Source organism: Artemia sp. Qi Xiang Cuo, chromosome 12, assembly GCF_049724085.1.
Source record: "Artemia sp. Qi Xiang Cuo chromosome 12, ASM4972408v1, whole genome shotgun sequence".
NCBI lineage: Eukaryota > Metazoa > Arthropoda > Branchiopoda > Anostraca > Artemiidae > Artemia > Artemia sp. Qi Xiang Cuo.
In genome coordinates this window covers 8,630,356-8,694,437 of record NC_142805.1, presented here as the reverse complement: position 1 = coordinate 8,694,437, position 64,082 = coordinate 8,630,356, and the positions used below count along the sequence as shown (strand labels likewise).

At 35.1% G+C, this 64,082-nt stretch overlaps 1 protein-coding gene across 1 annotated transcript; it reads left to right on the top strand.

Annotated features, from left to right (window-relative positions):
* Window positions 1-5,147: 5,147 nt before the first annotated feature.
* LOC148945738 (LIM/homeobox protein Lhx1-like) lies at window positions 5,148-49,188 on the top strand. The gene is made up of 5 exons (XM_089097503.1): window positions 5,148-5,409; window positions 10,368-10,597; window positions 27,535-27,829; window positions 42,838-42,996; window positions 47,240-49,188. The coding sequence occupies exons 1-5, from the start codon at window positions 5,148-5,150 to the stop codon at window positions 47,287-47,289; spliced, it is 996 nt and encodes a 331-aa protein (XP_088953629.1). The 3' UTR covers window positions 47,290-49,188.
* Window positions 49,189-64,082: the final 14,894 nt, after the last annotated feature.

Genomic DNA, 64,082 nt, shown 5'->3' with positions numbered 1-64,082 from the left:
TATATATATATATATATATATATATATATATATATATATATATATATATATATATATATATATATATATATATTATGTTTGTTTGTGTCAATTCTTTTTCTTAAACTTTATAACCAAATAAAAAAAGATGACAATTTCTCCACAACTAAACAGTAGCCTAAGAACAGTGTAAACTAAAAATAGTTAACAAAACACAGAATTTTGAAGTTTTCCTTGCGATACTTTAGATTTGCAAATTACTACTTAATATTTAAGCTTTAAATATTAATTTGAAGATTACCAAGCTACTCGACCATAATTGAGGGCTTACAAACTGTAGTGAAAAGATAACCTAAAAAAGTATTTTCATCGAAGAAATGACTTAATCATATATACCTTAATATAATCAAACCCTTCAAAAAAAAAAAAAAAAAAAAAAAAAATACAGTCCTCGTTTGGGCCAATTCCTCTGCATCGTTTTTAAAAGCCAAACAAAAATGAAAAGATTATAATTTCTTCATAGCTAACGTGCAATACATGATTGGCAAAATCTTGGTTTTATTGTCAAAGGAGTAATTTTTCAAGTGTGCAACTATGTGGCTCATTTTAATATTTTATTTTACTACCTTTACACAAGTTTATGCGTTCGTAAAGTGTTTAAACCATGGTTGTAAGGTTGGCCGAATGTAAATACTTGGCTACCGGTATTTCTTGGTCGGATTTATTACTGGTCGTAAAAACGAACGTAAAGATTTGTATCGATGCGGATTTTATGCTATAAAGTTGTTGAACCAGGTGTTTTGCAGATAGTTATACAAGAACCAGGAAATAATACCTCTAGTAACTTCCTATGATGATTTTGGGTTATGTTTAATTGCTTAAATATTCTCATAAGAGAATTATTTAGCATGAAAGCACATTTTTAATGTCTCTATTTGCGAGAGTTTAAGAGTAGAAAGAGATAAGCCCTGTCAGTGATATTCTATTCATGAAGCTTCTGATAAGATATTCCATGTTGGTACCACTATACCCCTGGCGGTTCTGATAATTTATCAAAATAATTATTAAGCTTGTTCCTGGAAAAATGTAAATTTGATTTAAATTTTCTTTAAACTAGGAGAATTGTCAGCAGGGCCGTATCCAGGATTATTTCGGGGGGGGGGGGTTACAATATAATTTTTTTCCTGGGCGGTGCCTTACAAAGAACTGTAAAAAAAACACATCAAAAATTTGTTTATATTCATTTTTGTTACGTTTTTTTTAGTCGGACGAACATTTGGGGGGGGGGGTCAAACCTCCTAACACCCCTGGATACTGTCTTTAGGCCTATTGTACATATTGCAATAGTCAATTTAAAGATCCAAAATTTCCCAAATATCAAAAAATTATGCTCTATGAAAATTATGGAAGCTAAGTGTATTCATAGTAATCACAAGCCTTTGAGTGCGTGCATACGCTTTATATTTCTATGACTTAATAACTTTAAATTGGTTGCGTCCTTTGAAATGAACCGTACAAATAAAATTTATATAATACTATATAATTGTACGTATGATTTTATCTTCTATGACGCAAAAATTATGAAGTTTAAAATCAACGGGATGGACACTATCAAATGACTCCTCAAATAATTATATGATTTCATCTTCTTCCCAAGAATTTTGTTCACCTCGTAAAAACAAAGCAAATTAAAACAGTTTGATTCTTCTTTTAAAGTTTATTTTGTCCCCCCCCCCCCCGCAAAACAAATCCTGGATATGTCCTTGGACTTCAGTGTACTTGAATTCCTATCTACGGAGCTATTTATGTTGCTTCCTCGTCCCTCACCCTCCTCTCTGGCTCTAGCTCAGCTTTTACTTGCATCTATAGTCTATGCTGAATTATGTTGAAATGGGGTTTTTGGAGACCCTTCATTCTGAAAACCCTATGGTTGTTCCTAGAATTTTTTCTATGCAAAAACAACTTATGCGTGTTCATTTTTGTAAAATTGGAGCCTTCTCCCCTTTCATTCGAGAGCGGAAGAATAAATCTTTCAGGAGATATTTGACCGAATCTAATCTGAAAATTTTTTGAAGTTTTAACGTCATGCTCAATTGGGTCTTAGCTTTACACATTTACAAAGATATTCTGAAAAAAAGCAATTTTTCCCAAAAAGGATCTGTGCTTTTTTTTTTTTACCGCCAGACACTAGGCATTTTCAAGTGTGTTCACAAATTCTGTTTAAATATCTTCTGTTCTCAAACGAGTAAATAAACGCCTACGAATTTTGGAAAGCTTAAACAATTTGAGTGTCAAAATAAAATGTAGTACCGATTGTCCTTCTTGGAATTTTCTCCGCGCTTTTTTTGTGAAGTTCGTTGGATTGACCTCTGAGTGATCCAAAATATCCTATTTTTAGTTTAAGGGTATATTTGGATTTTTTTTAGATTTGTAGTCTGTAGTCAGTACTAAGAGGACCCGAAACGCGCCCATGACGTGATCCTTCGGAAGGGGAATTTCGAAATAACAAAATCGGTAAACTACAATGTAAATACAAAATTATATGGACAATTATTAAGGAAAACTTCTTCTAGTTGGGGCATGGGCCCAATGGCCTTCTCCAAACGTTTCAAAGCTATATGTTCTAAGTGATGACAAACATCGTTCCGTTTAAGCATCTTGCCCTTTTTACATGAACAATTATTGTTTGTCTAAAAGGGTTGTGGTAAGGGCATAAATTAAATAAACTAATTCAATGGTAATTAAAAGAATTCCTTGGGTTGCATTAAATCTTACCTCACAGAACGAAATACGTTCCGCAGAATATACTTCAGCTTCGGTTGTCAGAAAGATATTCGTCAAGTGTCATACCCTGGTGAGATGATTCTTTAGGGACCTTTCGGCCTGACGTCTGTAATAATTATGCCTTAGGTCTGGTTTGTACCGGTACTTAAATTCCACTTTTTTGGGTTTCGTTTCAAACAAATTATACCCTTATTAAAGATATCGTGTTATTAGTGTGATTTTGACCACTCCACGTTATCATTAAAAATTCGACAGGATCTATCCGCATTTGGGAACAGAGTATTTCGCTATAGAAATTCGAAAGGCGGTATGTTACACATTATACATTTCACAAGAGAAAGTAAGAAATGCTTTGGGTTTTTTGATAAGCCATTGTTTGTACAAAGAAGGTGTTAATCTAGCCTTCAAAATAGACCAAGCAATTTTTTGTGTTAAAAGCTCAAAATTCTGTATTTAGAAAAGGAATATTTATGATTTTTAGGAAAATAGAACCTTATTATCACGAGGCACAAACTCGAAATAAAAACATGTATCAAATTAATAAACCATTGGTATTTCCTTTATTTGGCTTGGTTACAAATACCCTTTGACAAAAAGTGCCATATAACGCGTTTCGAATTAACGCAATCATATTGTTGCATATTTTTCATTGTTTCTTTGATAGAACAAAAGCTGAGACTTGGGAAATAAATTGTCTAGAGAGGATGCAATGGGTGAAAAATCTGAAAAGTTTTTGTTAAAAACAGGATATATCCAGGATTTTTATCAGAGGAAGGGAGATGGGTCACCAAAACTTTTTTTTTCGGGGGAAGGTCTACAAAAGCAGTTTTTCTTTGGAGGCTCCACCGGCATTTGTAAGCAACAATTCAAAAGTTTGGGAAATTTTTTGGGGAAGGGGGAGTCAAACCTGGTAAGCTTCCCTTCTGTATTTGCCCTTGGTTTAAATCATAGTAAGTTTTCAAATACAAAAGATTCATGCTTTCAATTTCTAGTGTAGGTACATTTTTTTGAAGGGGGGGGGGAAGATATTAAAATATTAATTGTTAATCCTATCACAATCCATTTTGAGAATATTTTTACGTTTGTATTAGCTGATTTGTGACAGTGTGTTTTCAGTTATTTTGTAGGCTTACTTTTTGGTATGTTTCAATTATTAACAGATTTGTTTCAGTTAGTTTGGTATGCTACTGCATGTTTCAATTATTATGTTTTCAATTTTTTCAGTTACTGTATGTTTTTTTTATGTCATTGACACTGTTATAAGATAAGATAAGTGTGACTTTTGTCAAACAAAATAGACTTTTTTATAATTGTTCAGTGCGACAAGCTTGATAAAGCTTACCGTATTTTGGTATCAATAAATAAATAAATAAATAGAGGAGAAATTCAACTAAATCTATTTTAAAGGCCTAAATAATGCATTTCAAAATGTTTCTCCTGCTTTTATCATATTGCATAAAGTACCTAGGATTTCAAGTAAGGACTCCCCCCCCCCCGATCCAATGTTAGGTGTATTCTTTCCAGAAAACTATGATATTCTAAGATTTTTTTTTCTTTTGGTTATTCCGAAATTTTAGGGCAGTGCCTAAATTTTTTTTTTTATTAAAATTAAAATTAAATTAAAAAATTTAATTTTATCAATCTGTGTCTTCTCAACGATTACTACCTCTTCAAAGAAAAGCAACAGCCCCTTAAGTGGCTTGGTGTCATATGTTTTATTTATAATTAAGCACAACATTTTTTAGTTAAATTTAAGCACAACATTTTTGTATGCACAGAAATACAAGTTAACCTTATGGTTAACAAAAAGGTTAGATTATTTTAGTTTCTCTCTTGAGAAGGGATTATAGTGAAAAATGGTTCTTGAGGAACAAGACACCGGACATCATTTTTGAGAGAAGCCCTCCCAGAAAAACGACATTTTAGACAGCTTTTTTCTATTTGATGAAAATTTAGTATAATATTTTTAGCCTGAGGGGTTAGCCCCATGATCACTATCCAAAATTCTTTATTCTCAGGCATTTTGACCTTCTTTAAATACGTAAATTCCAAAAAATGCAGTTTTTGTGAAAAATTGCGCCTGACTTTAATCCGAAGACTTATGATTCAGAACTTTCAATCTCCCATCGAATGAACCTTCTCTTAAGTTTTTTCCAGAATTTAGTATAATATCATTCGGTTGAAATTTGAAATTTCGGTTGAAATTTCAATCATTCGATTGAAAATTGAGAGTTCTAGTGCTCTTTTTAATAGTCGAAAGTTATTGGAGGGCACTTCACTCCTTCTATACGAAATATCCGAAAAAAAAGAAAAAAATCACATACAGGCCATATCGGTCTTCACTAATTTCTCTCTACCGGGGGGCACTTGATTGTATCCCTGATATGAGTTTAAACACACTTTTTATTACAGATCTCCTATTACCATCAGCTTCTGATGATGAAGATGAGGATTCGATGCCTATGTCAATGGATAAGCCACCTGCAGAGGCAGCTAGCAATATTCGATCGATTTCACCTGGTCTTTCTGGTCCAATTATGAGGGGAGTGTCCCCCGGTGCTACACAGAGTATAATGCTAGGAGATTTAAAAAATTCTGTCGTTTCCATTGAATCAGGTTTAGACAAAGATGGAAACGAATCCGATGGTGAGTTTTATTCGAATACATTAATTGTTATTTCAATCATTTTGCTTAAATTATACGCTAGTAGGTGTAAATATTGAAATTTTGGAGGTTATACGCTGGGCCAAAACGTTGGAATATGTTGAATTAAACTATATATGGTTCATTTGCGTGGCTTTGATCTGTGTGAAGCAGAACTCGGAGAAAATATGGATGGCTGTTACGCCGTTTGGAGTTAAACTGTGCCTGGGAGTTATGTAGGATAGGCTCAGTTTTTTTTGGAGGGCATGCAAAGATAACGGGCTTTTACCACCTAGAACAAATAAATTAGAGAATTATATGAAATTCAAGAGATTGGAAAAATCTTCAAAATGAACCCATAGCATGGTTTTTATTTGAATATATAGCCTACATCAATTAATTGAATATATTTGAAAGTTTTTGAATAGGTTATATTTACTGTAACAACTCGAATTGTTTTACATACAAAATAAAATATCGTTATAAAACAGTTGTGACCATGCTTCCACATAAACATCGGTTTTCACTTATTCTCTTCGGTTTTAATTTTGCTTTTCTTAGCTTTCTCTATCTTAGCTTTCTATATTCTCTATCTTAGCTTTTTTCTCTTTTTTTGTCCAGTCCCAATTTTAGAGTGGATTTAAAAACACTCGGTAGTTAAAAAAGTGATTTTTGTTTTCATTAGAAAAATTGGTACTAATGCATTATACGGACACTTTTTTATAGTGTATGTAGAATGTCAAACGGGAGATACTACAGATACCGGGACAGATACCCGGTACTAAAACAGTTGTTAGAGTGGAATTAAGTGAAACGGGTAATCTAATATGAATATTAAAATTGTGAAAGACATTACAGCGTTCTGGGCGCATAATCGTAACATGTAATTCTTATAATTTTGTTCATAAACCATTATAACCGGGTATCTGTCTCTGGTTAGGTTAGGTTACGTATTTAATATATGGTATGCTTTACCCCCCCCCCTTCTAGTGTGCAGATATATAGCCCAAATTTGTTTATAAACTATTATATATTCATCCTATTTGATTTTATTTCATTCGCATTAACCAAACTTGACTTCTTTAGCAGTATATAGAAGCGTCCGTATAATGCACCAGTACAGGACAATTAATGCTAAAATATTAATATTATATACGTAGCTCTGTTCACGGGGGGGGGTAGCTTTACAAGAGGAGATTATCCTCTCTGAAAACCTAAAAACGGTGACCTAAAATACACTTCTTCATGAATATCTTCAGCTTCTACAACAATTAAAAAATTGTTATGTTCGCGGTTTTCTACTGAATAACCGCAGTTTCTAGCATCTCTTTTTCAATGTTTTTTTCTGTCACAGGTTCAGCAAGGTCTAAACAGCAGTGAAGATTGCGAAGTAATTAACATTATGCACGTAATCACATAGGCTACAGCAGAAGGGGAGAGGGCTATAAGATGGAGCCATCTTAGCATTTCCATAATACAGGTAGCCACAAACGGGATGGGGGCGTTGTAGGGACTGCCAACTCATAATTGTCATTCTGAATTGCAACCTGATAAAAAGAAAAGAGACATGCGTCACTTAGAGATTTAAGTATCTTTTTGTCTGCGTAACAGTTCAAGATACGACAATTCTGAGTGCACGATTTGATTCCTCGTGGTTAGTTTACCCATGACACATATATAACTCATTTCAGACCAAAATGGCACATGTCACACTTTTAATTATCACAGCCAAAAAAGCTCCCGACTATAGTTGGTTTAATTCACGTAACTATATCTTCTCCTAGTCCTAAGATAACTACGAAGTTCTATTTTTATCAAAATTCATAAAATAAAACCCAGATGCAGCAGATGGACAGAGCTTAATCTCAACTATTGGGTGATACAGCTACACACGCCCCTCCTGTATCCCAATCTATTCAGTGCCTCCTTCTTTAGACCCTACTAACAAGTTCCGATTTTCCACAATCTCCTCCCACCCCTTCAGGGCAATCTGCTTTTCATTCGGCCCTAGATGGTTGGAGGAAAAAAATTCTCTTTGACAATCTGTCATCCCTCATCTGCATAACATGTCATAACCATCTCAACCTTTCTCTCATTATAACCGTAGAAAGCAGGAGAGACACACATTTTTCATATAGGCTGGGGCTTAAGAACGAGAAGGCGTCATAACATCCAACCTTCAGAACATCCAATGTCTCAACATCCACAAAATCCGTCATAACATCGACAAAAAAAATCCGTCAGAAGGCACCTAGGTTAGACTTAGGTTACGTATTTAATATATGCTATGCTTTACCCCCACACCCCTGATGTGCAAATATATAGCCGAAATTTGTTTCTATACTATTATATACTTATTACTATTGTATAAACTTATAATTTTTTTCGGATGTTGCGACGGTTGGTTGTTCTGACGTTTGGATGTTATGACGTTTGTTGCTTGTGACGGTTGTTCGAAATGGTAGCACTCCCTTAAGAACTACTAGAGCCACCTTAAATTCAACGTCTGGTGACTTTATTAGAAAAGAAGATCATTTTGTTTATACAAGTTATCGTAGCCAAGAATAAATTCGGACTAAATGGTATTCTTCGTACTTGCTATGTAAAACTGATAATAAGGAATATAGACACATGAATCTAAAAATTAAAATATAGAATAAAATCCAGTAGCTTAAAAAGTGGTTTTGAGCAACCCATATATAAGTATTTAATTTTCAACATGATTAACAGTAGCAATAGTTTAAGATTCTAACCATTTCTTAGCAACAGTTAAGGCTATCATCTTCAGCTTACCAGTTGGCATTAGCCAGATGCTTTTCCAAACCACCAAGTAACTGATACCGTGCGGAAAGACGTTACCAACCTGAAAAATTTCTTTCATGACCAGTTCCACCACGGTTGAGCAGGCTGGGTGTAACCGCAATTGTTTAAGATTAGACAGAAGACAAAACACGGGGAAAGTGACATTGTGACTAAAAGTCTTTTGAAAAGGCTTCTTGCAGTGACAACTCTTTTTTCTCTCCGCCGTTTTGCCTTAACGCACCTGTTCAGCTACGGTTCTGTTCCATTCGACTTTACTTTTGTTAATAATCATCGTCCATGTCCTTGCCGCCCACTTTGGTGTTTATGTGGGGCCTAAGTTAAGCAATTTGATAAGTTAAATCATCAAAATCTGATTGAAATTTCTTTCAAGCTGAAATGAATGGTACAAAAAAACTAAAGAACTAAGATTTCATTAAGATGACGGTTAAATAAGGAAGGAAAAGAATTACGTTGCCTAAGTAGCTCAGTGCGATGAGTCCGATGATGCCCCCTTCAGCTTAACATAAAGGAATTTATTTTGGAGTAAGGTCCAAAACTTGATAGTTGGGAGGGAGGGTTATAAAGAAGAATTTTTCCGTGGGGGAATTTTCATGGGGGAAAGGAATTTTTCAAGGAGGGGGAGCCGGATTTCATAGCATTATTTAAAGAACTATCAGAATTTAAATTAAAAAAGTTTTTTCAACTGAAAGTAAGAAGCAAAATTAAAGCTTAAAGCGAACAGAAATTATTACGTGTATGATGGGGTCACCCCCTCGTCAATACCTCGCTCTTTACGCTAAAATGAATTTAGTAGTTTAAAGTTTTTACATTCAAAACGAAAAAGAGAAATAATATAGAAAATACTAGATCTGATAGGGAAAACGTTAAAATCTTTAGATCTTGGAGCGGTCAAGCTTGAAGTCCCCTTCTATTTAAGTTACTGATCCCTAATTCATCAGTACTACAGTTGATTCCAGCTGAGTTTCACGAAGTGTAGCAATACCACCACGGATTTGTTCATAACAGGAATGAACGCCGGAGGGGGAACTCACCCCTCCCTCAAAATACTAAATATTCTTGAATTTCCGAGAACTCCTTATTCAAATTGTGAAATAAATTTGTCTTATTTATAATTGCCCCCCTCTCAGAAAATTTCATCATTTTTCCAGAAAAAAACTTATGTACGCGCACACTCCAAAAGAAAAGATAAAAAACTTCACTTCATTTGGTCTACTATCATCGTCTAATTTTATAACTTAATTAAAAATTGATTGAAATCAACTAAAATAATTAAAATTAATTTAAAAATCAATTAAAATAATTCATCAAAATCTGTCATTTCAGAAATCCGCTCGTATAAAATGACTGAAAACCAACTATTGGCTACTAAATAAAAAATACTTTTTTATAGGTTACTAACCAAAAAGAGTTGAACTTGTGGCTACAAAGTCTGTCAATAGATTTCAAGGGCGTAGTAGGCTGAAAAATAAGTCTCCAACAGTCGTCGCAGAGCTGTGAAGTATTTTTGTTTTTTAATAGACTAAATCGCTTCCTTAAGAAATGCCTGGTCGACATTTATGGCAACATCTACTCGACATAGAAAGCACGAAAGAATGACATGCATTTTGAATGCTTTTAGTAACTCGATATCGTGTTTTTGACGTTATCGGAAAACGTCAGGTTTTTAACGTTATCGGAAAACGTCAGGTTTTTGACGTTATCGGAAAACGTCAGGTTTTTGAAGTTATCGGAAAACGTCAGGTCTTTGACGGTACGGAAAACGTCAGGTTTTTGACGTTATCGGATAACGTCATTGTTAATTTCCACGTAATACCTTAAATAAGGTTTTTTATTTCCAGGATCATACTGCCTTTCTATGACAAAGAAATAAATCTTCAAACGGGGATAAGTCCATTTACAAATAAACGTTCAAACGGGGATAAGTGCATTATATCTTCTGGTGACGACCGCTGTAGGCTATATATGGTCGAAATATCCAGACTTTTGTATATGTTTTCACTGTCTAATAAATGGACTTATCCCAGTTTGAACGTTTATTTGTTCGCTATTGTTTAAGAATGAAAACTTTATTTATATAAAGCTATGCACAATTATTTCTTGTCGGTGATATTCACTTTCTTATGTTGATTAAATTCCAGCATCCCTCGATGGTGATGTAGATGGTGAGTCAAGAGGCACCGTTGGTGAAGCAAAGTCCCCCTCGGGTGATGATAGTGGTGGTGGATCGAAGCGAAGGGGACCAAGGACAACAATAAAAGCCAAACAATTAGAAGTATTAAAAACCGCTTTTTCTCAAACTCCTAAACCTACTAGACATATTCGTGAACAATTAGCCAAAGAAACCGGTTTACCAATGCGAGTGATACAGGTAAATTCAAAATTTTAAAAGTTATTATTCTGTTATTAAATTGTCCTGTTTTAAGTTTTATTATGCTGTCCTTTAATAGAAAATTCTCAGTTTTAGGTTCTGTTATTCTAGAACAATGGTAAGATTATTAAAACTCGTGGGATTTCTCTTTAAATTTCCTTAATGTAAACATTTACACAAACTGCTGAAAAGTGGAGAATTTGCTGACACCCAGGTTAGTAAAGAGGGAGGAAGGGTGCTTGTAGGTCTTACCTAAAAAAAAGCTGTTACGTAAACATAATAAAATCACCAAATTTAATAACAAAATTACCAAAATTAAGGTAAAATCACCAAAAAATCAAACAAACAAAAAATCACCAAATTTGGTGATAATCACCAACGGTGGCAACCCTGGGTCCTACCCATCTCCGAAATATTGAGATTTTTATCCAGGGATTCCTTATAGTTTTCTTATAATTCACGTTTTTACTTTTAACCCATCCCCACCGCCAACATATAGTGCCCCACTGAAGCAATTTCCAGCGTTCGTGCTTTTTAGCGTTGGTTACGAAAAATAATAAACATTCAATAATATTATAAGAACATAAGTGAAATGAATTAAAGCAAAAAAGGCTTTATTAGTGGTATTTACATATTTAAAAAGCTGCTGCAAAATTATTATTTACTTTATAATAAAAAGTACAGCTATATTCTAATTCCTACGGGCGAGAATGCTGAATAAAAATGCTACGAATTGCTAAGGTGAAAGCCTTTGTTCTTTAAAAAGGTCAGCGAATCTATGTGAATTTCGTCGGGACCTTAAAACCCTTTGTCTCCATAGGTATGAATTTGTATGAATTTGTTTAAAGGGTAGTATAGTTGAGTCACTCTCAGGTTTGCCCGGAACCCATTTTTCCTATATATATATATATATATATATATATATTTTTTTTTTTTTTTTTTTGTTTATTTATTATTTATGGGATGGTGGCGGGAAGTTTTGGAGTATGTGAAGTATTGGTTTTTGGTTATTGCGACCAGGAGCCGAGTGAGTGTAAGATTTTCATTTTTTCTTCTTTTTTTTCTTTTTCTTTCTTTCTTCTTTTTCTTTTTTTTCTCTTCTTTCTCTTTAGTATGTTATTATAAGTGTTAATTTTAAGAGGGTAAATACTTCCGAACAAGCGTTAGCTTATGGAAGGTCATTTATTTTTTTTGTGTTGTGTTGTTTTTGGAATAAACCCTTATCTTATCTTAAACCTTTGCCACCTCATTTTTTGGATTGTTTTCTCCCCCCTTGAAAGAACGCTGCAAACGCTAACATTAATATGAATAATGTATCTTCGCTTCCCCATTTCAGTTTCTGTAGGTAATTCTCAAACGGAAATCTAAGGGATAATAAGTCCCTATTTTACTGCCCCTGTCCACACTGACGAGTAAATATCTATTATATCATGCTAATTTTCCCATCTCCGGTTTGACATGTATAACTACATAGTAGGGCCATTGCATGCAATATTCAAACGTACCTTATAATTATTTTGAACGCATTGTAATAATGGTGAAATAGTGACTAATTGTAAAATGCTAGACTAGGGGTTAGTGTGGGACAGTAATTACTTAACTGATAATAGATTTTAACTAGCTTCGATTTGAAAGCCTAGAATTTCCGAGAGTAGGCCTCCGTTTCTGACAAAGAAAACATCAATAATTGTTCTAACTTAATAAATAGTGTTTCGTGAGGTTTAACCCTCGGTTGGTTTAGCCTCGGTTGGTTCGGCTCGTGAGGTTTAGCCCTACGAAATCGGTTGACCTGGTGACTAAAGTTGATGAAATGCAAGGGGGTAACAGTTGCCCCTTGTTTTAAAGATCATACCATTTACGCATAAAAATACCATTTGGTTTGGCATATAGAAAGACGTGAGATAGTAACTTCCTTTTTTTTTAATTATCTTAAATAGGCCAGATTTTTGAAAGCCTATGATTGCCTGGAGCAAGTGTACACTTTAGAAAAGGAAATATCGATAATTGGTTTTAACACAATAAAAGGTATTCAATAGCAGGGCCCTATCCAGGGGGGATTATAGGGTTTACCCCCCCCTCCAAAAAAAAAATGTTTGTCTGACTCGTAAAAACATAACAAAAATGGACATAAAAAAATTTTGCATGCGTTTTTTGAGGTTTTTTTGTGTAAAAACCCCCCAAAACAGTTTTTTTGAGTAAAACCCCTCCGAAAGAAAATTCTGAGTATGGCCTTGTTCAATAGGTCTAATCTGACCCAACAAAAAACGTTAAGGCGTTGGCTTTAAAGTTATTCCGAAGAACTGCAACGGGGGTGGAAAATGTCTCTCGCTGCTAAGTAATAGGCCTACGATTTAAATAACTGTTTTTTAATAATAGACATTTATTTCTATTAGTATGTTTAATGACCATACGATATGCATTCTTTTGTTGCTTTCCCTCCAAGTTTCAAACAAAACGATAATCTAGGAAATTGTTGAAAATAAGAGTCTAAAACATAATCTTGGTGTTATTTGCTCCTTCCTTGAAAAGATTTTTCTGTAACCCCTCCCCAAATCTTTGGATTGTATAATTTATTCTATTATATCTTTTTTTTTCTAATATCACTATTACTTTTCGGTGTTTTAAATATGTGTCACCTAAAATCCAAATAAATTCATTTTGTACGTGCCTGTTTTAAAGGGGTCGATGTGTGTGCAGTGGTGTATAAAAGATGCATTTTTATCCCAACTTAACTTAAAGAAAATATATTTATTTGCCCTCCTTTTTTTTAAGTCCATTGGACCTTAATACCTACCCAAATTGGTTTATATACAGATATTGATCAACCATTTAAAATCCATACCCCCTCTCTAAACATAATGAAGATTTGGGCTACGCTCTTGTAACCATTCTGTAAAAAATTTGGGTTTGAGGTTACTTTAAGAGTATTTGGTACTGTTCTTAAGTATTCAGGGGTTTCTCACTTTGGGAACTATATTTAAACTTTAGTTTTTTTGGGTTTAGGGGGAAAAAAGGTACCTAGGTTACGCTAGGTTACGTATTTAATATGTGCTATGCTTTACCCCCAACCGCCTAATGTGCAAATATATAGCCGAAATTTGTTTCTAAAAATATTATATTTTTATCCTATTTCGTTTTATTTCATTAGCATCAACCAAACTTCACTTCTCGCGTGTTTTACAGATAATAGAACAGTACCGAGTATTTATTTGTCGGCAAGCCTTATTTATTTTTCTTAATTTTTTATTTTAAATTGCCTAATCTTGTGTTGATAGTGTTGTATTATCAGCCATTCTTGAGGCCACCTTCCCTTATTTAGATGATTCTTGTGAAAATTCTGCAATTTTTTCAGGAATATCATTTTATTTGCAGGCAAATTTACAAAATATAGAAGCCAGAGAACATTTTGGTTCGTAAGGCCAACCTAAAACATCTATATTTATTTAAATAAACAAACAAAACAATAACCGCAATAAACAAACACTAAATGAACAATAAAACAATAAACAAACTAAACAAATACTGACAGACTATCAACATATCTGAAATATTAATCCACTTATAGCAGGCACGTACGCAGGATTTGGTTTCGGGGGGGGGCCAAATCCTTCAAACCCATTATTCTGTGAGAAAAATCAGAAAAATATGGGAAAATTAAAAAAATCGTGAGATTTCAGGGGGGCCGGGCCCAGAGGCCCCCCCTGTGTACGTCCCTGACTTATAGCACTACTAAAACAAATCAAACAAAACGATAATTAAATTTACAAAAATTCCGGGAAGTTTACTTTCCTCAGACTTTTTATGAATAATCCTTCAAAATATGACCAGTTCCCTTTTTTTTATTTTGCTTTGCTTCCTCAATTCTGTAATTCCCAGGACCTGCCCTTAAAGTTCATTAAGTTACAACATTTTGATTCCGTTGAATTCAATGCTGCCAATACTCGCGGATCCAACTCTCTGTACTTTTTGTGTGTGTATCAATTTGTAATTGTCCTCATAAAGCACCTCTGCATCTTTAAACATTGCCATAAAAGTGAGAATTATTGTGTTCAAGTACCCCAATTGCATCAAATCTACCCCTAACCGCGGCATTGTATCAATCCTCTTTGCATGACCGGCAAACGAAGAAAGTCTAGCCACACTATCTGCCCCCTATTGGTTCATTGACTTTACTGTTTAGGGGGAATATTACAGTCCAAAACTATAATACATCAGGTACAAACGTAATACAAAGTGGTTCTGGTCTTAGAAAAAGGGTATCGATAAGTCTTGCAAAAATAAAAATAAAATTTGAGGGTTATGCTGGTTTATATTTTCTTCTTTTTTTGGGGGGGGGGGCCGTTATCTTATTTGGATATCTTTTCCCCTTTTGGGCTTACCCTCATCTATCTACCTCCTTGTTCTTCCTTGGTGTCGGGTTTTAGCACACAAATGTTCTTAACAGTTGAAGTTCTTTGCTGCTTGGTTAGATGCATAGATTTATTACCTGAATCGATATTAAATAATACAGAAAAAAGACTGTAACATCCATACATGCAAAAAGGCCCAAAACAGCCACCAGGGATCTTTCAAGAAGGAGGGCAATGATGATAATGCAGAAACAGTTTTTAGAAGTAGATTTCAAAAAATATTGTTGCTTGGAAAGAAACCTTCGTTGTTGGCGCGGATTAAAGAGAGCAAGGATTTAGTTTGTAGGGCTCAGAATTCTGAACAATACCAAAGGCAAAGAAATTAAAGAAAAAATACAAGGACAATTTGTCAGTAGGTTGCATCTTGTGTTACAAAGGGACTAGACCTGCAGTAGGCTCCTGTGTCTGCACACCTAATAGCTTAAAATTGGACAAATATCTATCTAAAGTTCTATGATCCCCGTAGCGGTGCGGGAATATGTAATTCCAGTAAGCACTTTCAAAAAGGTAAACAGTCTGCAGAGGAGAGGGAGGGGGGATGAAAACTATGTTATGTGTGAGAACAGTGTCGTCAGGAAATATTCTTTAAGCCAAGAAAAGTGTAATATATCATTTAAGCAAAATAGTTGGTAATCGAGTTGGCACGTACGCAAGGAGGGGTCTTCTGGGCCCGCCCCCCCCCCCCCAAATCTCACGATTTTTTTATCTTCGCATAATTTTCTGATATGTCTCACAGAATAAGGGGTTTGAAGGATCCCCCCGAAACAAATTCTTGCGTACATGCCTGTAATGGAGACATGTGTGATTGCAAATGTTTTTGTGGGGTGGCAAGCCGGCGAAAATTTACGTAAGGAAGGGAATGGAAACTTTAAAAAAAAAATCCTAAAAAGTGTCCTTTTTAATTAAATTAATTAATTAATTTAATTAACGAATTGAAATTTTTACTCATTTTGGTTTTCTTTTTGGAGATTCTTAGTCTGACCGATGCAAAGTTTTTAATAAAAACTTAGGGACTGATGATTTTTTGCGTGTTTTTTTTGGGGGGGGGGTGTATCTCTGAAAATAGCGTTGAGGTATGTTTGCTTTTATTTCCTTCTACTTAGCCTCGTCGTCAGTTCATACGGAACTTCGTCTGTTAGTCTTACTTAGTATTGTTTGTCTTTTTAATTTTGTAGACAAGTCTTCACGAAAAGTTAATTCATTAGGAACAAAATCTTTTAATTAACTTCCTCTAAAATACTTTGGTGGAAGATAAATACAATATCAAATTTCCGTTACTTTTATTTATTGCCATTAAATAAAAAGAGGACAGCTTCATTCACGTTTAGACAAGAGAACAAAATGCTACATCCTTTGATACCGGCTCTTAGAAACGATAAAAGCTGAATATCCTAACAAAAGAGGAAAAAAATAAAGCAACAACAAAACAACTAACAAAATAAAGGGAAGAACTATGAAGCAACATCTTAACTGAAGAAAAAAAATGGCATGCCTGAACTTTTACAATCTGGAAAGTCTCGACTCTACTGAAATTTTGATTTCAGAATTTTTTTTACCCCCTTCATAAAATACAACACAAGGAGCAAATTCATCGCTTTGAGAAAAATTAGTTTAGATAGAATAGAAAATTAAGATAACTACAAACTGAAGTTACTCTTAAAAAGCGAAACTAAGCGTAAATAGGCCTAGAAAAAAGGTAAAGTAACATAAACAGAGGGGATCTTTTCTAGGGTTGAACGGGTTCTGATTTTTTTTTAGTGTCCCGTTATCTATCTTTGGGGGATTTTCTCCTTGTTCTTCCTTGATTGTGGGTGCTTATTTAAATCTCATGCGCATGTCCGACTCCCGTTAATAGTAATTTTGCAATTCGATAATTAATGAGAGAGAAAAAAATTTGCTAACGAGACGTAAATAATTAAAATTTATGCTCTAAGATATAATAATTATAATTTGAAAAGATAATAAACATTTTCATAATTAAAAAGTTTAATAATAAAAAAAGATAATAAAAAAAAACTTTTCTTGTTTTTACTTCAAGTACGTTTTTACATACAAGTTTTATTATTATTTTTAGGCCTCTTTTTTTTTATTAGTTATTATAGTTTTTGCTTTTTTGAATTGTTTCGGTTTAAATCCTCTTATTTTTTTCAATGCTGAGGATGCCTTATTTTGATACAGAGGAAATATTTCGTTTTTTTCATTCTTTTTTTCATACTGGCCGTGGACCAAATCTCTCTTTGAGAACGGCTTAACGAAAGATTTTGGCGATTATTTCAGAAGTATGAAAATGTCAGATACGCGATACAGGCCTAAAAGTAATAGCTTGTGTTTGGAAAAGATTCAAATCCTTGTACCTATTCCCTATAAGACATGCCAGGGTTTCAGAATTGGACTTTGTGTAATTATAAGGCTTGCTCTGTCAAGGAACTTAGAAATTACTAGGGCAGATATTTCAGTAAAAACAATTTTTCTGTTGCTTCTGTTTATTTAATTTTTTTCATGGATAGTCTGACCTTAGGCATACTTGTTCACTTTCCCGTCTTCTGTGTATGAGGTATAACGTGGGGGAGATCGATGTGGTCTGACAATAAACCTTGTTGTCTATGTACCTTTCTTAGCGCCACCCTTGTGTGATTTTTCGCTAATGATTTGTTTCTAACAAACCAAATTTAAAAAACAATAAACAAAGGCCAATAAGAAGCCAAACCTAAAATGTTTATTTCAAATTCAAGAAAAGAAATATACACCATATTTCACCGAATAGTTTAACGCTAAAATTATGCAAACAACCAAAATTACGAGAAGAAATGTAGAATTTTGGCCAAGAAACCTCTTTTACTTATAACGGACCAAAAAAGTTAAATTACCATATCGTACTTGTGTTTTGAAAAGATTGGCATCCTTATGACGAATCACCGTTAAACATGCCAGCATTTTCGAGTCGGATTTTCTGTAATTGTAAGGGTTGTTCTGTCTCGGAATTTGGAAATGCTACCAGTTTGCATGCTTAGCTACCGGTGTTACTCATAAAAAACTCCTCATTAGATAGTCAGTTGCACGCAAAACACTATTTTACGTTTTTCAAATGTCACTATAAAAGACTTGTGTTTTGGTTTAAACTATATCCAGTTCAGCCCTTTTGTGGTTCTTTTTTTCCTTCAGTGTCTAATGCAATTTTTTTAGAGAGTTTGACTCCGCCTTTTCTTACTTGATATCGTATTTCTGTTACTTGTTCTTTGGTTTCTTATGATACTACTAATTAAAGGGTTTTACGAATCGCGGAGGATTTAAATTGCAGATTGCGTGTCCAAGGAATTGTTGTGGCATCATTCTTTGTTTCTGATTTTCTTCATCTTTTATACGGTGATGTCAAAAATTCTCAGCTTGTTACGTTTCCCCAAAGAGAAAATATATATTTAGGGAGAATGAAAGGGTAACGCATGGTGTAGGGTCAGAGCTATTTTCGGTGGTGCAAAGTCAAGTGCGCCAGCAAGCAATAGTAGTCAGGTCTTTTGCGAGCGCGGCTCGGGTAATAAAAGGACGGTGCTGCACTTTCTAGATTTATTGGAGGGTGAAGAACTTTGATTTCACCCTTGAAGATATGGCAAACATAATAATCTCAGAAATATAATCGTTTCTGTATTTAGAAACGTTGATACAGTTTATTTTGGAGACGAAAGAACCTCTTAGTTATCTTGATACTACTACTACTAGTAGCTCCTTGTAAAACCAAGCCATTAAAAACCAGCACGGCGGTGTATGCGCCTCCTCTACCCCAATCTACTCAGAGCTTCACCCTTTGCCCTCTCTCATGAAGTTCCAATTTTCTTTAAATCCTCTCTTATGATTTCTTCCGTTTCCAAATAAGATATGAATAGCTTCGTATCTTGTTTAATATAATATATTATTATATTATATAATAACATAATAAGGTTTATTCGTGTGTGATTAAGCCTACTTCATTTAATAGGCTTACAAATACCGGTTTAAGAAAAATTGTCACATACTATCTTTAGAATTACCATAGCCGAGTGGGCTTAGACAATACAGACGGCAAAAGACGAACCTGGGACAACATGTTTTTGGGATCAAGCGGTGCGTAATGTAGGCCTATCATTATATCTGTGCTTACCCGCTTAAAGATTAGGCCTATACCTGGCATCATATGTGCAAAAAAACTAAAAAATAATCTTTTTGCTAAGCCACTCTTATGCAAGAATCACCAGGACAACGTATATCAAAAGGATCAAAATACAATTGAATAAAATTTGCCCTGATGGCCCTCTCTTTGAGAACAACTTAGAATTTTTGTTTTACCTCTTTAATGCCCAGGTGCGAGCATAGATAAAATTCTAACAACTCTAAAAATTTAAATTAATTATTTCTAAAAATTGAGATAATTAAAGTAATTATTAAATTCAAAATACTAAATTAAATAATTTTAGTTTAATTTAAAAAAGTAATTTGAATTTAAAACATAAGAAATTAAAAAATGATAAAAATCAAAGTAATAATTCTAATAGTTTTAATTCTAATAGTAAGCAGGATTCTGAGTTTATATCTCACAGTTCTGAGTTTTTATCTCAAAAGAGAGAAAATGTCAGAAATCGTCTTTAAGTATATCAGTGACGATTTAGCCTATACATTAAGCCCCGAGTACTATTTAAGGCCAGAGGATAAAATAAAGGATACCTGCTAAATGACTTTAAAATGATAATAACAGAAAAGCAAAAGATTTTTTTACGAAAAATGACACAACGGGTCCACAGCCGGTTGGAAGAAAAAGAAGAAAAGCAACCAAATAAATTATTTCCTCTGTATTAAAGAGAGCATCCTCATTGCTGAGAAAAATGTTTAACTAAAACAATTCAAAAACTATAACAACTAAAATCAAAGAGGGAAAAAATATCATTATAAACTAGAACTACGTCAAGTAAAACAAAGGAACGTTTCTTCAACCCATTTTCATAAGCAAATATTTTACGTTTGCATCTATAATGGACTTTTTTTTATTGCCCTTTAAATTTAGATTTGTTAACAATGTAATATTAATATTTATTTCGTTATTACAATTTTAACTGATTTAGAACTCACTTCCGCGGTTTGTACTTACTGAGTATACAGTACTTACTTATCTCATTCCTTAAGGCACATTGCTTCACTCCCCTCACCCTAATGATAAATACATAGTTCATTGTGTATATTGTCATTATATTTTACAATAACAAACGACTAACACTAACATTTTATTAAATAAAAGAAACAAGTTTTTAAAACTGAAAGTAAGGAGCGACATTAAAACTTAAAACGAACACAAATTATTCTGTATATGAAAGAGACTGTCCCCTCCTCAACGCCTCGCTCTTTATGCTAAAGTTTTTTATTGTTTTAAAAAATAAAGTTGTGAGACAGAGTCAAACTTTAGCGTAAAGAACGAGGCGTTGAGGAGGGGACAGTCTCTTTCATATACAGAATAATTTCTGTTCGTTTTAAGTTTTAATGTCGCCCCTTACTTTCAGTTTCTACGGGGTGAACCCAATTATATATGTAATATTTTCTGTTCGTTTAAAGTTTCGATGTTGCTGCTGTTGCAGTTGAAATACTTGTTTTTTTATATTAAATTTATGATGTTTTTTTAAATAATGCTGGGAAATCCGGCGCCCCCTTCATGGAAATGTCCCTTCCTCCATGAAAACTTCCTTCTTGGAAAAATCCTCCCAGATAACCCCTGACCCCCCCCCCCCCCACTACCAGGAAAAATCTCCCCTGAAAACGTCTGTATACTTCCAAATAACCAATACTATATGTTAACATTGGATGAAGTTCGTAAATTTTAGCCCTCCCCCCGGGAACTTCGGGGGATTAAGTCACCCTAAAAGACACACTTATAATATTTTCGAACATGCTGAACAAAATGGTTATATCAAAATTTTGATAGGGTGACTTTGGGAAAAAATGAGCGTGGGAGGGGGCCTAGTTGCCCTCCATTTTGTTTGGTCACTTAAAAATGGCACTAGAACTTTCAATTTCCTTTCCAATGAGCCCTTCCACGATATCCTAGGACAATTGGTTCGATACGATCACCCCTGGGGGAAAAAAAAATAAAAAAAAAATACACCCGCACCCGTAATCTTTCTTCTGGCAAAAAATGCAAAATTCCCAATTTCTGTAGATGGAAGCTTGAAACCTCTACAGTAGGGTTTGCTGATACGCAAAATATGATGGTGGGATTTTCATTAAGGTTCTATGACTTTTAGGGGGTCTTTCCCCCTTTTTTCGGAAATCAGCCAAATTTTCTCAGGCGCCTAACTTTTGATGGGTAGGATTAAACTTGATGAAACTTTTATATTTGAAATCAGCATTAAAATGTGATTCTTTTAATGTATCTATTTGTATCAAAATACCGTTTTTTAGAGTTTCGGTTACCATTGAGCCGGGTCGCTCCTTACTTACAGTTCGTTACCACGAACTGTTTGATAACTTGGAACACTGCTTAAAGAGTTAAGAAAGAAGCGGCGCTATTGTACAATGTAATGGCAAGATATAAAACGGAATGTATATTTACATTCAGAGGGGGGGGGATAAAGTGGAGTAGTATTCCTTTTGGAGTGAAATAAGTAAGTATTTATGATAGTTTTGCTTCAGAGGAACACTTAGAGAAGAATGATACCTTTTTGTATCATAAAAATCCGATTATTTGATGCATCTATTGGTATCAAAATTCCGTTTTTTAGAGTTTCGGTTACTATTGAGCCGGGTCGCTCCTTACTTACAGTTCGTTACGACAAAATGTTTGATATAATGGCAAGATATAAAACGAAATGTATATTTACCTTCAGGGGGGAGGGTAAAGTGGAGTAATGTTCCTTTTGAACTGAGATAAGCAAGTATTTATGATAGCTCTAAAATTGTTTTCAGAATGTTTTGTTTTAGGGTTTCCATAAAACCCAACCTTTTGTATTCCCTCTTTCTGAATTGTATCATCATCAGCAAATCAGTAAGCGCGGGTACGATGAAAAAACCATATTCTTATGGCATCAATATGAATCCAGTAGGCTACATATAGTAGGCCTACTCCCGAGGATTTCGCTTCATGATTTAAAGCATTTAAATTTCAAACCTGAGACTAAGTGATGCAAATAGCCTTGATAATCCCCTTTTGAATAGAAAGTTTCGTCACAATATTTTGCTAACAATAAATTAGGTACCTTTCAGTGGAAATGTTTCATCCCTTTCTATTCTCATCGCTTCAATAAAGATACGCTTGATTATACAGACAAAAACTTTAACGCCAATTAATCATTTAATTTTTAGCTATGCTTTGTTTCCCCAGCGTTCCAACTTCACCCCCACCTGGCAACTTTTGTAACTTTCTGACTCTAAACGAAACAATAAAACAGCGACATAACGACGCCGTGTTGCGGTATGCAACAAAAGTCCCCGAGGGGCTAAACATAAAAAGGGTCTATCAGGGAACAATTGCACTCGGCTTGAAACTGCAGTTCATGGTTTGGACCCCTGGGTAGGCATTGTCCCCGGCTGAAAAGAGGTTTGACAGAGTCTTTTTGTGTGAGTTGTATTTTTGCCACCCATTTGTTAAGACAGACGGTCATGGCTATTCATCGAATTTGGGTTTGTAGTTTTTTGTACCAACGATCTTTCATTGATGAATGGTGTTGCTTCACGCATTTTCTCTGATGACTGTTTCTTAGCGAGAAGAGGAAAAACAAAGAGGAAATTATCCTCTTCTTCTGAGAAGAGGAAAAACAAAGAGGACATCCTACTTATCAGGCAAACTATAGAAAGGGAATATCGGCATATGTGTCAGTCCTGTTACCTGATTTTATTTTGAAAAATAAAAGTATCTACTAAGAGACTATTTTCCTGAAGCTTTCTGGTAATTAATTTTAAAAACTTTTTCCACAACAAAAGTTTTTCAAGCAAAATTCTTCCAAGCGTAAAACTACCACAACTCACCATCAATAAATAAATGAAACCCAAAACTAGCAGAAATTACAAAAAATAACCGAGTCAAACTCATAACGAGCAGAAATGAACATGAATACGGCTGACAGCCCCCATGCCTTCTCAGGACTGTAAAAAGGTATCATTCATTTAAGTGTTCTTCTGAAAGAAACACTGTAATAACACAAAAGGCTGAAACACAAAAACACTGAAACGCAAAAGAGAAGTACAATTTGAGTCCTCAATCAGCACTCTTTCAAAATATAGTGGTCCCTTCCCTAATAATTGCGCACCGCTCCCCCTAATGGTGGCAGATACAGTTCAAAGTAATCTATACATCTATTGTTTTTCATGGCTTACTTTCAAAATATAGTGGTCGCTACCGTAATAATTGCGCCCAACTCCCCCTAATGGTGGCAGATACAGTTCAAAGTAATCTATACAGCTATTGTTTTTCATGGCTTACTTTCAAAATATAGTGGTCGCTACCGTAATAATTGCGCCCAACTCCCCCTAATGGTGGCAGATACAGTTCAAAGTAATCTATATATCTATTGTTTTTCATGGCTTACTTTCAAAATATAGTGGTCACTACCGTAATAATTGCGCCACACTCCCCCTAATGTTGACAGATACAGTTCAAAGTAATCTATACATCTATTGTTTTTCATGGCTTACTTTCAAAATATAGTGGTCTCTACCGTAATAATTGCGCCCAACTCCCCCTAATGGTGGCAGATACAGTTCAAAGTAATCTATACAGCTATTGTTTTTCATGGCTTACTTTCAAAATATAGTGGTCGCTACCGTAATAATTGCGCCACACTCCCCCTAATGTTGACAGATACAGTTCAAAGTAATCTATATATCTATTGTTTTTCATGGCTTACTTTCAAAATATAGTGGTCACTACCGTAATAATTGCACCACACTCCCCCTAATGGTGGCAGACACAGTTCAAAGTAATCCATATATCCATTGTTTTTCATAGCTTAATCGCCGAGTCTTTTCTTTCACAGGCATATTATTCTTAACCGGGCCAATTGCAAAAGAATGAGAAGAGGTGTATAAACATATTTTTAAAATACAATTTCAAAAGGTGGATAAAATGGAACATGGAAAGGTGGATAAACATGGAAATCAGATTGATGGAAATTTCTTAAACACTCTAACATCAACAAATTACTATCATAGTGATTGACTGTATTTGGAAGGAGTGTTTGATTGTGGATTCAATTGGTACTACTCGTGTGTCATAAATTTACGCCACTGGGCGATTGCAAGTATTTTAGACTAAGTATTACCTTTCAAAATATTTAAACTAAAAATTTTACTGTTTAAATCAAATGTAAAAAAAAAAAATCATTTTCAAAGCAATGTGGAAAACAAAATAACTTTTAATCGTAACGTTACTTTCACATAAACATCTGTTCTTGAAGCATTTTAGGAATGCACATCAGCGAGGGGGGGGGGTCGAAATCCTATTTTTTCCAGATTCAAGAGCCCTTCCTATTCAAGTTATTAGAGCAAGGCCTAACCCCCCCCCCCCCCCTAAAATCCATTTTTTTGTCACTTCTTATTCGAATATAAGAATGTTTATATTATCCCCCTCCTCCTGCAGATAAAAGCTTGTAACCCTTATAAGACAGGGTTTCCTATTTCAGAATAAGGAGTAAAATTAAGAGCGAGGTTGGACCTCAAAGAGACTCGGGTTTGACACAGCATTTTGGGCACAATCGTGTATACATCTGTCATAAATTGTAAATAACCCCTTTATCAGTTGTAGGCAACACAAAATATTTTTTGTTGAATGGAGTATGCCACTTGAAAACCTTTTAGGAAGTTTGTAGACACATGTACATAGTACTTCAGACAGAAACAATTTGTAAATAGGTTGTGGAACATATCAGCAAACAGTGGACGTGTAGAGAACACACTTTATGCCACATCTGCTCAAGGTATTTCACGCTGTTTGATCTGTCGAACTGTCATATTCGATGAACAGCCGTTCGGTCACAGTTTTTTTCCTTTTCGATTGACAGTACTGATGTATATAATCGAAATGTTTTGGTGTTTAGCATTAGGGAATTTGTCCATCGCAGTACTTGGAATTATGAGAAAAACGATAAATTATTATCATATGTTAAATTATTTGTAAAAAAGTGGATACAGTGAAGCTGTAAAAAGTAGAATAGCCAAGCCCCAAAGTTGTTTGGCTGTTAAACGGAACGCATTCAAGAATTATGTTGTGTAAGATCCAACAGAAACTGATTTTCCTTCCTGGATCGGTTATGATTGGCTTATTTGGAGTGAAAAAACTACGATATATGTATATTTTATTAAATATTTAATATTTAGAGGTGGCTTAAGGGGTTAGGTATTTGATATAATGCGTTCTGCACGCCCTGCTTTCCACAATTCTTTCTCGTAGTTTCCATATTTTTGTTTCTAAAGTATTATGCCATCGTTATGTTCTGGTATATTTCATTAGGATTACCCTAACTTCACTTAGGTTTTAAGACGTGTAGCTAAAATAAGAAGAAAAGGCAGGGTAATAAATGCGAGGCATATAATTATGTTACCATTTTTATTTACTTACACTTACTATAATATCAAAATCGTGAAAGGTCTTAATTTTACAAAAATTTCAGTTGAAAAAATTTGTTTGACCCCTTCAAAAATTTTCAGCAGTACCATTAGAAGATCTCTAAACATATTGAGCCTATTGATGACGCGTAAAAAAGGAAATGATCGTAAAATTTAAACCCTATATAAACAGCGAAACTGGAATTAAGTACTTATATAAGAAAGTGGAAAGAAGAAATTGTTAGGGTGGAATAAAAGCTACCAGAAACTAAGTTTACAGCAATTTTGGGAAAAATTGGTGACATAAAAAAATTACAGTTTAATCGTCTTTGGTCTAGTAAGCTTGAAATTATATTCAAAAATGGAAATTTTGACTAATTTTTAAGTTCGTGGTTTCCAACTTTTGCAATGATGTTTCATTGGGTAGCAATACGATTGACTAGTGTCACAAACCTGGTCAGACTTGGTTGAGTTCAAAACTTGTTATTGGACATTTTTGTTTAAAAAAGATAGATTTGTATCCCTCCCCATCAAACAAAATGCTATGTATAAGGTGGATAGCTTCTTTTTCTTGGGTATTATTATTAGTAAAGCTGGTGGATGCAATAAAGTTGTAAGAAGTAGAATAGTTGAAGTCCAGGGTTCTTTGCACAGTTGGAAAAAAGTTTGGAAGAATAGGTCAATCAGTCGGCGACGCAAGATTAGAATATTGGTAGGTAAAGACATCAAATATGGTTTTGAAACGTGGTCGCTTTAAAAGACAGGGGAAGATTTGCTAAATGTTTTCCAAAGGAATTGTCTACAGACAGTTTTGGGACTGGCTGAATATCAAACAACAAGTTGTACAAAAAGTGTGGTCCTATCCCACTTTCTATGATTACAATGAAAGACAATTTGAGATAGCCATGACCCGTTCTACAGATGACGGATCACAGGTTGCAAAAGATTGTGTTTTTAAGAATATTAGAATATTGATCAGAATAATGGATACGGACTAGAATATTGGTAGATGCATTGATCAAATATGGTTCTGAAACGTTGTCACTTCGAAAGACAGGGGAAGATTTGTTAAATTTTTTCTAATGGAAGAGTCTAGGGACAATTTTGGGACTAGCCGTAGCTCAAAGAACAAGCTGTACAAAAAATCTGGTTGTATCCCACTTTTTATGATTATACTTTTAAAAAAATTGAGATAGCCACGGCACGTCCTACGGATAACAGATGACAAGTTTCCAAAGATTGTGTTTTTTAGCCATCCATCGGTGGCCAAACGAGAACTAGGTCGTGTCTGAATGGGGTGGGAACAGGACGCAAGGAAAGATTTAAACGAAATCAGGACTTCATGGTAGGTGGTTAAGAGGGAAGCTTTGAATGGAATGGAGAAAGAGCGTGCACAGCTGGGTTGATTTCAGGTGGTGTAGTAATGGAATGAGCTGTTAGAAGAAGTAGTAGTAGTTAAGTCTATTTTCTCAATTTTATTTGAATTCCTAAAATATTTTAAAGTTTGTCGTCCCATACCAGTAAAAAAAACTTGAACGAATTTGTCACTTTGTGTAACATATTGTCTTTTGAATTGCCCCAGTTTTAGTGTCGTTTACTAAATTTTGATATAGTTTTAAATCCGATTCCCTCATTTATTTCTTTTTACATTCCTAAACGCAAAGACGAATTCTCAAATTTGAAATTTTTATTTTACATTTAAGTTATTACTAATATTTCCGACTGATTACTTAGTATATTTTTTCGATTTTGGATTTTGATTGATACGTATTCTGCAATAATTCAGCCACGCACCGATTTGTCTCTGTTATGACAAACTTGAAATATGGCAAAAAAAGCTTACACTGAAATATGTATATCTCTTCCTGATTTTTTGTTTTCAACAAGATAGGCAAAGAAAATGAATGAAAGGCGTATTTGAGATTATCCTGAATAGGTGTGCCGCAAAAACAATTTAATTAATAAGTCAATTTTTAGGTGTGGTTCCAAAATAAACGATCTAAAGAGCGACGGCTAAAGCAACTCACCTCAATGGGACTAAGACCTTTCTTCGGAGCTTCACGGAAATTAAGAGGTTTTCCTGTAAGTCCTGGATTAGATGATGGTAATGGTGGACCAGGATTTAGCCCTTATTTTGATCCGAAGTTTCCTGCTGAATTTGGCCCGTATTCTCACCCTCATCATCCTCATCATCATGGGCCGTTTCCTGACTATTTTCCTGGTAGCCAAGGACCTCCTCCTGGAAATTCCCTTGCATTTAGCGGAGGCCCAGGTGAGTTTTTGAGATTGCATATAATACTTCAGTGCAAAACAAGTAAAATAATAAAGAAAACTGTACAGAAATTATGCATATATTTTCCAGCCAATTTGGTAAAGAGTCCAAACCTTAGTAGCCTAACTGCAATTCCCTATTGCCCATGGAAGACCAAATAAATTCAAGAGCAGTAGGTGCTTGTAATATTCGGATAAAGGGGATTGTAGTGCGTCTTTGGACCACTTTTCTGGTTTCAAGGAGGTGATCCTTCAAATTAATTTTTGAGGACAAATTCTAACATTTTGATGCATTGTAATTTCAGTTACAAAATAATTGGAATATTAGTTTGAGTTCTAAACATATAGCCTGTCTTTACGTTTTGTCATTATGAATTAGTTTTGTATTTCAGTGTTGAAGAGCAATTACATATACAATTAGTAACGTACAATCACAAAGTTGGGTAATTTTGTGGAATTCATGCGGTTTCTAGCAGTGCTGCAACTTCTTGCGATTTTTTCCAAGGTCTTGGGATTTCAGTCCTAAGCTTTGTATCTTACAAAAAATTCATGGGAGTTTTTCAAACCTTCGGATTTTTCGCTAGTGAATCTAGGTATAATATTAAATTTCTAGTGGCAGTCCTGCTTGCTAGTGGCGGGCCAGCAGAGTCATACCCAGGAATCTGCAACGAGGGGGGACGGGTCGATGGGACAGTTAACTACGAAAATAAATATTTCTTGCTCTTAAGTTGCCGTAATGTGTGCTTTATGTAATTTATCACATTTCTGAGTGGTCAAACCATAGTCACCAGAGAGTTTAATCAATGGATCTATTTTTTTCTAACGAAAGTGTGGCTTGGGCTTTCAGCTTGTGAACTGTTATAAACCCCCATTATGAAATATTCAGCTAACTTAGGAAATAACACCTTTCATCTACCTCCTTCTCTCCTAAAATGCTTAGCTGTCTTATTCTCTTTCCATAAAAAAATGTTTTGGTGTTTGTAGGATCAACTGGAATATGCGCCAATAACATCAGAAACATCTGGATTAATAGCGTGGCATTTTCTGTATTACAAATTTCTTTCGTATCTTTACCTCCATTCCCTGTAATATATTTACTCGTCTTAGCTGTCACTAAGAACATGACAGCTTTTGAATGATGAAAACAATTTTAATCCAACCCTTGCCACCCTCCTCCTAAAATTTTTAGGTGTATTGCCCCCTCCAAAAACAATTTATGTGGAGACATATAAAAAAAGGAATCAAAAGCCTCCGCAATTTACTTGTAGCTTCAGTAAGTTTAAAAGTTCCAAATTTGGATTGCGTTCAAAATCGGCGTGAAATGTGGTTTTCTTTAATAAAAATTCACACTTTAAGCAGCTTAAAGTGCGGTGACTGAAAAAGGAAAATGCGAATCATGCAATTTCAAAATTGCTGACACTAGCAGTTGACACCAGGAAACACTGCACGATATCTATCCAATAAAGTGCTTTATACAACATGAAAATGAGAGACTAAAATCTAATAAATATTTGTTTAATGTTATATTTAAGATAAAATAATATATATTAAAATATTCGAATGACACAGCAGTTAATGTTAAATGTTAGTTTAATTGGCACTGTTCCAATTAATTTTTGGAAATGACCTGACGAAAAATATTTATATTAAGTTTATGCAAAATAAACATCGTAATAATAAAAATTAAATAAAAAACTGAACACTGGAGCTCAAAATCTTTTTGCAGGTTTAAGACTCCCCAGAAAAACCATCTGCCCATCTCGCTTCTTAACAGTTCGACTATTTGAATAATAAAATTATAAATAAAATTTTGAATTCAAATAAAATCAATTTATGCGATAAGTAATGCACTACAAAACACTAGGTACCTACGTATTACACCGAACACACTGTTGTTCTTGATCTGTTGCAAGACCGGTTTCTCTGCACTTGGAGATAATCAGCTTAGCCTGAGTGATATGAACTACTAGGCAGGAATATCTTAGTTAAATATTTAATATATAGAGTTGGTTAGGTATTTAATATAATGCGTTCTGGGAGGCCAGTTTTCCATAATTTTGTGTTATAGTTTCTATTATTTTGTTACTAAAGTATTATATTTTCATCATTATTCAACATATTTCATTATGATTAACCTAACCTTACTTCTTGAGTGTGTTCGGTATAATACGTAAGTACAAAAAACAATAAATTCCCCTAAAAAGACAAGTTGAAAAAAATTAACAATTTAACACTTCTAAAAACAAATTAAATAGATAAGATAAAATAAATTTGTTCTCTGGCTTTTCTATTATAGCTGTAAGTCGATACTTAACAGTTTTCAATCCTTTCTTACGTGTTCAATAACGGAAAAATGCGCAGAAAGTTGTCTTATTGTCTACTAATGATTTGCCTTAAGATAATTTGGATGCATGCCTAGTAATTACAAAGTGTGAGAATACAATGGACTCCTTTTAGAAGGTGGAATTTTAAAGCAATTGCCGCTAGGGTTTTAGTCTGGTATGTCAATCTTATTACTTGAAGATTTTGTGCCTCCCATTTTTTGTTCTCTTGCTATTCATCTTATTCTATTCATCTATTCATCTTACCTCTTTCTTGAACAAAAGAACGCCACCTCTTATCTGGATGGTTTATTTGTGGGCGGTCTATGCAACACCAATGTATTATAAAGTGGAAGCCATGAAGTAAATAAAAAATATTCTCATCCAAACATGCGTGGATAAGGCGATTTGACACTCGGACACAATCCTAATCCCTAGAGCTCGTCAACACGATATCGTTCTGCTGGGGGGGGCGGGGATTAGGGTAACTGAATCCGATTCTATAGGGGGCCAACTGCTATGGAATTTGAGATGTTTGTTCTTTTGTTAGCTGAATAAGCGTCGTGCGGCTGTGCTTTTGATCAAATATCAATGCAAGTCAGTTTCAAATTATCTGATACGTGATTCTATTGTAGCTTGTTTCATTTCGGGCATTAAACTGGTTCTGTGTTAGGTGGCTCATCAGATGGCATAGAAGGCGTCGTTGTCACAGAGTTTGTGACGAACTGTAAGTAAGGAGGAACACGGGGCAAGAGTAGCCGAAAATCTAAAAAAATAAAAATAATTTTGATAACAATACAAACGAACCAAAAGAATCGGTTTATATCGTGTTTCTGAATATGTAAAAATCATTATGCTGCTCATCAACAGTTACAAAAATTTTAGCTACTTTTAACAAAGGGACAAAAAAACACCCAAAAGGCCAAGTGATAATAATGGAAAATATACCATCAAACTAGGCATATCACAGAACCCAGCTGTGAAGATTTCAAGCACCTATCTACAAAAATGTTGAATTTTACATTTTTTTTTTTTTTTTTATAGAGATTGACGTAATTTAATGATTCTAGAAAAGGGGGAAAGGTTGATTCTAGTAGATATTAACAGCTTTAGTGCCCTTCTATATATATATATATATATATATATATATATATATATATATATATATATATATATATATATATATATATATATATATATATATATATATATATATATATATATATATATATATATATATATATATATATATATATATATATATATATATATATATATATATATATATATATATATATATATATATATATATATATATATATATATATATATATATATATATATATATATATATATATATAATTAAACGGCCTTTGTGATTCAGGGGTCATTCTTAACGAATTGGAACAAATTTCGAAAATAAAGCGTAAAGAGCGAGGTATTGACGAGAAGGAGAACCCCCTTATATACGTAATAATTTCTGTTCGTTTTAAGTTTTAGTGTTGCTCCTTGCTTTCAGTTTAAAAAAAAACTTCTTTTTTATTTAATTATTGGTAAAAACGATGGGAGCAGTGAAGATGTTAAAAGTAGAATAGCAAAGGCTCAGGGTGTTTTTTCAGAGTTAAAAAAAGTTTGGAAGAACAGGAAGATAAGTCTGTAAACCAAGATTTAGAATATTGGAAGCTACAGTGATGACAGTTTTCAAATGTGGCTCTGTAGCATGGACGCTCCGAAAAGCAAATGAATATTTGCTAGAAGTTAACCAGGGAAATTGCCTACGGATTGTTCTGTTGACCTGGCTGACTGACCATATTTCAAACAGTAGGTTGTACGTAAAGTGCGGTTCAATCCCGCTTTCCAGGGATTATATAGATAGATAGATAGATATTCATTGCAATAAAGGCGCTTTGGGCCATAGCAAAAATAAAATTGGAAAATCTCATAAAATAATAGCAGATGATTATAGGCTAACACTCATAGCAAAATAGAGTAGCCTACATAACAATAACAACGCAAAATTACAAAACAAAACACAAACATAATAAAGCACACAATACCATTAAACTAATATACATAGATAGATGTATGTTACATTTATCAAGGGCCATGGCTACAAAAAATAACAAACAAGAAAACAACATACACACATACAACAATAATTTTAACACTTACCCGACCCCCTTTACAAAAATCTATCTCTATGTGACATACCCAATTTTATATATTTTGCTATCATTCTTATTGTCCCATAATTTTTTGTTCCCATTACTGAAACCAACCACTCACTTGTCCCCACATTACCAAAAAATAATTCTTTCCATAGATCCTGTAATTCAGGACAAAGGGCCTTGAAATGAAGCAGATCCTCACCATATTCTCCACACATAGGGCATGAGTAAGGACCGTCCATTACCCTTACCCTTCCTAAATATTTCCACCTTTCTCCAAGTGCTAGAAAATTATACCCTCCTTGATATATACTACTTAATTTCTCCACTATTTAAACCCGCTTTAAAATAAATATCATATCCCCAGACCTCTTTCCATTGCCGGTAAACGCCGAGGGACGCCGAGGCTGCGACTTCACACTGCCATTTCTGAATCTCCTGATCTTCCAGCACACCCTTTACTAATTTTGCTACATTTCCCAATTCCAGTCCTAGCCCCTTCCCTTCATTCCAAACACCTGATAACTCACAACTATTTGATTGATTTCACCTGGAAAGCCCATGAACTTTTCCTTCTATCCTGTAACACCTCTAGATAAGCTGCATTTACTAACCTATTATTCTGTAAACCAACCACCTTTTCCCAGTATCCTATCATTCTGACCAATCTTTTTACCCTCAATGAAAACAAACTAGGTCACCCTTTAACACCAGACTATTAAATTTCCCCCTTAGCCCTAAAAGTCTCCTGAAATGTCCTAAATAATTTCTCTCTATTGTTTCCCCTTTTTCAAATCCCCAAACTTCCCCACCGTAACTCAATACTGGGTCTACCTTCGTCTCAAAAATTCTCTTCTGTAGCTTAATATCTGCCGGTCCTAGATGCCTATAATGAAAGAAAGGTTAAGATGGCTAGGGCATGTTCTGCGGATGAAGGATGCCATTAGTTTCTCTGTTTTTCTTGCAAAAGATGGGAGGCAAGTGGAGGGTGGAGATGGGACGATGGCAATTTTCTTCAGTTGATTTTGCCTTTTTATTTTTTAGTTGCTACAATTGTTTATTTTGCTAGGATTTTTATTGGCCGTATAATCGGACTAACGAGTTGCTTTTTTCATTTTATGTTTTGGTCCTCTGGCTGGTTAAACATACACTTCTCTTTGTTAGGCTATTGAACTATGAAAATTTAGATATGCATGCGGTGAATATTTAAATCGACATGGTCTACATAGGCCATCAATGAAAATTATTTATAGCATTTTGCAATTGTTTGGTTTGCATTTAGGCTCCTTACGCCATATTAGATTTCATGGTTGAACACTACATTGATCATATGCCATTCCAGTTGCAACTGAAGACAAATGAAGACAGATGGACAGTGTTAAGTTTCAACCCATATACAAAGCCTCGGAGGTAGATAACACAATGAAGGCAGTAAATAGTTGTATTCATCAGTGAATAAAACTATTAGGAATTCCTAGTGTTCCAAACAGAGATCTTTCGATACATGGCAAACTTTTTCCGTCGAATCATGCTTGCGGTTTTCTGTCCGTCCCTTTCATAAATGCCTTTGGTGTCTACTGAGCCATATAGAACGTAGCATCCAAGTTTCAATCATTTAATTCTTACCTAATTTATATATATATATATATATATATATATATATATATATATATATATATATATATATATATATATATATATATATATATATATATATATTCGGCCGACCTCAGGGTATGCTGGATCTAGACTACCGTCCTGTGGTGTCAGTTTACAAAAATATAGGAGGGATGGATAACGACTCTTTAAATGAAGATATAAAAAAAAAAACTTTTTCGAAATGTAGGAAATTTTTCTGGAAATTTTTCAAAATATCTGGGTTGGGGAAATCACCCCTTCCTAATTAGCACCCCAGTCAAAACCGTCTGTTGTAACTAATATTCGTCTTTTTTTTTACACAAAGATTATATACAGTCTATTTGCTTGTTTAAGGTTTATTTTTTTCCTCTGTGCTCTTTGGATTTTTTTTTTAAGTTCAGTGTTATTTGTTCATCAATAAATTTACCACAAAAACACCAACATAATCTCCCCCGCAAAAATTTATGGCCAGGATTGGTGCGCTGGATTTAGGATCCTTTGTCCGAGAGGACGAGGGTTCGAATCCTAATGCACCCTGTATTTGATTTGGGACGGGAGTCAGTGGTGTGACTCGCAAAGCCAGAGTCGACCCAACTTTAAATGGGTACCTGGAGAAATCTGGGGAAGGTAAACAGGAAGGGTGTGCGAAAGTACAGGAAGGTTGGCCCCCAGCCCCCCATTGCACTTCCTAGCTGAAGGGCCAAGAAACGGAGATCAGCACCGCCGGTAGGGATTGTAAATTCCAATGCCGTATTCTTTACCTCTTTACCAGGAAAAAAAAGGGGAGAAACAAAAATGAAACAAATACATAAAAAAAACTTTTCAAAATAATGCATTAACAAATTCAAGCTTTCTGACATATTTTGTTGATTATGAAAAGGAAATACTCCGTGCAGGTTTAGTCACTGAATAAAATCATTCATTCATTTCTTCATCAAAAACTTTAGAAGGGCTCTTTTGGTTTATGCCTGGGTTTAAGCTACATTGAAACAACACCCAAATCTTTGATAGTAGTAAATATTTATTTCTTATTTTCTTTTGTCTCTATATAACATTCACATTGAATTCCACACATTCATGGGGTATTTTGCGGCACTTTCGTCCCACTTCAAAAGGGTCCCGACACAGCTTGGCATTTGAAAAGGCAACGACTTAAACCATCTTAATGTCACCTTGTTCAACCAATGGTGACCACTTGCTAAGATCAGATTACCATGGATTAGTCTTCTTCTATATGTCATGAATTTGAAGTATGTCTCTTCGGACAATATCGGGTGACAAGCCTTCTGTTCCGGATGTTGTTTTATTATTAATGCATGCGGCCTGGAAAATGGGACTTTGTAAATCACCCGAGTGTTTGTCGAAAATTAACGTCTGACTGAAGTGTTTACTTCGTGGTGATTATTATATACCTAGCTTTGGCAAGAGGTTGAGTAAATGTAGATATCGAAGTAGAGAGGTTTCCAAAATAACGTCTTACCTTATTCTACTGTAGACCTTTGGAAATAGTGTTTTGTAAATAACCCAAATCTTCTTCGGAAACTAACCTCTGACAGAAGTGCTTACTTCATGGTGATTATTATATACCTAGCTCTGGCAAGAGGTTGAGTAAATATAGATATCGAAGTAGAGAGGTTTCCAAAATAACGTCTTACCTTATTCTACTGTAGACCTTTGGAAATAGTGTTTTGTAAATAACCCAAATCTTCTTCGGAAATTAACCTCTGACGGAAGTGCTTACTTCGTGGTTATTATTATATACCTAACTTTGGCAAGAGGTTGAGTAAATGTAGATATCGACGTAGAGAGGTTTCCAAAATAACGTCTTACCTTATTCTACTGTAGACCTTTGGAAATAGTGTTTTGTAAATAACCCAAATCTTCTTCCGAAATTAACCTCTGACGGAAGTGCTTACTTCGTGGTGATTAATATATACCTAGCTCTGGCAAGAGGTTGTGTAAATGTAGATATAGGAGTAGAGAGGTTTCCAAAATAACGTCTTACCTTATTCTACTGTAGACCTTTGGAAATAGTGTTTAGTAAATAACCCAAATCTTCTTCGGAAACTAACCTCTGACGTAAGTGTTTACTTCGTGGTGATTATTATATACCTAGCTCTGGCACGAGGTTGAGTAAATGTAGATATCGGAGTAGAGAGGTTTCCAAAATAACGTCTTACCTTATTCTACTGTAGACCTTTGGAAATAGTGTTTTGTAAATAACCCAAATCCTCTTCGGAAATTAACCTCTGACGGAAGTGCTTACTTCGTGGTGATTAATATATACCTAGCTCTGGCAAGAGGTTGTGTAAATGTAGATATAGGAGTAGAGAAGCTTCCAAAATAACGTCTTACCTTATTCTACTGTAGACCTTTGGAAATAGTGTTTAGTAAATAACCCAAATCTTCTTCGGAAACTAACCTCTGACGTAAGTGTTTACTTCGTGGTGATTATTATATACCTAGCTCTGGCAAGAGGTTGAGTAAATGTAGATATAGGAGTAGAGAGGTTTCCAAAATAACGTCTTACCTTATTCTACTGTAGACCTTTGGAAATAGTGTTTTGTAAATAACCCAAATCCTCTTCGGAAATTAACCTCTGAAGGAAGTGCTTACTTCGTGGTGATTAATATATACCTAGCTCTGGCAAGAGGTTGTGTAAATGTAGATATAGGAGTAGAGAAGCTTCCAAAATAACGTCTTACCTTATTCTACTGTAGACCTTTGGAAATAGTGTTTAGTAAATAACCCAAATCTTCTTCGGAAACTAACCTCTGACGTAAGTGTTTACTTCGTGGTGATTATTATATACCTAGCTCTGGCAAGAGGTTGAGTAAATGTAGATATAGGAGTAGAGAGGTTTCCAAAATAACGTCTTACCTTATTCTACTGTAGACCTTTGGAAATAGTGTTTAGTAAATAACCCAAATCTTCTTCGGAAACTAACCTCTGACGTAAGTGTTTACTTCGTGGTGATTATTATATACCTAGCTCTGGCAAGAGGTTGAGTAAATGTAGATATAGGAGTAGAGAGGTTTCCAAAATAACGTCTTACCTTATTCTACTGTAGACCTTTGGAAATAGTGTTTAGTAAATAACCCAAATCTTCTTCGGAAATTAACCACTGACGGAAGTGCTTACTTCGTGGTGATTATTATATGCCTAGCTCTGGCAGGAGGTTGAGTAAATGTAGTTATAGGAGTAGAGAGGTTTCCAAGATAATGTCTTACTTTTTTTACATCAATGCTTTTGAAAATAGGACTCTGTAGATCACTTAAATCTTCGTTGAAAATTAATGTCTGACTGAAGTTTTTAGTTAATGGAGATTATTATGTAGGCTACCTATTTTTGGTAATAGGTTAAAATAACTAAAGATATGGAAGCATAGAGGTTCCCAAAATGAATTTTGCCTTATTCTCCTGATGATTTTTTATTCGAAAATGGGACTTTAAATCACCCGATTATCTATTGAAACTTAACGTCGAACTGAAGTGTTTACTTTGTGGTGATTGTTACATACCTAGTTTTGACAAGACCTAGTTTAACTAGTTTAACCTAGTTTAACTAGTTTAACATACCTAGTTAGAATAACTATAGATGTCGAGGTAGAGAGGTGTCTAAAATAACGTTTTACCTTATTTTGCTGTCAATGTTATCCGAACCAGAAGCTATCTTGTTGAATTGCTCATCCAAAGATGAAGTTTTTTTTTCAGGGGATTATACCCAACTATGGTGAGAGTTTATTAGTTATAGATATTAAAGCAGAGAAGGTTGGTAAAACAATGTTTTACCTCATTTTACTGGTTTTTGAACATGAAGTGACAATGGCAATGCAAGAATGATTTGTTTAATTAGGGTAATTATTAAGTAGTTTAATATGAGAAAAACTATGGATTTCAAAGTTGGAAATTTTCTGAAGTAAAACCTTATCTTACTTCACTGATGGTGTATTCTGTAAGTTGCCTGAAATGTGGATGTGAAAATAACCTGAAATCTTAATCACGCTATTTAAGTTTGATAAATCAATTCATTTAGGCAGACGCTCAATGATTTTTTTTATTTGAAGATGAAAAATCACAAAAAAACGAACTAATACTGTTCAATACTTTGAATAAACGTTGGCTGCGTTTCTCACAATATCAGAATAAATTGGGAATTTCTGATATAAGTGGAGGGAACACTTAGCTCCCACTTACATACGTCCCTGAACTAATCATATTTTTACAATATTACCATATTGATAATATTAGTAGGTTTGTGGTTTTTAATTAATTTATCTTTAGTCCAATTCTCTGAATTTTTACGACTATATTTGAAAGAATCACTATTTTTTTCATTTTATTTTTGCACAGCGACTGGGGTATTTTTCCTAAAATAGATATGCTTTTTGTGATTTTTTCCATAATTCATGTAATGTAAAAAAGAATTGTGCTTTAAAATCAAATTCTATTCTATATGAACTAGAGTGAACTTGAATATAGAAAAAAGTTTTCAAAACAGGAATTCTTAAAGTTTTAAGAATTGTATTACTTTTTGACCCAACTTTGTGCATAGCTTACTAGATATGTGTCTATTTCTATGAAAATATTTTTGACCCAACTTTGTGCATAGCTTACTAGATATGTGTCTATTTCTATGAAAATATTTTTGACCAAACTTTGTGCTTAACTTACTAGATATGTGTCTATTTCTATGAAAATCTGGCCCATTTTAGGTCAAGGGCGTCTTTTATAACAAATAATGAACTTGGTTCATTCAGTTTGGAAGTCAAATCATTGTTAAAACATGTCTTCTTAAAGTTGAGACTAAAATAATTTTACTAAGTTTTAACCCAACTTTTTGCTTAATTTTCTAGATCCAATAGCGGCTATTTCAATGAAAATATGGCCCGTTTCTGGTCAAGAGATTTTTTTATGACAAATAATAGACTTGGTTTATCAAGCTTGATAACCAAATTCTGACCTGCTCATCTACAGTCCTGAAATACAGTTATTACTAAAAGGAAAATGCAGAAGCACGGTCGTATACAGGGGGGTTTTGACTTCCCCCTTAAATTTTGGTACGACTCGTAAAAACGTAAGAAAATGTGCATAAACAAATTTTGATTTAATTTTTAATTCTTTGTGTAGGACACCCCCCAAAAAAAGACCCCGCCTCGTGAACCAAAATCCTGAATACTCCCTTGGGTAGGAGTATTCCTATACGAGTTCAATAGAAACCGAGAAATATCCTGCTGTTTCTACCGTTCCCACAGTAGACTTTGACAATTTTCGGTCCTCATTTATCTGAATACGTCAATGTTTATTTTCCATTTGTAATAATTGAGTCCTCAAGAAAGCGATACCTGAGTCCTAATTATCGTAAATCAGGAGACAGTCCTAATCATTTGTTGGTGAGAAAAACTGTGCGACAGTGTCGATGAACTCACTGTGCGACAAACTGTGCGACACTGTGCGACAGTGTCGCACAAAACTGTGCGACAGTGTCGATGAACTCAAAATACAGATCAATGAATATAAACACACGAGAATGCTAGGCGTTTCTTTGAAATTATACCCCCAATTAAGATTAGCTAAAATGATCCAATCTGAGTAACCCGACCTTCAAAGACACTTTCTAATGCCTCTAAAATGCCTCTAAAAAGTTCTTTTTTCTAATTTCTAAGTTTCTAATGCCTCTAAAAAGTTTTTTAACCACTGAAATAGGTCTAGCTTCAATTAGTTTATCATCTTTTATTCATTAAATCATTACTGGTAAACACAGGGCCGTATCCAGGATTTTTTTTTTTGGGGGGGGGGGGGGTACAAAAAGAATTTTTTTCGGGGGGGGGGGGAGTACAAAAAACTTTAAAAAACGCATCGAAAAATTGTTTAAATTCATTTTTGTTATTTCTTAACGAGTCGGACAAATATTTTGGGGCGGGGAGAGTTCAAACCCCCTACCCCCCTGGATACAGCCTTGGGTAAACAATGAAATGAATTAATTACATTCGAATGCTGTTCTAGATCCCTTTATTCATCCAATTCAATGCTATGTTATATGCATTAATGTATACATGCAACTATACTTTTAACATTTCCACACCTATTAGTTTGATGTCCATTAGGCCTTCAGAATTGAAGATAAGGATATCTATAGAGGAAACCTTAGTATATTTAGATCATAAAGCAAGCTAAATTTTCAAAGATTAGGAACTTACTATTATTTGCTTATAATTGTCAATATTGCTAACATTCCCATTTCTTGGGCAAATCCACTGGTTGCCTACATAATATAGTTGATATTTAATATATTCCTTTTCCCAAACTTCTTTTTCTTAATACTCCTGGATCTGGCCTCTGTCATATAAGTTCTTGGGGACCTACACTTTTGAAGGAACTGGTTTTTGGAACTCAAAAACAAGGACCATTACACTTTAGTTACCGAAAAGTTTGACTTACGTTCGTTAATATTTTTTTTTTTACAGATGTCATGATGACATAAATTTGGATGTCTCCCTCCCCCTCTCAGGCGATTTTAGCATGGAAATACCTTGCATATAATATATATATATATATATATATATATATATATATATATATATATATATATATATATATATATATATATATATATATATATATATATATATATATATATATATATATATATATATATATATATATATATATATATATATATATATATATATATATATATATATATATATATATATATATATATATATATACATATATATATATATATATATATATATATATATATATATATATATATATATATATATATATATATATATATATATATATATATATATATATATATATATATATATATATATATATATATATATATATATATATATATATATATATATGATAAACAAAAAATCGCGAAGAAAGGAAACGAGGACAATTAACAGCCAGTGAAAAAATTGAAAAATTATGCAAATATTTCGGTCAAGACCTCCGCTTGACCGTCCTCAGTGCAGAATAAAACTGATAAAAATTTAAAAACCAAACCTTAAAATAAAAACACCAAACTAAAATTGGACGACCCTTTCCTAGTAACGGTGAAAGGGTAACTGAATAAAAAACACAAGTCTAAATGGCATTTCAGAATTTCATTTTGCGTAAAGCATTTTTAAAGGCTGATCGCTTTCCAGTTTGATTGTTATCGGAGACTCTATTCGATTGCACAATATAACTTTGTGGATGTATGTAAAAACGATCAGAATTAATAATTTTGTCATAAATGGGACTTAGAAAAATTTCTCCAGTGTCTCTATTGAGAGCTACCTTTTGGTGAATGTGCTTTTTTATTTCAACTGCCTCCCTGAAAACTTGCGTGAGACCTTTGACGGGGGCAACGATAGAGGCCTCGTCAAACAAAATGAAATGGTGTGGATTCTCGTACACATGTTGCGCCAAGGCGGAATCAAAAACCTCAGGCCTTTGGCGTAACGTCATTGCCTTGTCGATTGAGGACTTATGTTCAGATAACCTCTCCCCCAAATGCTGTTGGGTTCTACCAACATAAAAAAAGCCACAAGAAAAAGCAATTCTATAAACACCACTACCCAGAATGGGGCTGGTTTTATCTTTGCCGTTGTTAAAAAAGTTCTGTGTAATATTTGAATTCTTAAAGGCGACGTTAAGTTTATGTTTTTTAAGGATTCTTTTCAATTTGTCACTCAATTTTGGAATGTAGGGTATAACAGAGAAAAGTTTCTTATCATCCACCAATGGGACAGTATCTGTTGGAGCTTGTGGACCTGATGCACTCCCCTCTGCCTTTTTTCGTCTTCTGTATATAATGGTCTCAAGTAATTTTATAGGGTAACCATTGCAAAATAAAATGTCCTTAATATAGTTCAATTCTGAGTCTATGTGAGGCTCTGAGCATATTCTTATTACTCGGTCAACCAAAGAAATAACAACTCCTCTTTTTATGCAGAGAGAGTGGTTGGAGGAAAAATGCAAATACCTATTGTTATGCGTAGGTTTTCTATAAATGGAAAATTCAAGGCCAAGAGACTTATTGAAAATTAAAACATCTAGGAAAGGAAGTTTGTGGTTATGTTCTAGTTCTAAAGTGAACTGAAGGTTAGAGTCCAAAGAGTTTAGATGAGTTAAAAAGGAGTTAAGTGACTCTCTTCCATGCTCCCACAGAGAAATAACATCATCCACAAACCTACCCCAGAAACGGTGTTTCATCGGAAAATTTTCCAGAGCAGAGATTTCTATGAATTCCATATAAAAAGTTGCCAAAAATGGTGAAAGACTTGTACCCATGGGTAAACCCCTAATTTGGGTGAAAAATTGATTATTGTATCGGAACTATGAGGAGGAACTATTGCAAAGACGGACGAGACGCATAATAATTTCTATATCGGGTGTTTTGTAGTCTATTTGATCAATATTATCTTCTAATTTCCTTTGAAGAGCTAGTTCACATTTTTTAATGTCGCAAGACGTATACATAGAAATGGCATCGAAACTGGCCAAAATAGTATCTTTTTTTTATTTCAATGTCTTTTAATTTTTCAACAAGGTGAACTGAGTTTCTTATGTATGAAGTTTGTGTTTGCATAAGGGGGCGAAAAAGGGTTGACAACCATTTCCCTAATCTGGCAGTCGGAGAGCTATAAGAAGCCACAATTGGGCGTAGAGGGACTCCATTTTGTGGATTATATATATATATATATATATATATATATATATATATATATATATATATATATATATATATATATATATATATATATATATATATATATATATATATATATATATATATATATATATATATATATATATATATATATTATTGCTTATTAAAGCTATTATTGAATTTTACTAAGGCTAGAATATCTCTTTTAGGTCTTCCGCCCCTTGTTCCGCTTGAACCTGGACACCCTCATATAGGTTCTGGTGGGCCTGGACATTTAAATGAATATAGCAACCTACAGGAGCAGCAGAGTTTCATGCAACAAAATGATATGATGGGGCACAGACAGAGTCCTGAATTTAACCCCCCTGGTAAGGTATATCTCAGCTATAATTATACAACCGTTTGTATTTTAAAACCTAAGAGAAAAAGAGAGTTTACTATCCTATCCTACTGTGGTGAAAAAGGTGCTTCAATTTTATTAGCTTACGTTTCTGGCTTATTCTTCAAAGAAATATAATTCATGGAGAGACACGTAACCAGGGGCATTATCTCGTCTAATTCCTGGGGTGGTGTGGGGGCTAAGCTGGATTCGATTTTCCTAATGCAACTGAAAATGACCGAATGACAAAAGAAAAATGAGCCACATAGTACCATAGAGCCAAAGGTATACTAAAGAAAACTGATGTGTTTGCGTAGATGTTTGAATTATGTAGGCCTATCTTAGTTTCAACATGTGATGGCAGATGCTCCCCTGCCCCATATCAAATTACGCTCTTTTATGTAACCCCACCTTTAAAGGCTGTTTCGTGTTCACGCATAAAATTTTAAACCACAGGCCAGTAAAACCACGAAAATCTAAATTGTAGCCTACGTGATTGGCTCTACTGTATGCAAGATTAAAACAACAAAAAGAATAGAAAGTTGTCTAGTCACAAGATTTCTCGCAAGCAGTTCTTCTATTTCTCTATGATAATACGAACAAAATTAAATAGCAAAATAGCTTAAAACCGATTATTAAAAGTACAATCCTAGAAATATCCATAGAGATATCAAAAAATTTTTACCGTGCCTCTTCAATGTCTATCACTCCAATTACAGCTAATTGGGATATCTCATATAATTGACCCAAAAAGAAAAGAAAAAAACAGAATATTTTTTACCCCGATGTTTCGCGAGTAGTTAAGATTAATTAAAAGTTTGTAATAGAAAAGCTTAATAGACAAGTTTAAATGAACTTTTGTATTACAGACACTCTCGCAGTATTTAAAAATGTCCAGAAATAAAGCTTCATGAGACATAAATACCCATCCCCTTCATTTAAATATCTATGAAATTGTAGGGCAAAAGCCAGTAGAAATAATTATAAGTCAAATTTGCCTGATTGGTTGTGCTGTGTGAAATTTTAAGCCAGTAACAGTTCAGAAAGATTTATTATATTTCTCTGTGGGCTCTGCTGATTCTTTTTCTCTACTGATTCACGGGGGAGGAGCTTAATGGCACAACTTTTTTCAAAAGAGTAAAATAACCAAATGACTTCCTTTTGGTTTTTGAATGTAAATAAGGACCAGTAGGCAGCCATTATAACTGGGGGAGTTGCGCCCTAGTTAATGAAAAATGTATTTAAGGTATTTTCTAAAAAGAATGAAAGCAAAGCATAAATCCTCTTTCTCGTAGTGAATTGGTACTCCATCTAGTAGGTGATACAAGGTGGGGATGTAGGTGATCCAAGGGGATGAGGACGCCCTTTCTACTCTTGCCTGGGGGTACCCACTTAATTGCTAATACCCAAAATAAAAAAAGAAAACAAAATAATGAAAAAATGTCAAAAGTATAGCTTAAAGGATGTAACACTGCCACTGAGTGCTTACCGTTTTGGATGAAAATAAATTTAAAAAAAGGGCAGAAACAAAGAAACAAAATTAGAACAGAAACAAAGCTAAGTACCTAAGAATGATGTATTGCAATAAAACAATGTGGTCAAACCCGAAAACCAGAGGAAACTCCCCAAAATTAATGAAAATGATTGGAAAATATTAGGCTTCCTTGAAAAAAAGAAAAAAACTCGGTTTTTTCATTCCTTCAAAGAAATCTGGCCGTTAAGTGTTAGGAACAGTGCTAGGACTGTAGTGGGCAGTGCTTCTGGAGACACAAATTACGAAGAAGCTATGAATGTAAAATAAGGGTGACATCAGTTGCTGCACTAGCTGTGTTTCTTCTTAACAAATTCAAGGATTACGAAAATAGGAAGGAAGTTCATCCTATTGCTAAAACTTTTATTTGCTATATACGAAATACTGTACTTATCCTGAGAAGGATGTATTTATTTGTTTCTTTATTTTCCCTAGCAGTTGTAACATAACAAAAAGAGATATCACACAGCAAAATTTTGGCTTTTGCCATTTTTTTTAACATTTTTGCTTTAAGAGGACTAAAAGGGGTATTAAACAAAAAATTTAGATATGCAATTTAATAACAGTTATTCAAAAGGTATTCATATAGCCTCCCTACCTGAGAGGTCAAAATGCCACAGGGTGGCATATTCATTCTGAACACATAGTATTTGGAGTCCATACAAAATCAACACAAAATTAAAATCACAGGATGACTCGCCCCCAGCCCCCCCCCCATTATACTTCCTGGCTGAAGGGCCACGAAACGGATATCAGCACCGCTGGTTTAGACCTTAAGGGTCTGTTGCCGTCATACTTACATATACAAAATTAACAGTTAATACAGAAATATAGTTAATAACAGTTATAGTTAAAACAGTTAATAACAGTATAGTTAAAACAGTTAATATAGAAAATTATTTTGATCTTTATTTGCCTGCGTTGATTCATTTGAGGTAAAAAAAAAAGGTAAAGAATACGGCATTGGACTTCACAGTCCCTACCGGCGGTGCTGATCTCCGTTTCCTGGCCCTTCAGCCAGGAAGTGCAATGGAGGGCTGGGGACCAACCACTCTGTGCTCTCGCACACCCTTCCTGTTTACCTTCCCCAGATTTCTCCAGGCACCCATTCAGAGCTGGGTCGACTCTGGCTAAGCTTACAGAGTCACGCCACTGACTCCCGTCCCAAACCAAATAATTGGATACACTAGGATACGAACCCTCGCCCTCTCGGACAGGGAATCCTAAATCCAGCGCACCAATCCACTCGGCTAGAGAAGCCTCATTGGAGGCTTCAGTAAAATATAAGCACCAGCGTTTGGTTTTAGGACCTGTACAGTGGAACTGGCATTAAGAGGCAGTTATAGAGGCATATTAAGAGGCAGTTCAGTGGATATTTTGTGGTGGAGGCACGAGCTGAAACACTGGCTTTGCGCGAACGGGAAGTCGGCTCCCACTATTTTGTAGAAAGAGAATAAAACTTTAAAGTCTGTCTCTGCCAATTTATTAATTATAAATTGACTGTTTCCCCCGCAACAATAGTTTTTGTTATAAGAACTATAAAGGGGTCATGGCTTCCATGTTTCATTACCTTTGTTGACTTTACTTTTGGTACACCGGCACACCGGTTTTTTTTTTTTTTTTTTTTTTTTTTTTTTTTTTTTTTTTTTTTGGTACACCGGGGGTTAGCAAGCAACTATGATAAATAATGTGCCTAATTTGGACTAAAACTATTTTTACATGATTTTGTTTGCACACTCCAAGAGATTTCTGAATCACCAAGTGAAATGGATTGACATCAGATGCCTTTCGAGTTTATCCCCTAAAATGAGGTAAGAAGTACACGCTTGAACATGATTGCCAAGTAATTAGAAAAAGAAGAAAAACTGCTGGGCATTGTATATGTTACCAAATTCTCAAATAAAAGATAAACAGTAAAAATCAGAAACTTTGGCTTAGATTTCCTTCCTAGTTCAGGTCATTCATCTGTAGCTACTTGCCTTCAGTTTTTTTTTCACCCTTTTTTATACCCGTGATTTTTATGATTTTATTTCAGAAAACACAAACAACAACATAAATACGACAAACGGGTATGAAACGGGTATGAAAATGGGTATGGTAAACGGTACGGTAAACAAAACGGGTATGGCCAGTAAATGAAAACGAAGAAAAAATAAAAACGAATATTTCGCCCCGTATCTAACAAGGCTTCTTCAGCGTAGAGAAAGAAATAGACTAAAACTAAAAAATATACATTTAACTAAAATAGACTCACCTAAAAATATAACGTACAGCTGCTTAACATTTACAATTTGAAGCTACCTTCATGAAACCACCTCACAAAAGTAACTGGATTAAACATTTAAAAATAAAAAATGAACAAGGAATAAGTTATTGCGGCATAATTTTATGCAAAGCTTTTGATGTTGCTGTTCGCTTACGTTTATTACTTGAACTAATCCCTGGGATATTTTGCAATACTTTATTTTTATATTTAAATCACTAGTAATTGAGATACCTGCAAAAATAGTTTGTTTTTTTTTAATTCTAATGCTTCAAGAGCCCATTGCGTGAAACCTTTATCATTGGAAATGGCTGTTGCCTCCTCGAACTGAACAAAATGGTCCGAATTAAAAAATATATGTTCTGCTAAGGCTGAGGTGACACTTTCTGGAGGTTAGATATTGTATTTTATTTTATATCATAAATATTCCATTTTTAGGTCCTGGCAACTTCTCAGACCATCAGATGAATGAAGGTTTGGTATGGTGACATAGACCGTATAATTTGCCAAAGCTGTGACTTTTGAAGTTAATATTTGTTCTTCTGTGCCATGTGATATTAGCTAATTGTGCGAATTTTTGTTCAAAACGTTTAAGTGATAGTTTACGGTACTTCGCTACGTCAGCTGAAAGTTAAGCTGTATTCGAACCAAGTGAGTTTGCTAATTTTTCCGGAGAAACCCGGTTTTTATTTGCAACTTTTGGCAAATGTTCAAAATTGATCCGTTAAAGAAATTTTCTGGTGCAAATGGATATCCTCCTACTAGAATGTTTCTTAAATTTGTGGAAGTATTTTCTATGGAAGTTATTTCTGCGGAATAGTCCGTGGAAGCATGTATCCCGATCTATTGTTAAGTTTGTAGCGTTTTTTTTTTTTTTTTTTTTTTGCGATGATAACTTCTGAATTAGCATATCAATAGTGCACAAATAGTAAAATATTTATAGTATTAAGCTGTTTAATTTGGTTTTTGCTTTCCACTCCTAATTTGTACTTATTGGAAAATTCTTCTTTCTTCTTAAATCAAGCTGATGTTAACATTAAAAAAATTTGACTTTTGTACATTTTTATAAGTAAATTTCAGACGGCAATTTTAGTAAGGATATGACTTTTTAGATGTTGAAATATTAATTCCGCAGCGTATCATCAAGCTTAGTTAAGATTCAAAAATTAGCATTTAACGAAAAAAAACCACAAAAATTAAATAAGAAAAGATAATTTACAGAAATATATTTTTTTCTGTTTTCAATATAAATCATTTCATCGACATTGACTTGGAAACAACATAAAGATGATTAACTAAAATCTTCCAGTCTTTAAAGATTTAAAGTTTGACAACTGAAAAGTGACGCTGATATCAAAAAGTCCATCAATTAACGCATACCGCATGTTTCTGGGTATTTGTTCGAAGTATATTATATCCAAAAAAAGTGTATGATTTTAGTAATATATGAAAGCATTAAGTGATTATCTCCCTTCTTTTGTTTTTATGCCAAAATGTCTCAAAGCACAATATTCCTTAGCTTTTAGTATTTGTTACTAAATGAGCCTTCTAATTCTATCATACATTAGGAAAATACTCGGGATTTTTTTTTTTGTAATGGGGAGTCAATATTCCTATAGATGGCTGAAATATTTCAAGAAATATAAAAAATGTATTGTTTGTTTCTCTCTTAAATCTAATGGGGAGTCTTCTTTTTTTATTTTATTTTTTTTTTGTAATGGGGAGTCAATGTTTCTATAGATGGCTGAAATATTTCAAGTAATATAAAATAATGAATTGTTTGTTTCTCTCTTAAATCTATCTTAAGTCTTCTTTTTTCATATATCTTTTTTTTTGTAATGGGGAGTCAGTGTTTCTATAGATGGCTGAAATAATTGAAGAAGTATAAAAAAATACATTGTTTGTTTCTCTCTTAAATCTAATGGAGAGTCTTCTTTTTTTTAAATTTCTCCTTTTTGATAATGGGGAGTCAATATTTCTATAGATGGCTGAAATATTTCAAGAATCATAAAAAAAATGTATTGTTTGTTTCTCTCTTAAATTTAGTTTTTGGGAGGCTTAACTTTCCCATTTTATTTTAGTATTCCCCTGGTGTTGAAGGGGTGTCGACCATTTTTTTGAATTTAAATTGGTGCCAAAAGTTCACAAGAGGTCGTGAGAAGTCAGATATTTTTTAATTTGCTCGATATGTAAGACAATCACGGTCTAAGATGTTCTTGTCGAATGTTTATGTACATTGCCCATATCCACTATCAGTGTCCATAAATATTTGGTATTTTTGTAATTAATATTTATGTATATATGCTTAATATTGGCTGAATATATACACGAGTCGTTGTATGTGGTGATTTAAATGTGTTCAATTTATAATAAAAAATAAATTACGATATTTGATTTTATATCTTTCTATATCCGAAGGTTTTTTTGTGTTTTTTTACTGAATAGGCGATCCTTACTGAGACAAACCGAACGGACTTTGCTGATTTCTAAATTCACTAAGAAAAGCTGAATGGAAAAAAGTTTAAAAGTATATTCTTTAGCCTAGTATTGACCAATGGCTGGAAAAAAAGGATAAAGAATAATGGTCGTTCTTGAGTATGGATAATCTTTATTGCCGAAAACCTGAAAGAAGGAAAAATCCAGGCAAGTGCTTTCCAAATACCTTTTTATTAAGATCCTTTACTAATAAGTAAATTATCAAATTAAATATATTTAATATAAAATGGAAGTTTGGCAGTTTTGATTCGATCTTTCGGTTTCATAGCTGTTTCAACGAGATCCCAGACGAACATATACGGTTGCGTCATATTGTCATATTGTGACGTCATCTACATTGGAAAGATCCACCTTAAGGTTCAAATCTTTTTTTGGCGTCTGAACTTTCGGGAACCAGAAGTGCCACACACTTAATGTGTGTCGAAATTTCCTAATGTTGGGTCTTCCAGTTTATCCAATCTGAATTTTCTAGAACATGGCATATTCATTAATAAAGATACTTACAGCAAAATTGAAATCCAAATCTAAGGGAGAACAAGGCATGATGTGTCAGTTTAAAACATAAGTGAATAGAAAGCAACTCTAGTTACTACAAATATTTTCACACAAAGACACATTAAACACAGGAAATCATTAAACGAGAAAGCAAAAGACAAAAAACAGAATTGACCTGAACGAGGGAAGAGGGAGATTGATGTACCCCCGAAGTTCCTTTCTCAAGGAATATATTTAAACTAATTGTTCGATCTAGGTGCTGAGGGGGGGGCGTAGTTCCCCTCTTAATGCAAGACTGTTTGGAGTGTTAAACAAAAAATAAAATTTATATACTTTCCTAGATACCCATAGGGGTTTCTTTTTGAGGGGAGGGCAATTTGAAAAAGGGGTTACAACTAAACAAACTAATGAATTTTTTGTTTGGAAGGGGAAGCCAGTGGAGGGTATTAAGGTATGGCAGAGAAAAACCTCCTGGCCTAGGAACTTTTCTATTCTGTCAGTTTCGCTTTAAATGTAAACAAAATCGCATCAAGTAAGATCGAATTTTCCTTCTCCTTCTTTGCTTTGGTGAAACTTCATTTTGTACAGTATTTACTTAAATGTATCCAAATTTATCAAGAAAAAAAAGGCAAAGCGTACAAAAAGGTTTTTTCTAAATTGAACGCTTTGAATCTATCAAGCCTCAAAAAAAACTATCAAAGCATCGGCGATCTCAGACCTGCCACTAGCCGAGGCTGGCTAAAAGCATAGTTTCGGGCCCTAATTTTCCCTGAAAGGTCCTATTTTAAGGACCTCTTTCCCAAGTAGGAGTTCCGGTATTTTGACTAAATGTGCAATATTGGTGATGAGGGGATTACAGCTCCCCTCTTAATGTGGTGATATTTAAGATAGTCAATAGTGTATTTTGTGCATATTTTTACTGTAAAAGAAGCAAATGAGAGGATGAATGTCCCCTTGCAGCAATATTCCCCAATGACCCTCCTCACCTTCCAAGAAAATTTAACAATTAGCAACTAGAAGTTCCTATTTAGCATATAAGACCATTCCTCTACCTCATTTGTTTTAAACGTTTAGATAAGGAGGTGATGCAAAAGGGCATTTGAAAGGGCAAAAGTTGAAGTTGAAAGGGCAGAAAAAAGTATGAAAGGGCAAGGGATTGTACAGCGGGAACCCACCTCAAATTTTGAACCAACTCTGAATATGATAGTGAAAGCACTGGAATAGAACTGAAAGACAAGTTTTTAAGTAAAAGCAGATAATTCTACCTGAGGGTGTCACCTTTTCACCCACCCCCCTCTACTCTTTAAGCTTAAAACTTACTTTTTTCCCATGGGCTCAGGAATGGGAGCTCGGACACAAAAGTACGTATATAAAAAGTAAAGAAAAATAATATATATATATATATATATATATATATATATCACAATTCCTTGTATTTAAAAGGTTATTTTGTCTTTCGAATCGAAAATTACCCAGTCAAATCAGATGAAATGAGGTTGTTGTGTACAATCTTTCATGAAATATACGATTTCGCTGGCCCTTGTCAGATGTGTCTACGATATACGACGTCTCATGGCAAGTATAAGATAAGACGGCGTACTTTTGACGAAGCCATAAAAAATAGCTTTGGAGTTAACACAACTTGTTGCATCTAAAGTTAATTTCTGAGAAGATCTGATTCGAATCGATTCAGCATTTAGTACAGTCAATATAAGGTTTGACCGCAAACAAATTGCAACAGAAATGATTTTTACACCATCTTGTAGAGAAAAAAAACTGTACAACATATCAAAAGTGGAGAAACCTAACGGGGTGCAAAATTAGTGTTTTTTAGCGTTTTGTGTTTTATTTTTCGTTTTTAAGCCTAAATTTTCGATTTTCTCAAGGCTTAGAGTTTACTTCATGGAAAACACATTTCTGATGTAGTTTTATGTGCTGAACTCGAATATTATATCAGATTTAAGATACGGTGATCCAAAAGTGTTTCACATTCATCACCAGTCACGAAGTTCGCGATTCTATTATAACATAGTCGTTTGACCACATTTCTTGAGTGGTTTTATGCGATGAACTCGAATATCACATCAGATCAAGGATATGTTCAACCGACAGTGTTTCTCATTCATCACCAAAAGGTTTCGTCAAAATAATCAATCATCTCTTAATGTATAAACTGACTAAAATCACAGGTAACAAAAATCACATTGGTAAAAGGCAGGCAACTTTTCAAATGACTTGCGACATTAATCACTGGCAGTGTAGTTTGAAACTTCGTCGTCGAGATCGTCGATGAGATCTTATGATTTGGGAGAATTATCACATTCTGCTCCCTGACAAGTTTTGCACGCGAGAGTGCAAGACATGCCGTTTCTGACACAAGCGCACCGAGCAGAGGTGCAGTTTGAACGGTAGGAACAGTTAACAATCTTAAGAATTTGGGGAGGGGCTGGGGGTAGGTCCGTCATCACAGGGTATAATGTACCATTTCGGTCCTTCCAGCCCCACTTTTGAGGGTCCAATTCTAGATTACGGTCGTCATTCCAGGCGTGTACCTGAAAGTAAACTCTATAGCTGTGAAATGCTGCAGAGTTGGATGTGGGTGGTAGCTGCTCTGGGTGAACAAAATCCGTTGCTGTGACGAGCTTTCTTTCGAAGAGCTGCTTTCGAAGCTCGTTCAGATTGCCCCCCTTCTTTCCACCATATATTATAAGAAGTGCGTCTTCTCCGGCTTCATTTCATGATGTTCATTTCATGAACATCCCAGCACCTTCGCTCTTTATTTTTCTTTGGCTCTGGGGCGAAGTACACCTTGTTAGTGGAGACATCACAGTGGTAGCAGAGAAGGACCAGAAGATCCGTATCTTTTCCAATAACGGCAGTTACCTTCTGTTTAGCTGATTCGATAGCAGCTTTTACAATAGGCACGTCTGCATCACTGGGGGCTTGGACTACAAAATAGCCTTTTTGCCGGAGATGAACTGCAAGCGCACTAATTAATCTTGACTTGTTTTTCATGTTCCCGAGAAATTCTTCTTTCTTAACTTTCAGACGCATGTCATTCGTGAAGAAAACCTCGCGACTAATCGTTCGATTACTATACGAATGGGCCATATCTTTGATGGAAGGTCCACTATCATACCCATCGAAAACAACAGTTGCGCCAGGGTACTTCCGCGAAATATACAGAGAATAGCTCTGTAAGATACTCGCATACGTGTCATTTTTTATCCATGGGACTCGGTGCAATAGAGATCCGCCGTCAATTACGTAGTGTGTCCCGTCGTTCAGCACACACGGAATTTCTTCGAGTTTGCATGCAAGTGCAATGGCCTTGGCGAATTCGGCCATGTTCGGCACTCTCGGCATAAATGAGCTGTCAAACAGAGCAGCGGGATACGAACAAAGTTCATACCGGAAGCACTCTGATTCTGGAAGTCTTGTCCTTTTGGCTAACGCAATGAAGCGTTGGAATAGCAAAGCTGGATCCAGTCGCTTGTAATATCCTCCAGCTGTTTGGTTTGTTGTTATCTTGACTGCCTGTTCCTTTCTTAGGAAGACAAAATCCTTCGCCACTTTTCCAGTCATAGCATCAAGGATTTTTAGCCCGAAAGCCTTCGCACAGTCAACGTTTGCAGATTCATATGCAGTCAAACCGGTAGCAATGCTTCTAAGCTGGGTATCCCCTGCGAATGGTGAGCCATTTTCAAAATACGTGACCATCACCTGCTTATCCTTGAAGTCTTGTTCTTGCCTGGGACCTGCGTTCTCCTTGTGCTGCTCGCTTGCCCCATAGAGAATTTGCGTCAGATTTTCCATTAGGAGGTTAACAGCAGAGCAGGTTGGGTGTGCTAAAACCCACAGCGACCTCTGGGTTTCGGTCATGTCCGTACCCCTAGTCAGTCCACCTGCTGTTTTCAACGAGCGCATAAGCTCTTATTCAATAACTAGATCCGTCGACAAGCCAGCCTAATAGCGATAAGATCGTCTGACGCCGTGCATTCCTTGTTAGAATGAACTATGAACAGTAGGATGGGTTTCTTCAAGCTTCACCATCTTCTGAAGGTATATTCGGCACGATTTGGCATAGTTGTTGTGACCACAGGCCGCAAGAAAAGGTAGCATTTCAGACACAGACTTTAGGTGTAAGTCCCAAGGCCCCATCTACTCAGCTTTGATGAAAGAACGAAGTATCCCAACCATATTCATAAGCTGAAACCACAGCTTTGAAGTTCTGTGCTGAGACAGATCAAGTATCTTCTGGTCGACGAAACCTTTGATCCGCTTGAGTGCAGGATTTTCTTCAACCTCCGTCATTGTTGCCTCTCCATTCATTAGCTTGCTGTATAGTGTTTTAAGGTCTGCAACTTCTTTGGTGCCTAACTTTGTTTCAGGTTCTGAACTGGGATCATCGTCAAATAGCTCGGAGAGCAGCACGGCATGTAGAGCACTATCAACTAGCAAGAGACCTCGAACAGCTCATGAAATAGCCTTTCCACTTAGGAGATGGGGAACAGTGTTTGGGGCATATGCAAGTTCCAGGACTTCGCGGAGACCGGGTCCTTCCAGTGTGTATCCTATGCATCCAATAAAGCTTATGGTTGTGTGAGACCCACCGAGTTTCAGAACTACTGCTGAGAGCTCACTTCCTGGTTCAGAAGCCTCAACCATTTTCATAGCTTTCCACCACAACAGCTGATCGAAGGTCACGACTGGGGCGAAATCTCCCTAACTGCGCACTTTTTCCCTCGTGGTGAATTAAACACGTACGCAGTTAAGAGGACCCAAAATGGCGTCAAAAAATAATAGGAAAATTAACATTTATTACAAAAAGAAGGAAAATAATTAAGGGGCCCAAAGAAATGAATAGGGGACGGACATTTATCTGACAAAACTTGGACCAAGGGTTCCAACAACGACAATCTTAGAATGTACGGAACTTTCCAAAAATATAGTATTCAGTCGATAGGGCGACGTTATTCCTGACTTCATTCGCCCCAAAGGACGAAAAAGGGAAATATGGCCACGAAATACGAATTTCTTGTTTGGTGATGAATGTGAAACACTAACGGTGGGACATAACTTGAATCTGATGTTATATTCGAATTCAGCACACAAAACTTATTCAGAAACATGTCTCCCATGAAGTAAATGCTAAGCTCTAGGATAACGGAAAATTTCCCCTAAAAACAAAAAACAAACGGAAAATGCTAAAAAACACTTATTTTGCACCCCGTTGGGTTTCTCAACTTTTGATATGTTGTACAGTTTTTTTTTCTCTACAAGATAGTGTAAAAATCATTTCTGTTGCAATTTGTTTGCGGTCTAGTCCTATTTGACGCTAGATTGACTGTACTAATTATGATTAGCAATGAAACATTTCAGTTACTGAAGTGTTTACGGAACCTTGTGAAACTCTAGTGTTCCACATATATTTTGGAGAGTTGTACAAGGGTTCCACAAGGGTTCCACAGGAGGGGGTGAGAAGATGACACCACAGGTAGATTTATCGGCTTCTACTTAAAAACGTGTCTTTCAGTTTCATTACAGTGCTTTCACTATCATATTCAGAGTTGGTTCAAAATTTGAGGTTGGCTCCCGTTAATCAGCTCCCTCCAAGGTTCCACGGAACCTTGGAGGGAGCCTTGTGTTCCACTTATATTTTAAAAGTTTTTGCTAGGGGTATGCTGTTGCTCTTGAATGCCCTCTAAAAATTAAACTTTTCTCAATCGTTGATACATTATTTGAATGTTCAGTTAACATTGCACCGCTAAGGTGACTGTGGCCCCCTTAAAAAGAGAACACGGAATCAAATGGGGAAGAAAAACTTTCCTGGACTTAGATGATGCTGATGATTTAAGTATCCCTGATGAAAGTATTAGCAAAATGAATGAACTGTTGGAGAATTAGCGATTTCAAGGGGCAAGAATAAGCTTGGAAATTAATTTTAAGAAGAATAGGTCGCTAAGGTTAGAAATAAGTGAAGATGAAAAGGTGACGTTGGGTCACGAAAAGATCGATCAAGTGGACAGCTTCACTTTCCTTAGTAGTATTATTAATAAACACGGTGGGTGAGGTGAAGATGTTGAAAGTAGAATAGCCAGGTCCAGGGTGTTTTTTCACTGTTAAAAAAAAAGTTTGGAAGAATGGAAGATAAGTCTGCAAATCAAGATTAGAATATTGGAAGTTACAGTGATGCCAATGATCAAATATGGTTATGAAGCATAGAGGCTCCGAAAAACGGAGGAAAATTTGCCAGATAATTTCCAGAGAAATTGCTTAAGTATTTTTTTTTGTTGCCCCGACTGACCGACCGTATTTAAAACAGTTAGCTGTACGAAAAGTGTGGTTTAATCCTGCTTTTTAGGGCTATAATGGGAGAAAAGTTGAAATGGCTAGGGCAAATTCTGCTGATGAAGGATGACAGATTGCCAAAGATTTTCCTTTTTAGCCAACCGCCTAGGGCTAAACGGAAAGCAGGTCATCCTCGATTTGGGGGGAGGGGTCGTAAGGAAAGACTTATCGGAAATAGAAACTTCCTTGGAGGGTGTAAAAGACATGTTTTAAGTAGGATGTGATGGCACGGGAGTGTGCGTGGTTACGTTGGCTTCAGGAGGCTTATATTATATTATATGTTATATTTTTTAATTATCCTGTTTTTTTTTTCTAAAGCAGCCGTTTTCCAAGACATTTTTTTCTCTTGAATATTAATGAAGCACCATGCCGAAATATCCAATCCTAGAATAGCATCATCTTTTTGAAAATTCTGAATCAAAGGATACCATATATATCTACGTGCTCCTAGAAGGGGTAAGGGAGAAATTCCTCTACTGATATTAGACCGTAGAAGTCCCTCTAAAAATTTGGGATTGGTATTTACGAATTAAAAAAAAATCTTGGTTTAACACCTCTCCCCCCACTCAAATAGGGGTGTCAATTCACAAAGTGTGGGCAAAACGAGTTTTTCAGTATCTGGGGAAGGACAATTTTGCTTGTTTTGTTTTATTTTTTTAATTAAAATGCATAAAAAAGCATTTTTCAATTAAATACCAAAAATAGGATTTTTCAAAATCTAGGAGCTAAAAAAAAACGCCTGTTCGCAAATCAACGTTCGCTGGTACCAGTTGAACTAATGTACGAAAATCTAGGGGGGGGGGAATGTTTTTAATAGATATTTTCAAATACATCTTTTAATTCACCATGATCAGTTAAAATCCCCCCCCCCGATCTTGCTGTAGTGCATTAAAGTTTTAAGAGTGTGTTTTTATGTTCGGATTTGAGGTCTATTGTAAACACGAAGACCTCACTGCCTTTCCATCGCAACAGAACTAAATTTTATCAGAGACCTATCAAAATAAGATATCCTGTTATTCTTACTAAAATTGTTTCAGATTTTATATAATATTCACCTATTAATACGTTTTTTAATTTCCCCCCTCCACCCTAGAACAGTACTCACTATGTTACCTAGATAGCTTTGAAACAATGAATAGCTTCATTAAGCGACAGACTAGTAGCAACGATTTTTTTTTTTTTTTGGAGGTAATGATTTTTTTTTTTAATTTGAATAAGAAGTGCCCAAAAATTCAGGAAAATTTATGATGTCGGGGAGGGGGAGACCTCCCTCCTCTCTTTGCGTCTCTGTAAAAGACGCAAGGTTGCTTCGAAAGGACAGTCATAAAATTAAATTTTCAAACGGTGTATTATTTTGGCATAAATTTCTCCCTAAATGAATAGATTTGCAGTAGGCCTCCCTAAATGAAGATGGTTTATGCAGTAGGCCTATAGTATAAGAAGATGAAACACCAATTTTGAATATTTTGCAAGTAATGCATAGGAATTATCTAGCCCAGCCGATCTTTAAGCAGCCAATTGATGCCTACATAGTAGAAGCTTATGGAAATCACATGAGCAGCTATTGGAGAAGTAAGCTAGATAGGCTTTCTTGGCAGCAGGAGAGGCTCTCAAGATCTGCTGTCCAATCTTCTGGTGATTCATCATTCCGCCTTGATAGTTACGGCAGAAAGCTAATTATTTTGGCCGGGTCCTTTTGACAAAGCACCGATTTTGAACCAGCCTCATCTCAGAAGCGAGATCTCTTGTAATTAATCATTATTTCCTGTGATCAAAGCAGGGGCTGACACCTCGCTTTTGGGTGTACTTATTTTTGACAATTCACTGTGGGGATAAAGTCAAGAGACTGGTAAATAGTTTGTCAAAGAAGTTTTATAGCTATGAGACACAGGGGAAATGTATACCCTAGATTAATTTCAAAATAAAATGAGAGCATTTCCCAATGATTATTATATTCAAATGCGAACTTAAACATTATGTATAGTTAGACACTTAAACAATAATGTAAACTATTTCTTAAATTCAGTGGCAGATCCAGGGGGAGAGGGGGGTGTCCCCATAAAGTAGTTTATAGTAGTGTAATTTACTTAATTAGCACAAGTTTGCATCGATTAAACTTGCTCCTAAGGCAAGTTTATCGGATGAACATATTTTGCGCCCCCCCCCCCTAAAAAAAATCCAGGATCCGCTCCTGCTTAGACTGAACACAAAATTATTGTTTTCTTTAGTCAATCAGAGAAATATATGTAAACGTTGAATTATTATTCTTAATACTACTGGACTGTACTAAAAACAATTATGAAACAAATTATCTACGTACATCTATAGATGCATGTAAATCGAGGGGATGAAAAATATTTGCATGTTTTTGACTATGGTGAAAACATGCAAATAATTGTCACACTCCGTATTATGTGATATGTCAAAAATAATCGTTAAAATGCAAATATAAGGGTCCTATCACCCCCAGCTCTATAAGAGATAGCTCCGCTAGAATTAGATTCTTGCTAAAGAGTCAAAGGCTTGCGGAGCACTGGTTCCCTCAAAATTTCTTGAAATAAATAATTCAAATTATTTCCTTACTTGTGCTGGTAACGTGAATCAGATGTTTTCCCCTTGCCCGGGATAGAGCATCTTCGAGGTTTGGTTGGCTCATATTCAGCGATCAGCTGCTGCTGCTCTGAGAACCTGGCCTTCTGTATCCAAAATTCTTAAGCCTCTGATAGGTTTGAGATTAGATTTGGCTAGGTTTCATCAAAGGCCGCACCCAGGGTTACTGGGTTTGAGCCCCCCCCCTCTAAAAATATTTTGTCCAAGGTGTAACAAAATAAACGAAAATGCATATAAACAAGTTTTGATACGTTTTTGTTAAACCCTCATAAAAATACCCCCCACCCCTACCTCCCCAAAACAAAATTATGGATATGCCCTTGGTTTTAACAGTAATTTTCTGTCCTCCCTGGTGTTTCTTCCAAAGGGAATTTGAATATTATGTGAGTGAAAACTGATTTTACTATTGAAAAGAAAATCAAAAAACGTCATCTAGCGCTTGGCAACATTGTTTGACTTCTACAGACTTATCCCTCTTAACCCTCAACAGAATTATTTTCTCAGGTATTTCCAAATTCATCAGAGACCAAATAAAGCAGAAATCGGTTTCCAGTAGGCCTACCAGCCGAAGTTCAACTAACCTACTTAACCTACAAAGATTTTCTCAGGTTGGCCTAATTCTAATTTGTGCAGACTTGATTTTGACTTTCGATAATTACTAAAAATAAATGGTACAATCCCTTTATATGGGTCTTACTAAGAAGTAAAGTTTGGTTAATGCTAATGAAATAAAATAGGATGACTATATAATAGTTTAGAAACAAATTTGGGCTATATATTTGCACATTAAGCGGAGTGGGGGACAAAGCATAGCATATATTAAATACGTATACTACCTAACCTAGGTACCTGCCCCCCCCCCCCCACAAACCCAAAAACCAACACTTTAAATATCTTAAAACCACGCTATACAATGTATTTCTCTACAGCGGTGTATTGAATCATCTCGTAAAACCGAGTTTTTCATTGCATCTCTCCTGTTTGACTGTAGCATCTCTTGTTGGACTGCTTTAGAGAGGCCCGTATATAGGGATTGTACCAAATAAATAAAGCTGATTAACTGTCATCTACAGAAAAAAAAAAATCAGCTTTACCCTTGTTGAATTGCTGATTAGACTTATCAAAAAATCCACTTTTTCTTCGAAATTCTCAAGTTTTTAGTGGGGTTGCCAGACAGTACACTATAAGCACCGCTGGTAGATTCAATCCCTATCCTCCCATGTTAAATTACCGAGGATCGCACTCTAACAAGGTTCACATTCTCTTTGGTCTCTGTCAGAAGCTGAGCAGAGTTTGGTGTGGCAGGTGCTCTGAATTCTTCTGCAAGACACAGCCCAGCGGTTTTAAACGACGTTCAACGAGTATAACAAAGATCTCTCTTATTATTTCATACATCTGCTGCACTTCCATGTTGAATGTAAAGGATGGTGTCAGTGCACGAAAATATAAGAGAAGGAGAGAATAAAGGGTATTTTTCAACACCTAGGAGGGGTGGGGGCAAGAAAATACCAAAGATGGGCATTTTTCAATGAATGTACCCGCAAAGAGTTGTTTATCCAAGTCAAGCCCCCCTCTAATTGACACCCCTAGAGTTAAGGTCAAACAGATACATTCCGAGTATTTTTTGCAGACAATTATGGTATAGCGACTTCATTGCATACTGCTCTTGTTATTTCCTTGATACATCCTAAGTAGCAATTCTGTACAGAAAATTATAGTCAAACAACTTCAGTTCATTCTGCTGTTGCTGTTTAATCAGTCGTGCCTTATATCCGTGTAGAAGTCTGGTCCGAACCGAAAATAGGCCTAAGTGGATTCAGTTTCCGTAATAATACTTATTTCGTTGCTGTTTCATTTTAGTTTGCATAAGGAGACGCAACCTGAATGCGCTTTTTGTAATCCTTCATGTATGACACATTCTTCAATACAGAAATGGCAGCCAAATTATGTGTAGCTGCTAAAGCCCGTGACACTTCTAAGACAAGTGAAGTTGTTATTAAGCTGTTACCATTGTTTCAGTGAGTAGTTGCACTATTAGTAACAACAAAATTTTCTGCTGTATTCACATTAAACATTTTTTTTGTCTTTTGTCTCCGATCTTGCAGATTTTTAAAGGATCCACACCTATGGGAAAGGAACAAACTTTAAAATTGGCCTATTAATTGGTCCTAACAACTTTTCATATCTGATTTCGTTTTCAAGCACAATTAAGGAGTAATATATTTAGTGTCAGAGGTGTAGAGGAATTTGCGTGTTCAACCCTGCCTCTATGCCTCCATCCTTGCATCTACTCAGCGCCTGTTTCTTAAATAATGTTTCTAGAGCTTTGATTTACGCAGAATTATGATTTGGAATAGACAAAACAGTAAAATATATGCTAAGTACAGATAATCAAGCAGGATTTACCTTCTTGCAGGACATAGGCTACATATTATCAGTGGACCTCATTTTCATGTTTTTAATCATTGGTGTGTTTCTAGATCAAATGCACAATTATATACCGGCCTTGCATCCAGCGGTGGTTTACTCAGTTTGCCCCTCCCCCCCCCAAAAAAAAATTCATCTGACTCGTGCAACAGTAACAAGAACACGTTGCAAAAAATTGGTTGCGTTTTGGAAAGATTTTTTAACCCTCCCCGCCCCCAATCAAAACCCTGAATGTCCATCCAATCAAAACCCTGGTTGTATCCATCTAATACTTGAAAAGCAGTCTGGGAACATTAGTTCCAGAAAAGACATTTAATTCTGTACCGTCGTTTTGTTTTTTTTTTTGAAATTAAAGGCGCATAAAGAATTAAATATGCTTAGTTCAAGAGAATACCGTCTACTTTTAATTCTTGCAGATGTGAGAGGGGGATTTGTTGGGAAGAAGAATATATCCAAATAAAGCTAAAAATTTTGGCTGGTATGAAAAACGTTAAATTATTGAAAAACATACGGCTTTAGGAATTCAGTGGGGTGGAGCCAGGGTCTTATTCTGGATTTTTTGTTCGGGGAGGGTGTGGGGGGTACCAAAGGGTTTTGTCGGGAGGGGGGTTACAAAATTTGTTTTTAAATGCTTACATTTTTGTCAATATTAATTTTTGTTACGTTTTTACGAGCTAAACAAACATTTCGAGGGGGGGGGTCAAAATCCCTAATCACCCTTGATGCGGCGATGGGTGGAGCCCTAACTCAGTTTCTTTGCCTCTCAGAGCTATCCACTGTTTAAGATCAGCTCAGTTTTGCTTTTATAGCTATAAATTGGTGCGTGTTTTATCACTGTTGAAATAAATCTTTTATTATCAGTTGCTCCTAATTTTATTTGTCTGAACAGCATTCCTCCCCCTCCTAAATACTGAACTCAGTATTTAGAACTTTCTCAGTGCTATTTATATTCTTTCTAAAAAAAATCCAGTGTACGCGCTTGATAAGCCAATAGTCTATTTTTTTCTTCTTCTGTTTAGGGGGGGGGGGCTGGGGAATGGTTTCGACTGAAGTCCAAACTCCAACATTATAATGGTCAAATAGGGACATTACCCACTCCTTTTGCACGAATCTTCGAGAAAAATTATTCCTAGACCCTCCCCCCTTGTACAGGTAGCCAATACCCTTCTAGCATGCGTCTACTCAAAATAAAAAATAAAAAAATAAATTTTGTTAACCTAATTTTTTAAGCTAAGTGAAAAAATTGCATGTATCCGACAGCATACGAATTGGGCTGTATATTAATAGGCGCATTCTTTAAGCCCTTCCCCATAATATGAATAAACAAAAGAATATGCAGGAATTCATTAGTGATGGCATGAACCTGGCAGTAATCAAAAGTCGCCCGATCTTTGACAGAGGCACGCGCGGAAATTTGCATGCGTATATTATCAGATCAATCTAAACCCACATTTGGCACACGGGTCAATCATTCCGGTGATTCTGTTGGTCAGCTTATAATTTTATTTTTGAATTTCTGATTTATTTTATCCCTGCTCATAATTATGGAAACAACTTTTCATGGGTTATGATGTTTGCTCCCAAAACGGAAATTAGAAAAGATATATGATGTGTGGGTAAATACTGTGATAGACTCTTATTCATTTTTTCACGCCTTTGAAATTTTCTTCGCTGGCGGTTTGCCAAGGTTTCAAGTTATATGTTTTTTGTGGAAGCGGCGAATGAAGAGTTCAAATTTACCATGTGACATGGTAAAGATAACCATGTATGGTGTGACATGGAAAGACGTTTCTATGTCACAATTTTGTTTCTTTTTTCAGGGATGGGGTCCTTTGTACCAATTTCAGAGGGAATGTATGAACTTAAACTCTCAATTCGTTCACACATTTAAAGCCTATGATCCTGTTTTTGCCGTAGCGATCTTTTCGTTACCCATCGTCACCTCTTCGTCAACGTTAATTCCTAGGTGAAACAACTTAGTCTTCGAACCTATTCCTTAACCCTCTACTCTCAAAACCTCCAAAAAATCATTAATTTTGCTAAAATTGTCATCTTGGATGCTCATATCATCAGCATAAGCTATGTCTAGGAGAGTTTTCCCTGCCCATTTGATTCCATGCTCTCCCACAATATTTGCCGTGTTCCTTATTCCTTAGAAAAGATTCATTGAAATGGTCCATATGAATGGGGATTAATATACAATAGCGACAAAGGCTATACTTTCCATTAAACATATATCACGCATACCTAAAACCACACAAGATTCATACTCCTCCTTTGGGCACACGCGATTCCGATATACATATCATGATGAGTTTAAGGAAAACCTGTGAAACCTGTGGAAAGGCTATGACCACACGGCTCAGAGTCTTTACGTGCGGTATGAAATATGTGTCATGTTTGGAAAAAGAAGTCGCTACTATATATTCTTTCTACTGTGTGCAGAAGCAACAAAAACAGATTGACAATCCCTATCTCAAAATTTAAAATATAAATATGTAAAATATAAGAAATGTAATTATTTGTCGCTATATTCTCTCTACTCTGAATGGAAGGTAATTCTGAAATCAGGTCGAAGCTAATTTACAGATAAACAACTCCTGTTATAATCGTGAATTTCTTTTCCAACAAATTGGTCGTCTAACAATTTTAATTACTCTTTTCATTTTTAGTTGATATATCATAATCGTTCGCTCTTCAGTTCAGTAAACGGAACAATCAAGCTCGCTGTAATGAATATATGGTTTGCCAAGTCTTAATCTTTCGCGTTATTTGTAGCACATTTCACTCGAGCGCCAACTTGTACCTAGAGTAATTTTTTAATCCTTACTGAATATATCATAAGCAACGCAATAGCAACACCTTAGTAAACAGCAATGTGGCTTCTATGTATTTTTCTCCC

Coding starts and splice junctions, on each gene's coding strand:
- LOC148945738 (XM_089097503.1), top strand. CDS start 5,148: ATGAGTTTAAACACACTTTTTATTACAGATCTCCTATTACCATCAGCT. Junction 5,410..10,367: donor AGATGGAAACGAATCCGATG/GTGAGTTTTATT, acceptor ATTAAATTCCAG/CATCCCTCGATGGTGATGTA. Junction 10,598..27,534: donor TACCAATGCGAGTGATACAG/GTAAATTCAAAA, acceptor GTCAATTTTTAG/GTGTGGTTCCAAAATAAACG.